Raw genomic sequence first — 72,089 nt, 5'->3', positions numbered from 1 at the left:
ATACCTGAAATACGGGATGTTACAAACCTCGTCACGTTGGGGTCGATCGGGCCAAGGAGGCAAGGTTGCAACCTCTAACTGCCGAATTTGATCGGCTCAATATGTCGGAGTCAGACTCAATTGATGCATCTGCCGGAACGCTACCAGGGGTTGCTTAAAATTCAGTGGCTTTAGGCGAGGTTATTGACGAATCAAAGTTAGTGAAGAAGTTTCTCAAGAACTTTCCCTGATCAACGTTCATACACATGGCTGCCTATTTGGAACAGGTAATCGATTTGAAAAGTATCAGATTCGAAGATGTAGTCGGTCGATTGAAGGCATACGAGGAAAGAATTAGAGAATACAACGCCGATGGGAATGATCAAACGAGGGTGCTCTTCATGAAATCGTCATCTGGTGGTGGTAGCTCGTTATCTGGTGGTGGTGGCTGGTTGGGGTCTCACGGAGGAGCAAAGGGAAAGTGGAGAGGATTGAGTGGGTCATCCAAATCAAATCAAACAAATGAGTCACATGGGTCGAATAAAACCAAGTCACCCCAAGGACAATGGCCCAACACTAATCGATCCAACAACCAGTCAAATTCTGGTTTTCACCCAAATCGAATTCAGAAATTAAAAAGGATCGATCCAAAGTTATGTCTTTTCGGTGCGATAAATCGGGGCACTTCGTATCTCATTATCCGGACCGAATCCAAAAATTACAAGACAATACTTTTTTCGAATTAGACAATACCTATGTCACCGTATTTGTACATGAGACCGTGTTTTTAAACGAAGAAAAGGTGATACCATCTTGATACGAATCAAAAGATAACGATGTGTGGTTTTTAGATAACGGGGCGAGCAATCATATGGCTAGAAACCGGTCGTTTTTCCCCAAACTCAATGAAGGCATAACCGGGAGGGTTAAATTTGGAGATAATTTGTGTGTAGGAATTAAAGGAATAAGCTCTATCCTCTTCCAAGGAAAGTAGGGGCAACAACGATTGATGAAGTAGATTTATTTCATACCAAATTTAAAGAACAATATTATTAGTCTCAGACAAGCAACTGAAGTCGGGTATGATATTCGGATGAAAGACAACTACTTGACCTTGCACGATGCCGATAATTGCTTATTAATGAAGGTACAAAGAACTCCAAACCGCCTTTATAAAATAAAATAAAAAATTGGAGTTCCAATTTGCCTTCATTCAAGACTATGAGAAGACACATGGCGATGACATGCAAGACTTGGGCACATCGATTTCGAGTCAATGAAAAAGATGTCCAGGAAGGGTCTAGTCAAAGGGTTACCCTAATTTGATCATGGGAATCAACTGTGTGAATCTTGCTTGGTGGGAAAGCAAACAAGAAAGTCATTCCCGAATATGATAACATACAAAGAAAAACGACCATTGGATCTAGTTTACGGTGATTTATGCGGTCCGATCACACCAGAAACCAAGGGTCAAAATCGATATGTCTTCACACTAATTGATGACTTTTCACTATTTATGTGGATTTGTCTCATGAAAGAAAAAAGTGAGGCGTTTACACACTTCCAAATATTCAAAGCTTTGGTGGAGAATGAAATTGGAAAGCCTTTGAAAGTGTTTAGAAGTGATCGTGGAGGAGAGTTTACTTCTCTCGAGTTTAATTATTTTTGTAATCAAAACGTAGTCAAACGTCACCTTACCGCCTCATATTCACCACAACAAAACGGAATTGTGGAATGAGGAAACGGAACACTTATGGACCTGACACGAAGCATAATGAAGGCAACACATGTTCAAAACTACTTAGGGGGAGAAGGATAAATCACTCTACAAATCTAATTAATCGCGTTTACACATGAATCTTTGGTGATACAACTGGATACGAAAAGTTTTATAAAAGAAAACCAAATTTAGAAAATATTCATATATTTAGGTGTCTAACACATGCAAAAGTTGAACTGGTAAATCTCAAGAAGTTGGATGCAAGATCAAGACCACTAGTACATCTTGGTTCCGAACTGGGTACTAAAGCCTATCGACTATTTAACCCAAAACACAAAAAATAATCGTGAGTCGAGGCATTATTTTTTATGAAACCAAAGCGTGGGATTGGGTTAATGAAGCAATAACCGACAATGAAGAATCGGGCACATTCATAGTACCATGGGACTATCTGTAATACGAGGCAAACAACAATCAAGGAAACGATGTAAACAATGATCCAATTGAACCGATTGAATCCGATCACGAGTTTGAAGACGGAGCAGAAGTACAAGATAATGAACAACCAAGTCCGGTCAACAATAATGTTCAAAAAGGAGTTGGAAACCAAATGCCCTCGACACCAAGACTACCTCCAAAATGATTTCATGATTATGATCTTGATCTTGATAATCTCGAAGAACTGCTCCTAATAACCAATGACGAGCCGGTATCGGTTGAAGAGGCGAAGAAAGAACCGGAGTGGGTCAAAGCCATGAATGCGGAAATCAATTCGATAAACAAGAATAATACTTGGACTCTCGTGAACAAGCCTATGGGGGTGAAACCAATCGAACTCAAATGGGTGTTCAAATTGAAGAAAAATGCAGACGGCGCCTTTAATAAATACAAGGTAAGGTTGGCTGCTAAATGTTACGTGCAACAACCCGTTATTGATTTTCAAGAAGTATTTGGTCTGGTAGCTCGAACAAAAACCCTCCAAATAGAAACCATTTAAATGTTAAAATGACATTTTTAAATGGAGAATAAAGAAATGAAACTAGCATAAAGTGTTTACGTATCACAACCGGAAGGATATATAAAGAAAGGTAACTAGCATAAAGTGTATAGCCTTACAAAAGCACTATATGGTCCGAGACAAGCACCTCGAGCATGGAACCCGAACCTTGAAAGGATTTTGAAGAGTATGAAATTTTAAAAGTGCATGAAAGAACCATCGGTGTACCGGAAAAATGAAGGAGCTAACTTGTTGATTTTAGCAATTTATGTTGATAACTTATTTGTCATAGGTACAAGTTTGAGCGTAATTAAAAGATTCAAGATGGAGATGTCAAAGAGTTTCAAGGTGTCGGATCTTGGAAGATTAATTTACTACCTTTGGAATTGAAGTTAAACAAGAAGAATCGGGGATTACTATAAACAATAAGTGTATCCTCAATGCATTCTAAAAAAAGCTGGTTTACATGATTGCAATCCAGCTAACATTCCAACGAAACCAGGAAATAAATTGCTGAAGGCCGAAGATGAACCCAAAATCAACCTTCCATAATATCAAAATGTGGTAGGATGCCTTAGATATCTCTTCCAAAGAAGACCCGATATGGCATATGCGGTCGGAGTTGTTAGTCGATACATGCAATGTCCAAGAGAATAACATGGTGGTGCAATCAAATGTATCTTAAGGTACTTATGAGGAACAACGGGATACATAATCAAGTACGAGAGGATGGGAGAAAACCGACTCATTAGATATAGTGATAGTAGTCACAATGTTGACCGGGATGACGAAAAAAGTACAAACGATCATATTTTCTATTATGGGTCATCACCGATATCATGGTGTTTGCAAAAGCAAGATATCGTTGCTTTATCATCTTGCGAGGCGGAGTTCATGGCGGCCACTGCAACCGCATGTCAAACAATATGGCTTCAAGATTTGTTAGGAGAAATCATGAACAAAGCTGAAACATCCCAAAAATACAGACCAAAAATTTTGTTTTTAATTATTAATAAAACCATAGTTATCCAAATCACATGTCATAATATCTCAAACATCATATCAATGTATATCAAAATATCATAGGATAAACATCCCAGGCTAAATAAATGGTGTGTGCACTGCAATCATCCCGAGCCCTTCCCCTTGCTACCGGAAGTACCTAAAACCAAAACTGAAAACTGTAAGCACGAAGCTTAGTGAGTCTCCCCAAACTACCACATACCATACACATAAGATGCAACTACGAGATATGGGCCCCGACCACACTCATGGAGATACGGGCCCCTCCCACACTCCGCTAACTGGGAGACACGGGCCCCGCCCACACTCTGCTGACTCTGAGATACGGGCCCCGCCCACACTCAGCTACTACGAGATACGGGCCCCGCCCACACTCAGCTACTACGAGATACGGGCCCCGCCCACACTCGGGTACTATGAGATACGGGCCCCGCCCACACTCAGCTGTTATGAGATACGGGCCCCGCCCACACTAAGCTACTAAAACTACATACAAGTATCACACAGACAAGAAGTACAACTAATTCTATCAATCAGGCACATATCCATAATCAAACTAAGCTATGAGATACGGGCCCCGCCCACACTCAGCTAACTAGGAGATACAGGCCCCGAGTCCCTTCACCGACTCGTCGAGTTCTACCTTAAGCTAAAACGGGACAAACCAAATCAACTCGTCGAGTCCCTGTATGGACTCGCCGAGTTCCCTTCTCTGATTGAACCATCTCAATGGATTAAGCTCCTACCCTTCAGATCCAATCTCCAAACTTCATATACCCACTGGTAATACACTTTTAAGGGTAAAGTTTCCAACTTTACCCGCTCTTAGTCCTTCTTAATGGGTTTAGCTCAAACCCTAACTCTCTAGAACGTAGATCTTGGTCCACATGCCATAATACCCTAAACCAAGGTACAATATACTAGATCCGCTCTGTAGTCTTAAGTACTACCTCAGTACTCCCCATGACTCTCTGACCGAACTCAACCCAACAGATTGGGGTCCTACACTTCCTCCCATAGAGCATCTCGAAGGCAGGTCGGTCTATGCTGGCGTGGTAACTGTTGTTAAACGAAAATTCCGCTAACAGAAGATATGTATCCCAACTTCCACCAAAATCCAAAACACATGTGTGTGGCATGTCCTCGAGAGTCTGTATTATTAGGTTTTGAGCATTCTAACACTCCTATGGTGTACATGCAACCCTAAATACCCTGGATCTATGTTTTCTCTATTATACATGCAAATATCAATTTTCCAAAGTATTGTTCTAACTAGAATAATATAAAGTACACATAATATAAATTCTAGTAGAATTACATACCTCTTGTTTGGTGCTTGATTCCATGGAGCTCAAGAGCCTAGTGCCCCAAGTGTGACACCTCAAATGGTTCACACAACATCATATGCACTTGGAATAACTTAGAGAGAAATCATCACTTCATGAAATCGGCTTGCCCTCCACACATAGACATAGTGGCCGATTTTGACAAGAATGATATGTTTATATAGTTAGTCACAATTAGGGTAAACCATAATTATCATGGCTTTCCATTTCCTTGGATCCATGGGTTCAAATACACCATGGAGCATCCATGGAACATCCTATGGGTTTTAGCCCAACTTGATAATCCATGGAGCATTAGCCCACTATATAAGTATGGATGATATACACAATCAACCCATATATTTAATTAGTCTTCTTTTGATCACTTAATTAATTCTATATTAAGTCTTGATCAATACTAATTAAATCATCTTATTAATATATTAGAACTTATAATATATTAATAAACCTTAAGTGTTATTTCTCTCATTTTAGTCTATCCAAATGCATGATGCCATGCAACCCAAATGGACCATGTCGGGTCGGGTCAAGTATATACCAATTATAGTTATGGACTTAGACACTAATCCAACAGTCTCCCACTTGGATAAGTCTAATAACTATTATTGCAAGTACGCCTTCACAACCTGACCAGCAATCGTAGCTCTTAAAAGCTGCTGCCGAACTCTGAACAAATCAATGACGCGTCCATTAGATAAGTGATCATATATTCCTCCATTCTAGATATCATATGGACTGAGACATGGATTATAATCATTCTCTCTTTCCATTTGTTGTTTCCCGATTTCCGATTTATGACGACTGACTAATTGAACAAATCAAATCAATCCAGGCCCGGCCGAGCACTTGCATTTTGTCATCACTAAATCATCGAGGGGCCCACAGATATCGCTTTTATCACTTTGAGGGTAAAAGGAATGGATAAACTTCGACTCATATGCTTGTACTGACTACTTGTTGAATCATACACAAAGGCACGTTTTATAACATCGAGTTACCAATGCGTTTTCGTGCAATCAATGTATAACCAACTCGTAGTCAACAACTCATATCTCTAGGTTTGAAGACTATAAGATATTATCGTCTCACGATTCACTCGTGATAAAATCCATGAAGTGATTCAAATGAGCGTGGGTTGAATCCAATACTCAGAACTTATGAGTACTCATGAATGTTGCAGCAAGCACTTGCTATGTCTAATGCACATTAGACAGATCATACAATCCAAATTCATGACAGTCTTAAATCAATACCTACTTCCAAAGTATGACCGACTGTGGATGGTTTGAATAACTTAGTCAGTCGGGAAGAATGACCTAGTTATTCTGGAAGTCAAAACATGCAAAGTGAAACACAAAAATAATACTAATCCTGTATGGCCCCAACACTTTAAGTGTAAATAAAAACCCTTTTATCTAAGCACCATATTGATTACTCATTATTCATGTTTCGATTAATCAACTTAATACTTGAATTGAAACAATAGTCATGCCATGCTCTAAGCATGCACACTATGTTCGTCCAAACAATAGCTATGCCATACTCCAAGTATGCACACTATGTTTACATGTGGTCCTCTCTTTGTGAAACAGATCGATTGACAATATTTCAATGATGCTCATTTAACAATCCCAAATCCTTTACAATAAATGTAAGAACACCAAATTCTTGTCATTTACCGTAATCTTGTTAGACTCTAAACTTATATGCAATGATCCCCTTGTAATGACTATGCACAAAAGTCACAAAGACTTGGCAACATACATTATAGAGTATTCCAATGGAAATCAATCCCATGGAAATGATCTCAAATTCAAAGTACATTCCTTTGAACATCTTTATTTGCATTAAGTTCTTTAATCTTACACAGATTCAAAGAATAACTTCCACCTATGGAAATAATTCCACATTCCTATTTTTTACCATCACTTTTGAGCAAGAGTTGCCTCTTTTCAAAATATGTCAATATGGTCCTTACTCTATACTTCTAATTGTCCATGAGTAACCAATCTTTGGTAGACCTCAAATTGTCGTCGACAATTGCTTAATCATTTTAGTCATATCCAGTTCTAATCCCTTTTCCCCTCTTAATGCCCTAAGCATTAGGAAGATTTAGAAAGGATAACTATTATAGCTCATGTAATCGATCCTATACCCGAAGCATATTGGACACCATTCATGCTATAAATTTTTATTTGCCATATTCTCACAATTCGAACTATGAAGAGGTATGTCGTAATCATAATCGAAATTTTGAGAACGCCACATATATATAATTTCCTTATGTTGAACCACTCCAACATAACATTCATATATATCCTTGACTAAAGTTGATTAAAATCTCAATCTAAGCTTGTAGAATTGGAATGAAGTATCAAATCCTCTCCTTTAATTATAGGGAAACAACTTTTCAAAGCGAATTGAAACTTTTGTTTTCTATAATTAACATTGCTAACTTGCAACATAATCATCATGCTCCCACTAGCATAATGATTATTATCTTACTATCATAACACTTATGCTCCCACTAGCTTTGACATGTACTCAGAAATCAGCTGGACTTCTAGAAAAAGAATACTTTATTGACTTTCTTACCAAAGTTCAGATTTCTGATACGCAATTGATTTGATAAGACTTTATCAAAATCATACACCTTTCCTTAGATAGCTCACTTGTGTGTCTAAACAATTATGAAGAGGGATGCCGTAATCATAATGTTCAAACCTTTTGTCATTCTCATAATTTATATCTACTTAAAATCTACTTAGTGAAAGAGTTTCCTCACCATCATTTTCATGAATCGGAGAGAAACCTTATGACACTTAGATTTTATGGTGTAAGTGTTCCTATCCATGTGAATTTGTCATAACCATAATCACAAGACAAGGTTAGTGGCAAATCCAAACACATATGGACTGAACTTGTTCAATCTTAATTTCTTGCCACCCGGCAGCACAAGGGCCTACCATTGCTTCCAGGTTTTTATGCAACCATTTGAGAACTCTCAGAACTCATATGCAAAGCCAACTTTAACTGGAATGGGCACAGAAATATGATATGTCAACACGATAAGTTACAAACCTCAAGTCGTGGGCTAGTGATTAACAAATTTCTTGATTAGTTCTTGAACCTATCTTAAGATCTTTTAGACTCTCACTGTCCTCTTGACATATGAGACTCTCTTGCCAAATATTCAAGAGATAGTGCGGATTCTTTTACAAACAGTTCACACAATTGGCCTTAGTTGGTCTTTGTTTTATCAAAAACATCACAACTTACCAATTTCAAATGTACAAGAGTAAGAAAACATTTTACTCTACATTTGACAAGTGTTTTAAACCTTTCTTAAGATTATGTCACTCAAGGCTCAATCTTGGAGTATGACTCTAAGATTTTATTTTGGAATGAAGCATGATTTATCTTTTGATTTAACCATTTCCACAATTTATGATTCCTCTCCTTAGCCAACAAATGCACTAAGGTGTCCTTAGAGGATCAATTGTGATATGGTTCCATAATCACTAAGATAATCATAAAACAAGATACACAAGTACTCTCCCATCTCTTCAGATTGGAGAAACTTTTATCTTTCTGCCCTATTTGATTCTTCTTATTCATTCTGCCATATATTGAAACTTTCCAATGTTTCAGCATTACACTTAAACTTGTAAGCATAATCATATTTACTAAACTTTAGTAAATCATAACGAATAATCTTATCAACCTTTGTGGTGGACCTGACTAGTGCACAACCTAATGTACCCGATCCTTTAGTCCTTCGCTTGACTCACATGCGAATGTGAACAAGGAATTAGTATTAATTTACCAAAGATGAAAAATCTCATCCATCATACAATACAACTTGCATGATTCCTAGTTTCTATCCAACTGAAACTTGGGTGATGAGAATCTTTCCTTATTTGATAAATTATGACACTACCACAAACGAAAGAATCAAATTCATTTTCCAATATTGCTTATCAATGGAAACATATAAACAACAATTTTTCACAAATGCGTTTGTAAGGATACTTAAAATAAATAAAATCAAAACTTTTCTTTTATTTTAAAACTTGCGGAAAAACTTATCCTTACAATGAAAATTCATATGAAAACTTTGTTGTTATCTATTCCTAAGTAATATCTCATAACTCTTATGCAGTGGCTCAAAATTCTGGTCATCGAACCATGCGATCAGAATCAACACACCTTTTCTTTAAGCTTCCTTTGATTCTTCAAAAACATCAAAAATGTAATCACATTACATCATGTATTAAGAATCTCCAAAAGAGACTTAATAGAGTTAGATAACGGACTTTACCTGAAGTAGAGTCAAACTTTTGACTTTACCATCCTTATGAGGTTTCAGGTAAATTCGGCAGCTTCGCAACCAATTCCCCTTTCCTTTGGCAATAGGCACATATGGACTCTTTGGGAATGGTACATGGGACTATCTAAGACTTAGCCTTTCTCTTTACCATTTGGTCAACCGAGTTGACTATGGCCGATCCCTTTCCATTGGGAAGAGAAAGTTTTTCTGGATTTCCAGTGTCACCATTGTCAATGTCCATGAAGTTTTGGGAAGTCGATCTTCTAATCAAATTTGCTTTACCAGTGTTCCAAATCATTGCTGATTCAGCATCACCAAGCAAATAGATAATATCATTAAAGGGTTATGTCGTGATCTGTCATCAGGGAGTGACTAAAGAACCAAGTCAACAGCCAGCTACCTCGAAACTTCGACACCCGACTCTCCCGGCTTGTCAATATGTGACTTAATCTCCAAGACCTAAGCACATATAGACTTTGTCTGCCAATAGGGATTGAATGACTTAGAGCTTATCAAGTCTTGAAACTTTGTGGGATAGGGAGATTTATTGGAGGAGGTGGAGGAAGTAAAGTATGATTTCCAGTCCCACTAATGCACAACAAAGGGATTGATCTTTCACCTTGGTTGCCATTTGGGATATCATCTTCATTAGGAAAGCTTGTTCCTAAAGATTTGGGAAGACCATAGTTGTCTAAACTAGACATCTATAAGGGAGAAATTCAAGTTAGTTGATTTAAAGTCCTTAATATAACACCCAATATGAAATATTAAGGCTAGGATCCAACAACCTATTTATAACTGGAAGAGGGATGCCGTAATCTGAGTTATAAAATAGTTGAAGGTAGATAAATGACGATTTACCAATTTCCACCATGAAAAACGAAATATAATTAAGTTTTAATTGGATTTGAAACTCCTAGATCTTTTGAGATACATTGAACTTTCAATGGCATGTTTGAATCTCGATTGTGCCCTCTCAAGTTTGGACTGGGATGCCGAGGATCACAAACAAGGTGTGAATAACCATGCAAATTGACTTGGTACCCTTAACTTTATCACCTAATCGATGTGACGGTTAGCCACACAGCTCCACCGATCTATAATAAGGTCAAGTTACCCTTTGCCACTCTTACTAGTCCTTATTAGCGTGCCGGTTAACCACACACGCTCCACTAATCGACTTGGTAAGGTACAAAGTGTAATTTCATGGGTTAGCACCTATTTCACATTTTCCTAAGTAACTATGATTGGGAATTTATAAGTGTTTAGTTACTTAGTATTTTTCATTATACTTTTAATGAAGGGAGAATTATAGTCCTTTCCTACCCGTTCGGCTAACGACCCTCCACCAGTCAAGGAAGCGGTGGGTGAGAGTGGACACCCATTAAACTGCCATTTTATAGGCAGTAACCTTATACCCCCCTTATAGATCGGCTTCGTGAATGAGGCCTACTAATGGTAAGATTGACTTTATCTTATACATATCTATATAATTAAAATTATAATAATAGTATAAGGGTGTATTTTAAACATTTAAAATACTTGGTGGTTTAATCTATTAATTAAACTATACTCTTAATTTAATTAAACTTAAACCATGTCTTTATGGAATTATTAACTCTTTTAATTAAACACTTTAGTTAATTTAATGAAGTCCATAAAGTTTGAATTTTAACTTTTAAAATTGTAGAGTTTGGAATTAAAGCATTGATGTGTGTGAGACTTTACAAATTCCAAAACTTGAGGGCAAGTTTTGAAACTATTCAAAACCTTTCATTTCACAACTTATGAGTTTAATGGTTCATTAAAATGAAGACTCTTCATTTTTATGTAACCTCTTATTCTTTAATAACACTTTTAAAGAAGTGACTCTTAAACATCCATAACTTGAAGACAAGTTATGGAGTCATAAATAATTAAATGAAAAAGACTCTTCATTTTTATGTAACCTATGGCACTTTTATGTTTTTTTAAGATTCATAAATATGACTTTTCATATAACTTGAGGACAAGTTACAAAAACATATTTTATGAACTTCTTTTAGATCAATATGGATTGAAAACAACTAACACATAATTTTTTTCATTAATCTAAATCAACTCATAAACAAGGTAACACAAAAAAAAAACTTTTGGTAATCCATAACTTGAGGACAAGTTATGGAGTCCATACAATTTCATTGAGATCAAGAATTATACTAACAAACAATTTGCACATAATTCCTATGATCTACCAAAACTCATAAGCATGAACATTCATAATCAACATTTTTCAAGAATTACATAAACATATATAAACTTGAAACTTCGATTATAGCATTGAAATTGGTTTAACATAATCATTACCACATTAAAAATAGGTTTTATAAGACCAAAACAATCAAAGGTAATGATTCTAGACCAATTCCAGCACCAAAACTCGAAGATATGCTGTTTGGGGGTCCAACTCGTCGAGTGCATGAACCAACTCGGCGAGTTGGATGCATTTTGTCTTGGACTCGTCGAGTCCCTTGATGGACTCGTCGAGTCCCCTGTTCAGACAACACAAAACTTCGATTTTCAAGCAGTATAAGCAAGTATAACAAGAAAACAAGCCTAGTCTCTGATACCACTATTGGGTTTTGAGCATTCTAACACTCCTATGGTGTACATGCAACCCTAAATACCTTGGATCTATGTTTTCTCTATTATACATGCAAATATCAATTTTCCAAAGTATTGTTCTAACTAGCATAATATAAAGTACACATAATATAAATTCTAGTAGAATTACATACCTCTTGTTTGGTGCTTGATTCCATGGAGTTCAAGAGCCTAGTGCCCCAAGTGTGACACCTCAAATGGTTCACACAACATCATATGCACTTGGAATAATTTAGAGAGAAATCATCACTTCATGAAATCGGCTTGCCCTCCACACATAGACATAGTGGCGGATTTTGACAAGAATGATATGTTTATATAGTTAGTCACAATTAGGGTAAACCCTAATTATCATGGCTTTCCATTTCCTTGGATCCATGGGTTCAAATACACCATGGAGCATCCATGGAGCATCCTATGGGTTTTAGCCCAACTTGATAATCCATGGAGCATTAGCCCACTATATAAGTATGGATGATTTACACAATCAACCCATATATTTAATTAGTCTTCTTTTGATCACTTAATTAATTGTAGATTAATTCTTGATCAATACTAATTAAATAATCTTATTAATATATTAGAACTTATAATATATTAATAAACCTTAAGTGTTATTTCTCTCATTTTAGTCTATCCAAATGCATGATGCCATGCAACCCAAATGGATCATGCCGGGTCGGGTCAAGTATATACCAATTATAGTTATGGACTTAGACACTAATCCAACATGTATCGTCCTCTCTCTCTATCCGTCTGTCTGAGGGTGGAAAGCGGTGCTAAAGTGGAGACGAGTACCCGTCTCCTCGTGGAAGCGCTTCCAAAATCTGGAAGTGAAACGGATGTCTCGGTCTGACACCACCGAGATAGGCACTCTATGCCGTGCCACTATCTGATGCACGTATATCTTGGCCAACTTCTCGGCTGATATGCTCTCCTGGATCGGGATAAAATGAGCACTCTTGGTCAACCGATCCATGAAGACCCATATCGAATCTACTCCACGTGCAGTCTTGGGAAGCTTGGTAATGAAATCCATGGTGATATCCTCCTATTTCCACATGGGAATGTCTAACGGCTGCATCTTACTGTGTAGTCTATGTTTCTCAGCCTTGGCTGTAACGCCCGATTCTCAGGTATTGATTTAATATAAGAATTTTCTTGATTTCAAGGGCTACTCGACGAGTTGGTTGCCCTACTCATCGAGTAGCAGCGGGTTGGTCCACATGCTTTAGTGACCTACTCGCCGAGTCCAAGAAGGGAATCGAAGAGTAGGAGCTGGCAGATAAAACCCTAAATTTCGGGGTATTGCACCCTATTTAAAGGATCATTGGCCTCCCCTAGCCTCCCCTTTACTGCTTCTTGTCCATCTCAAACCCTAAATCGAGTGTGTGTGTTCTTTTGGTGTGTTCAAGCTTGGAGGAGGAGTTTTGGAGGAGCAAACACTTGGGGAAAGCAAGCAAGTAGAAGCAAGAACTCGTGGGATTCAAGATCTACATCAGTGAACACTCTCTTGAAGGTATTAGACTGTTTCCTTGGCTCATGTTCATCAAAAACCTCTTTTGGATGGGTTTTATGAAAGGCTTCTTATGTTTGAGCTAAGATCTGAAGTTGTAACTTCAGATCTGGACCCCCTTTGGCCTCTAGATCCATAAAGTTATCAATCTTGACTAGAATGAGCCTTCCCTCAAGTGTAAGACTTCATTGCAAGATTAGTTTTGTCGTTTAAGGGCCTTAAAGCTTTGCATGCACGTAAAGTTTGCAACTTTACGTGATAAGAAGGCCTTGGAAGGTTGGATCTGTAATCTGGAACCTTTGCATGGCTTAAAAAGCATCTGTATGGTTGAAGGATTGAAGGGACTCGGCGAGTCATATGAAGATAGTCATGTTCTCGATGAGTTGGATGAACAACTCGGCGAGTCCGATGAAGATTGCCTTGGGCTCGGCGAGTCAGTCGAATGACTCGGCGAGTCGGCTAGGGTTTTCCCAAACCTTTGGACACGCATGAACTCGGCGAGTTATAGGGGAACTCGACGAGTCAACCAAGGATTTCACGACTTCTCGAGTTCAGGAAGGACTCGACGATTCGGTGAACTACACTCGACGAGTCGGGTCAACATGGACTGTTGACTTTGACTATGGACTTTGACTTTGACCAAGGGTTGACTAGTTGACCTCTGGGGGGGGGCATTTTGGTAATTTGGAAATTTATGGAAAAGGGTTTTATGGTAACTATAGGTGGTGGAGTTCGTGTTGGTGATTCGAGAGTTGAGCCTATCACTTCTGTGCAACATTTGGGAGGTGAGTTATCCTCACTATATCAATAGGGTCTACGGCACCAAGGCCGGCCTTTTATGGTTTACATCCTGGGTTAGGATGGTCGCTATGTTATTGCTATGTTTGATTTCATCCTGCTTTAGGATGGTTGCTATGCTAGAGATCGGTTAGATCGGTATCCTGGTTATAGGATGGTTGCCATGATTAGTGATCTGTTAGATCTGCATGTTTACTTGTTTATATATATATATATATATATATATATATATATATATATATATATATATATATATGTGTGTGTGTGTGTGTGTGTGTGTGTGTGCACATGTTTGCTGTTTGGGGAAAGGGTTGAGGCAGGTCCTGCTGTGTGCAGTAGGCCAAGACACCCTGGGCGGACCGGGTAGACTGCAGGCCCGGCCCGGGAAAATCTAGTCAGGCCGAAGGCCCAGCGAGCGGTCCGGATAGGCTGAAGGCCCCGAGGAGGGCGGTCCAGACGTGCCGAGGCTTATTATGCATGTTGTTTGCTTATATGTTATATGATACGATTATGACTGTATGGCGTTGGTATTTTGGGGGTAACTCACTAAGCCTTCGAGCTTACATTTATTGATTATTGTTTCAGGTACTTCTGATGATCGCGGGAAGTCAATGGATTGATCGTACCGCTCCTCACATTTATGATTTTATGATTTGATTCTGGGATACTCTGACAATATACTATTTTAAAAACAAGTTTTAATAATTATGTGTTTTGAAATGTTTTAAAAAATTTTAAATTGGCTCAAATTTTATGGGTGTGACATTGACCTTCCTACAGGTGAAGCACCGCTCCACGTACCAAGCAAGGTCCCGCTTCATGCAGGGCCACCAGTAATCAGGGAGAAGATCATGGTACATATTCGTCGCCCAAAGATGGATGGAGAACCTCGACTTATGGGTGTCATCCATCAGAACATGTCGTACTCTGCCCCAGTACGGAACCCAGACCCTCCCATGCAGGGTCAACAACCCTCGACTGTCATAATCAAATGACGCCATCTAGCCTACAATCCGTTCACACTTTTTGCGCTCCTCCTTTAGGCCCTCCACCTGTGCCTCTCTAATCCGCTCTAGTAGTGGAGTAATCACTGTCATCCTCAAGCATATATCTCTAATCGGAGCCGCCACCGCCTTGCGGCTCAGGGCATCGGCCACCACCTTGGCCTTGCCCGGGTAGTAAAGGATCTTACAATCATTGTCCTTTACCACATCTAACCACTGACGCTGCCTCATGTTCAGATTCAGCTGATCCATGAGGTACCTCAAACTTTTTTGGTCCGTGTAAATGGTACAACGGACTCCATAGAGGTAATGCCGCCAATTCTTGAGGGCGAAAACCACAACCCCCAGCTCTAAATCATGTGTCGAATAGTTAGCCTCGTGAGGCTTTAGCTGCCTCAACGTGTAGGCTATCACATGACCCCTCTGCATCAAAATTGCGCCCATGCCCGTAATCGATGCATCACAATAAACTACGAAGTCATCAACTCCCTCGGGCAAAGTCATAATAGGTGCCTCGCACAACCGCTGTCTAAGAGTCTCGAACGTTGCCTGCTGCCCAGGCGCCCAGCGGAATGTCACCGACTTCTTGGTCAGTCGGGTCAAAGGAACAGCGATCATAGAGAAATCCTGGATGAATCTCCGATAATAACCTGCTAAACCAAGAAAACTATGAATCTCAGTTGGAGACCTAGGAACCTCCCAGTGCATCACGACCTCTATCTTGGCCGGATCAACCAGAATACCCTTCTGGTTGACGAGATGCCCAAGAAAATGCTCCTCACGCAACCAGAACTCATACTTGGAGAACTTCGCAAAAATTCTCTCCTCCTCAGTCTCTCCAGCACCTCCCTCAGGTGCTCCTCATACCGATCCTGAGACTTGGAATAGACCAAGATATCATCGATGAAAACTATCACAGACCGATCCAACATCGGTCTGCACATGCGGTTCATGAGGTCCATGAACACGGCTGGAGCATTGGTGAGCCCAAAGGGCATCACCATGAACTCATAGTGACCATAGCGAGTCCTAAAAGCCGTCTTTTGTACATCCTCCTCTCTGAATCACATCTGGTGATAACCCGATCGCAGATCAATCTTGGAGAACCTAGATGCACCCGGTAGCTGGTCAAACAAATCATCGATCCTCGGGAGGGGATAACGGTTCTTCATTGTTACCTTATTCAGCTCTCGGTAGTCTATGTACATCCGATGCGAACCATCCTTCTTCTTCACAAAAAGGATCGGTGCTCCCCATAGCTAACTACTCGGCCTGATAAATCCCTTGTCTAGCAGCTCTTGCAGCTACGTAGACAACTCTTGCATCTCATGAGGAGCCAACCGATATGGTGTCTTGGCTATCGGAGCCGCACCAAGGACTAAGTCGATCCTGAACTCAATCTGTCTATCCGGAGGTATCCCAGGAAAATCCTCCGAGAATATAGTCGAGTACTCTCACACGACCGGCACATCATACACTGTCGCCTTACCCTTATCCCGGGTATCCATCACATAAGCGACATAACCTGCGCAACTCTGTTGAAGGTAACGCATCGACATCGCTGCTGAACATAAAATCGGTCCGTGTTGTGGCATCTCGCCCTGAATCACTAACCCTCCCCCATTAGGAGTCCGAACCCTCACTAGCTGCAGCTCAAAATCGATCACTTCCCCATTGGGGATCAACCAATCCATACCCATTATAACCTTATTCCCTCACAGGGGAATAGGAACCAGATCTACTAAGAACTGCTCATCGAATAACTATAGTGTATAACCTCTGTGAACCCTCGCAGACCTAACGATCCTGTCATCTGCTATCTCCACATCAAGTGGGCAATCCAGCTCCCCCGGAGCTCCTACGAATCACTTGCTGAGCGCGAGCGACACAAAAGATCGGGTAGCACCCGAATCAAACAGTAACAAGGCTGATATATCGTTCACTAAGAACGATCCTATAACAAACACATAAACATAAGCAATAATCAATACAAATAAAGAGATAAGGAGAAGGTACATACCCGTAACGACATCAGGAGCTGCATGTGCCTCCTCTGCTGTCAACTAGAAGGCTCTGCTCTTTGCCACTGGCGCCTCTGCCTGGCCCTGACGGCCGTCTGTAATCCTCAATGTAGCAGGGGCGGGTGCCGCCACCTTCCCTACTGCTGCCAAACTTGGACACTAGTACCTCTTGTGGCCCCTCTAATTGCACTGAAATCAAATCAGATCAAATAATGTGGTGGTAGTGGTGGTAGAAGCAGCAGTACAATCCCTGCTCTCATGTCTAGTTCGGCCGCACTTGAAGCAGCCCGAACTACCCGCCCTGCACTTCCCCTCGTGCGACCTAGCGCATTTGCCACAGCGGCCTCGGCCCTGCTGACTCTTCCCTCGGGAATCTCTCTTGGGCTTCTTGCCCGAACCCTCCATATCAGACACATACTCTGGCTTCCTCTTCCTCTCCATCTCTAAATCAATCTCTCTCTCACGAGCCCTAGCAATCATATCCTCCAGCGTCTTGCAGCTGGAGCGGCTCACAAACTGGCGGATATCACTCTGCAACATCTCATGATATCGGGCCTTCTTCATCTCCTTGTCTGCTACATACTGCGGAACGAGAAGGGCCCTCTCCCTAAACTTGACGGTGATCTCCTCCACAGTCTCTGTCGTCTGCTCCAAATCCTGGAAATCCCTCACTAACTGTTGCACCTCAATCACAGGTGCAAACTCGACCCTTAACCTGGTCGAAAAATCACCCCAAGTCATTGCATCCAAAACTGCATCGTCTCCAATGGCTCTCCCAACCTCCTCTCACCAGTCACGTGTCGTGTTCTTCAGAAGACATGACACAAGTCTAACCTTGTCCCCCTCGGGACATCTATTGGTGTGGAATGCGTTGGCGACATCCACCAACCATCTGGTACTCGCAATGGGGTCCCGAGCCCCATGGTTATCGGGAGCTCCACGAGCCCTGAACTCCCTAAAAGTCATCATGCACGACCCCATCATGGTCGCCACCTCAGTGCGGAAAGCGCTCATCTTCTCATCCAGAAGCTCCAAAATACCCTCCCGGACCGAACGAAAGATCACAGGAGTCTGGTCTAGAATAGTACGTGTGATCTCAGACAAGATGAACTCCCTCGTCTGCTCGTCAAGCTGCCTGGTTGCAGTGCCCGAGCCTGATCCCTCACCAGTGCCTGAAGTGCCAACTGGCCTAGTGCGTAGCGTCACCATACTGAAAATACACCATAACAAACATCAGTATACTCATCATATCTCGAGGGATCTAACACACTATAAGTTTCCTGGATTCATCTCAGCCTTCCTTGATTCGAGTACGGATCCTCTGCTTTCAGTAGTACGGACCTATACTACCTTCCACATATATCCGTACTTTCCTCAAAAACTGCCTCGACTCCACCACGTCCCTTCTACCACTACTGTTGATCTCATGCTAAACTCATCCTAGGCTTGCCCTAGGGTAATCACCAACCCACTCTCCACTATCAGCTGCATAAGAAGTTCTTGCTATCTCCCCCTAACTAGCTTGTGAATACTATTATATATCACTAAGACTAGATAATTCTTCGAATGAGAGATCCTACCCTATAATGGTTGGACTCAAACAAGAGTTGCACAATAGAGCTAGACCTAACCTTCTGAAATTATTTAGTCCTCGCAATATGTAATGTAACATATTCATTTACTAGTTAGTAAAAGATAAATAGAACTCCTAAAAGCACAAAGCAAACAGCATTCGAGCATCGAGTAAACATAATCAAACATATCTCTCTCAGGCTATCCCTGACTAATCTGTACTAGCATATGGTTCCTAAAGCTGAGATACATATAATAGGCACATAAGGCATCCTTCCTAGATCCTTAGTCCTAATCTAGCATGCAATTCTCATAAACATATCATAACATAAACCTGTATGGGTAATTTAGGAGTACTTACTTGAACTCAGCTGATTGCATGCACCACACCCTTTTTCTCTTTTCAAAGTTCTTCTCTCATTTCAAATTCTTTTTATAAAATGAATTTCTTTTTGAAAATTTTTCATACCAAGTCCTTAGTTTGAGTTCAAACACACCCGATAGTGTGCCCGAATCCCTCAAACCAAGGCTCTGATACCAACTTGAAACATCCCAAAAATACTGACCAAAAATTTCGTTTTTAATTATTAATAAAACCATACTTATCCAAATCACATGTCATAATATCTCAAACGTCATATCAATGTATATCAAAATATCAAAGTGTAAACATCCCAGGCTGAACAAATGGTGTGTGCACTGCAATCATCTCGAGCCCTTCCCCTTGCTACCGGAAGTAGCTGAAACCAAAACTGAAAACTGTAAGAACGAAGCTTAGTGAGTCTCCCCAAACTACCACATAACATGCAACTAGGAGATACTGGCCCCGCCCACACTCATGGAGATACGGGTCCCGCCCACACTCATGCTAACTGGGAGATACGGTCCCCGCCGACACTCCGCTGACACTAAGATACGGGCCTCGCCCACACTCATGGAGATACGGGCCCCGCCCACACTCATGGAGATACGGGCCCCGCCCACACTCTGCTAACTGGGAGATACGGTCCCCGCCGACACTCCGCTGACACTAAGATACGGGCCTCGCCCACACTCAGCTACTATGAGATATAGATCCCGCCACACTCGGCTACTATGAGATACGGGCCGCGCCCACACTCAGTTGCTATGAGATACGGGCCCTGTAACATCATGTTTCGGATTGTTTTACAATTCCACGCTCGACGGTCATAATCTGAGTATGAGAAGGTTATAAGATTTTGCAAGAGAAAGGTTTAGGCCTTCTTGGATATGGATAAGGTGGATCGTGTGTGAGAAAAGGGTTCGGGTTGTTCTTTAGGACCCAAGATTATCGGCAAAGGTGTTGGTTTCGGCTTTTCATGAATTTTGGACCTGAGCTCGAGTGGGCTCTAGGATATATAAATTGGATAGAAGTGTAGAGCTTCTCGTTACCTTTTCGTGGATATAAAGTTCGTCGAAAATGGACATCAGGTGAGGAAGATATGGAAATTGGAAGTTTTTGTCATAAATGGTCCCTTAAGGTGAAAAGTTGGGATGGAAGGCCATGCATGCGAAATGGAAGCGCGTGGGTACGCCCAGCATAAGGCTGGGTTACGCCCAGCGTATAAGGGAAATGGTCGCGGGTGCTCCTTGGCGTACGCCCAGCGTACGTCCAGAGTCCAGAAACCCTAAATTTAGGGTGTGCCACTATATATAGAACATTATGGTTCAAACCCTAGCCTCCATCTTTGTTCCCTAACCTCAGGGAAACCCTAGAACGTCTCATATCTTCATCCTTGGGTGATTTGGTCTTCAAGAGGTTTATTTTGGTGATATGAGCTTGGAATGTGCAAAAGAGGAAGTTGGCAAGGAAGATCTTGGGAGTTTGGAGCTCATAGATCTGGATCATCATCATCATTTGGAGCTCTTTTGAGGTATAAAGTTCATAGCTTTCCTTAAGCATGCTTAGATCTAGTGTTGTTTGATTTTGGAGTCCTTTGGTCCCAAGATTAGAGCTTTATGATGCAAATTCGACTCCCAGTCTTGGAGTTGCTATTTTTAGTTCTAGATTAGTCCCTAAGGTAGAAAGTTGCCATCTTGATGTCCCATTTGTGTTCATGCATGATATGTAGCCCTTATTATGGATGTATGTTGTTACCTTTTGAGTTTGAGCTTATATGGTGGATTGCAAGTCACCAAGATTACGACTTTAAGGATTAAGAGGATAATAAGGACCTGGATCTGAATTTGTAGCCTCTGGAATGAAGTAATAAGCACTTAATGGAAAAAGGGCTTAACAGGAGGATTACGATGAGCGTACGTGCAGGTACGCCCAGCGTACTCGCCATCGAGTAAGTATGCCTAGCGTACATAGGAGTACGCCCCACGTAACTTGTCTGTGTTGGACTTTGTGTTTTGGGCCATGCTTTGGGTCTCTAGGCTGTTGGGCCATCATTAGTCTGAAGTTATGGGCCAAGGATATATTTGGGCTTGGGGTAAGGCCCATTGGAGGGAGTGGGCCCAGTTTAGCATAGTGGGCCATTAGTGGGCTTGGGGAGTTTATCTAAGGGTGGGCTTGCCTTTTTTATTGAGAATTGGGCCTTGGTGGGCCCAATGGGTTTTAGGTCATTAATAGGCTGGTAAGTGGGCTACATTTAGACCTAAAAGAGTGAGAGTTCGACTTAGTTCCTAATTAGGATAAATGAGGGCCTTGTCATAGAGTTAGAGGTCGGTGTATAGCAGCAGTGTTACTAGAGGTTGTTCATCATACGAGGTGAGTCTTCTCACTATACTTTACCTAGAGTGGTAACTATGTGTGACCAGAGGGTCTTATGTGCTTACATTGAGTATTATGTTATCTTGCCTTACGTTTGATCCTGTACATTATGTCTTTGTGATTTATGCTATGCGGAGCTTTACAGACCGGACCAGAGGGTCCAACGATTCATGAGACGAGAAGGTCCTCACTAGACCAGACCAGAGGGTCCAACGAGCAGTGAGACCGGAAGGGCTTTCATCAAGACCGGACCGGAGGGTCCAACGATTCATGGGACTGGAGGGTCCCACTGAGACACACGGGCTGGAGGGCCTTACAGAGTTATAACCTCGAGTGGCTAGTATGTGTATGTGGTATTTTGGGGAAATCACTAAGCTTAGTGCTTACCCTGTTATGTGTTATGTGTTTCAGTTTTTCTCAGGATCGCGGGTCGGCACCGGCTTGATTGTACACACCAGAGAAGGAATTATGTTTCGAGGATCCTGGATTATTAATTAATTAAATATGGAGTGCGTTTTGTAAATTAAACAAATGAGATTTTATGAAATGTGTTATGAAGATTATATGATTTAAAATGAAAAAAATTGTTTTAAAAATTTACGTCGTTACAAGTTGGTATCAGAGCCTTGGTTTAAGGGATTCGGATGCACCTCCGGGTGTGTTTGAACTCAAACTGAGGAATTGAGAAAAATTTTCAAAGAGATAAATTTTTCTAAAAATGAGAAAGAGTTTAAGAGAAAACGAGTTGGAGCAGTGTGTACAATCAGCCAGAGCCCGAACGGTGATTTCCCAAAATACCCTTACTTTTGTATTATGAGACATTTATGAGAAATGTTATTAGATATTATGCATGTTAGAGATAGGCTAGGTATTTCATATTTTAGGACTAGAGTGGCTTGATTTGTGATGCCTTAGCCTAGGAGTTATTGTTATCTGTGATATGCCTTCGAGTATGTGTTGAGTAAGGGTATCCAACAAGAATCCTTTCAGAGAGGGATTTGAGTAGAGGAGTAATCTATGAGAGATACCTAGATGAGCATTTGTGGAGCCTATTGAGAGAGTAGTTAGATACCCGCGAGGGGTAGAGATGTTGAGTTCGGTGATATCTTTTGAGTATGAGTAGAGCAAGTGGAGTTATCACCTAGAGTGGGTTTTACGTGCTTATTCGATGCCCGAATGTTGCTTGCTTCGTGCTCTGTGGAACTCCCGATGATGGGAGTCAGCTACCAAGTGAATGTGACGATATTCAGGAGGTAGGTGACTGGCATCATAAGGAGTTTCTCAGCAGCTGATGGCGGAGAAGTGTGAGAACCTAGGAAGAGCCTACGAAGTGACCTTAGTCAGATGAGTACGCTGAGAGAGTAGAGTTTCGCTGGGAAGCGAGTACGCGTGTTGGAATTGGTGATTGAGAAGGTTGAGCAGCTACTTAGGGACTCTGGGATGGTCCGTGTAGAGACTATGGGTAGATGTGGCAGGTAGTATGGGCCCGTACTACTGAAAGCAGAGGACCCATACTCGATGTTGGGAGTATTCCGGGGGATCTAAGTAGTAGATCGAGAGGTGACGTCATGGTTCGAGTACCATGATTTGTAGCAGATCGAGAGGTGACGTCATGGTTCGAGTACGATGATTTGTAGCAGATCGAGAGGTGACGTCATGGTTCAAGTACCATGATTTGTAGCATATCGAGAGGTGACGTCATGGTTCGAGTACCATGATTTGTAGCAGATCGAGAGGTTATGTCATGGTTTGAGTACCATGATTTGAGGCTGATTGAGAAGAGAGAATATGGTTCGCGTACCATGATTCGTAGCAGATTAAGAGGAGATAACATGGTTCGGGTACCATGATTCATAGCAGATCGAGAGGTGGTCACATGGTTTGAGTACCATGACACGTGGCGGTTAGTGCTTCTGGTTTTATCGGTTATTCTGTGGCGATTGTCTAGACTGAGAACAGATGTGAAAGAGTATGGGGCCAGAGGGCCATGATGAACGAGTTTTAGTGGAGCACCCCTTGAGAGGGAAATCGAGTTAGATCCGAGAGATTGTTGGTGAGATGCCAGTTGGAGTCGCAAGACTCAGGGATGAATAGGGATGGTGCGTTATGGGAGAATGCGGTCTGAACTGAGCATTCAGCCGATAGTGGAGATGTCACCTTTTGTGACCAGTGGTGTGCTATTTCTATATCCTGTGAGAAGCAGCAGAGATATGGAGGCTTTTGATTTCTAAGCTTGAGAGTAAACCCCGTGGGGTAGCATTGATGGCGATCTTCCACCAGAGAATTTGGGGCAGTATGTCTGCCGCGAGGTAATGATATAGCATGAGCAGGTTTTCAGCGGAGACTGAGATGGTCACGGACCAGGATACACCCTATTTGAGTATAGCAGGGCATGTGTTAGCTGCAGCGACGGACGCTCAAGAGGAGTATGCCGGGGCGGTGGCTCTTAGTGTCTATGATGGGTATCGACTGGGGAAATGAGGTCTCTACTCTTATGATAATCCACGTGATGGAACGTTGGTTGAGGAGTTGAGGAGGAGGAGTATGATAGTTCATTATTTCCAGACTAAGAGTCAAGGTTAATACTGGACAGTTGGGATGTCCGGTGATGGGACGGTATGAGATTTTGAATGACTAGAGGCAGTCATGATGAGAAGTTTCTGAGGATTTCTGCTATGATTCGGGATATTTGGAGTTGCTTGATCTCTACCGGGGAGATCATCGAGCGTTGCATAGCACATACCAAGGGTAGGTGCGATTTTACTGGTGGAAACAGTCTGTGGGATAGATTGTTAGTGCGCCAATTGGCGATGGTTCGAAGCCTAAGTGGGGGAGAACCAGGTATTTTTTTAGGGGATCCGAGATTTGTTCAATAGCGGTTAGAGAATTGGATATAGAAACCTACGGTACGGGTTCATTACACCAGGGTTATTGGTGGTCGAGGCGAGGTGCCGAGCGAGGTAATGCAGGTGGTACGAGTTTGAGAAAGGAGGAGAGTCTCCACGGCAAGTGGCCGTTGGTCGGAGACCTTGTGGTGCTTAATTAGTCTCAAGGTTACAATGGAGAATTCGAAGGGGGTTGGCTCGTAAGGTTAGTGCGGTGGTTGAGAATTTTTGGCGCAACGTATGGGCTGGTATATGAAGTTGGGAAGGGCATAAGTTGTTTAGGCAACCAACTTCCGGGGAGGATGTTCTGAATTTTGGATTATCTTAAGTTTTGAGTTAGGAGATGGCAAGTGGTGTAGCAAGTATCTATGGTTCCAGTGGGAGCCCTTCGGCTAATTGATATCAAGCGAGATTACTTAAGAATGTGATTTGCCGCGAGAAAAGGAGTTTATTTATGGCGGCTGCTGTTAAGAGTAGTGATGCTTATTTGGATAAGTGTGAGCACCTATCCATGTTGGTCCGCGGAGCATGAGTTAGTGGACGCAGTGAGAGGTTGTTGTGATGCTACAGGGAGCCGTAGTACTCACTAGTCAGCGGGAGGTTGTTGTGATGCTACGGGGAGCCGCAGTACTCACTAGTCAGTGGGAGGTTGTTGTGATGCTACGGGGAACCGTAGTACTCACTAGTCAGTGGGAGGTTGTTGTGATGCTACGGGGAGCCGTAGTACTCACTAGTCAGCGGGAGGTTGATGTGATGCTACAGGGAGCCGTAGTACTCACTAGTCAGTGGGAGGTTGTTGTGATGCAACGGGGAGCCGTAGTACTCACTAGTCAGTGGGAGGTTGTTGTGATGCTACGGGGAGCCGTAGTACTCACTAGTCAGCGGGGGGTTGTTGTGATGCTACGGGGAGCCGTAGTATTCACCAGTCAACGAGAGGGTGTTGTGATGAAGTACTCTCTGGTCAGAGAGCGACGCGGAAGGGTTTCAGGCTTGGGTAGCCCTAATATTTGAGTTTTTGGAAGCCTGGTGGTCGAACCAGGGGCGAGACTGGGGTCTGCATATTTGTCGGGAATCTTTATACTCTGAATCGAGTAGTGTTTGTCGCAACCCAAGGGAATTGGAGAAGTGGTATGCGATTGGGTTGCAGGTCGTGGGTCATGGTGTGAGTGTTGTAATGGGACGAATGGTTTCAATTCTATGTCGGACCAGAGGCTTGAGTTGAGTTTGACTCTAGTGGCGTATTGAGTGGGCAAGATGAGATTCCGAAATGTCAGATGGATTTCATTTGAGTGGCAATGATTTCCATCAGATGTTTTTTTTAGACCTGGGAAGGTCGGTTCGTTGATTATGGAGGACCACGAGACATATGGGTCGGATAAGTGATAGACAACAGAGGTCGGAAGTGAGGCGACATCAGATAGACTGCAGTACTCGCTCGAGGTAAGCGAACATTGAGATTGTGTGTGCCATATGATGGGTTGAGATAGCGAATGTGATTCGGAAGACTCTAAAGTCGCTTTATTGAGTGTGCAAGGAGTAGCCTTGGAGGTCCAACTGTGGAATCAGGAATTGATCTAGTACTTAATGATGGAAGGGACTTTTTAGAGGAAGTAGGAGCTTATGATGGTCAGTATCAGAGGGCAGTTTCGATCGGGTTGGTCGATCTTCTGTGTGTGAGGACAGAGTAGAGGGGTTCATTTTTCAAAGGGTTCCGATTGGTTTCAGTTGCCTTGGGGAGATCGTCTGTTGTTGTGATTTTCGGTTACACTTCTCGGGTTGTTGATTTGATCTGAGTATTGGCAAGGAGTGATTTCGAGGTCGAAATCAAATTTAAGTGGGGGAGAATTGTAACATCCTGTTTCGTAATGTTTTACAATTCCAGGCTCGGGGGTCATAATCTGAGTATGAGAAGGTTATGAGATTTTGCAAGAGAAAGGTTTAGGCCTTCTTGGATATGGATAATGTGGATCGTGTGTGAGAAAAGGGTTCGGGTTGTTCTTTAGGACCCAAGATTATCGGCAAAGGTGTTGGTTTGGGCTTTTCATGAATTTTGGACCTGAGCTCGAGTGGGCTCTAGGATATATAAAGTGGATAGAACTGTAGAGCTTCTCGTTACCTTTTCGCGGATATAAAGTTCGTCGAAAACGGACATCAGGTGAGGAAGATATGGAAATTGGAAGTTTTTGGCATAAATGGTCCCTTAAGGAGAAAAATTGGCATGGAAGGCCATGCATGCGAAATGGAAGCGTGTGGGTACGCCCAGCGTAAGGCTGGGTTGCGCCCAGCGTATAAGGGAAATGGCCGCGGTTGCTCCTTGGCGTACGCCCAGCGTATAGGAGGTACGCCCAGCGTACATCCAGAGTCCAGAAACCCTAAATTTAGGGTGTGCCACTATATATAGAACATTATGGTTCAAACCCTAGCCTCCATGTTTGTTCCCTAACCTCACGGAAACCCTAGAACGTCTCATGTCTTCATCCTTGGGTGATTTGGTCTTCAAGAGGTTTATTTTGGTGGTATGCGCTTGGATTGTGCAAAAGAGGAAGTTGGCAAGGAAGAGCTTGGGAGTTTGGAGCTCATATATCTAGATCATCATCATCATTTGGAGCTCTTTTGAGGTATAAAGTTCATAGCTTTCCTTAAGCATGCTTAGATCTAGTGTTGTTTGATTTTGGAGTCCTTTGGTCCCAAGATTAGAGCTTTATGATGCAAATTCGACTCCTAGTCTTGGAGTTGCTATTTTCAGTTCTAGATGAGTCCCTAAGGCAGAAAGTTGCCATCTTGATGTCCCATTTGTGTTCATGCATGATATGTAGCCCTTATTATGGAAGTATGTTGTTACCTTTAGAGTTTGAGCTTATTTGGTGGATTGCAAGTCACCAAGATTATGACTTTAAGGATTAAGAGGATAATAAGGACTTGGATCTGAATTTGTAGCCTCTGGAATGAAGTAATAAGCACTTAATAGAAAAAGGGCTTAACAGGAGGATTACGCTGAGCGTACGTGCAGGTACGCCCAGCGTACTCGCCATCGAGTAAGTACGCCTAACGTGCATAGGAGTACGCCCCGCGTAACTTGTCTGTGTTGGACTTTGTGTTTTGGGCCATGCTTTGGGTCTCTAGGCTGTTGGGCCATCATTAGTCTGAAGTTATGGGCCAAGGATATATTTAGGCTTGGGGTAAGGCCCATTGGAGGGAGTGGGCCCAGTTTAGCAAAGTGGGCCATTAGTGGGCTTGGGGAGTTTATCTAAGGGTGGGCTTGCCTTTTCGATTGAGAATCGGGCCTTGGTGGGCCCAATGGGTTTTAGGTCATTAATGTGCTGGTCAGTGGGCTACATTTAGACCTAAAAGAGTGAGAGTTCGACTTAGTTCCTGATTAGGATAAATGTGGGCCTTGGCACAGAGTTAGAGGCCGGTGTATAGCAGCAGCGTTACTAGAGGTTGTTCATCATACGAGGTGAGTCTTCTCACTATACTTTACCTAGAGTGGTAACTATGTGTGACCAGAGGGTCTTATGTGCTTACATTGAGTATTATGTTATCTTGCCTTACGTTTGATGCTGTGCATTATGTCTTTGTGATTTATGCTATGCGGAGCTTTACAGACCGGACCAAAGGGTCCAACGATTCATGAGACCGAAAGGTCCTCACTAGACCAGACCAGAGGGTCCAACGAGTAGTGAGACCGGAAGGGCTTTCATCTAGACCGGACTGGAGGGTCCAACGATTCATGGGACTGGAGGGTCCCACTGAGACATACGCGCAGGATGGCCCTACAGAGTTATAGCCTCGAGTGGCTAGTATGTGTATGTGGTATTTTGGGGAACTCACTAAGCTTCTTGCTTACCGTGTTATGTGTTATATGTTTCAGGTTTTCTCAGGATCGCGGGACGGCACCGGCTTGATTGTACACACCAAAGAAGGAATTATGTTTCGAGGATCCTGGATTATTAATTAATTAAACATGGAGTGCGTTTTGTAAATTAAACATATGAGATTTTATGAAATGTGTTATGAAGATTATATGATCTAAAATGAAAAAAATTGTTTTAAAAATTTACGTCGTTACAGGCCCCGCCCACACTCTGCTACTAAACATACATACAAGTATCACATAGACAACAAGTATAACTAATTTCATCAATCAGGCACATATCCATAATGAAACTAAGCTATGTGATACGGGCCCCGCCTACACTCAGCTAACTGGGAGATACGGGACCCGTCCACACTCAGCTACTAACATAATCATATTGCGGGCCGGCCTTGGTGTCGTAGACCCGATCCTACTGAAGGAAACTCACCTCACAAGGCTGACTACTGAAAACTCGAGTGAGGAATCTCTAAGTGCTGCTCCGGCGACTCCCCGGCTATCAATTTCATAATAACACTTAATCAAAATCTGATAATCCTTCCTAGGGTAAAATGACATTTCACCCCTGGTCAAAGTCAACGCTTGGGTCAAAGTCAACCTTCTGGTTGACCCAACTCGCCGAGTTGCTCCATCAACTCGTCGAGCCCTAGATCCTGAAATCGCGATCTAACTCGTCGAGTCCCCCCCTGACTCGTCGAGTTTCCAAGCTACTCACAGTTGCGATCTACCGATTTAACTCGCCGAGTCCCTTCACCGACTCCTCGAGTTCTACCTTAAGCTAAAACGGGAAATCAACTCGTCGAGTCCCTCTATGGACTCACCGAGTTCCCTTGTCTGATTGAGCCATCTCAATGGATTAAGCTCCTACCCTTCAGATGCAAGTTCCAAACTTCATCTACCCACCGGGAATACACTTTTAAGGGTAAAGTTTCCAACTTTACCAGCTCTTAGTCCTTCTTAATGGGTTTAGCTCAAACCCTAACTCTCTAGAACATAGATCTTGGTCCACAAGCCATAATACCGTAAACCAAGGCACACTATACTAGATCTAGGCTTTGAACATCGGTTGGACACGTAAAGTTCCTAGCTTTCCTTCCATGCTTGTCCTCTTAGGGCTAAAAAGGCCATATAAATGCTTATAAGATTGCATGGGGCCTCCATGGTCATAAAGTTTGCCCCTTTATGCCATGGAACCCCTCCTAGATCCCAGATCTGAGATATAAGTCATTTGGGACGTCCAAATCCCAAAGACCAAGGTTTTTGAACCAAACCCCTCATAAAATGGAAGTAAATAGATCTAAGAAAAGAATGATCAAGTTAGAGACTTGATTAATAGAAAATGTAGCCAAAGAAGTGTAGTTTCTAGATCTACTCTCTTCCTCTTGAGCCTTCTAACTCCTTCTTCTTCTCCAAGCTTCAAGAACACAAAGATTACTTACAAATGGCTCACACACTCACAAGATGCTCTAGGGTTTCCTGGATTAGGGTTTGGGACAAGGAGGCTGTAAATGAGGCCAATGGGTGGGGATTAAGATCCTTAAATAGGGTGTAAAACCCCGAAATTAGGGTTTCACTCTGCCAGGCCTACTCGCCGAGTCCAGAGCTCTTAACCCATCGGGTAGGTGGCTGAATCCCGCGTCCAAGGCTAAATTCTACTTGACGATTCTGGGGCTTCCAACTTGTCGAGTAGCCTTTCAAACAAGAATAATTTGTAAATAAATGCGTACCAGAGGCAGGGGGTTAGAAAAACGCAAGAGAAGGTGGTTTTAGGAGTTGATAACAAGTCGACTATCGAACTAACAAAGAATCACGTTTTTGAAGGAAGGTGTAAACACATCAACACAAGGTTTCACTTCATTCATAATTATGTTGAAAACGAACAAGTAGATGTGGAGTACATTCCCGGTGAATAACAAAATACAAACATTCTTACAAAACCACTAGCTCGAACCAAGTTTAAGGAAAGGGAGAGCTTGATCGGGATTGAGGAAGTCTTTAGAAGGACTTAGAGATTCGGGGGTGATTGTTTGAATCCTAAGTTACGTAGGACCTTGGAGATCAAGCAATCTAGTATTTGGCAAGTCAGTCTAAAGCTAGTTTCCTTATTCTATGTTACAAGTCGGTATCTTGGATTATATATACATTGTTTTAGATCGAGTTATGATCATTGAGATACATTGTAAACATCGTGCATTTTGAATGATTTTCTCATAATAATCAAGGATCTATTTTGTTTAATTGTGTTTACATATTCTGAACTTGACGGTTAATTTGAATCACCACACAACCCCTCGTATATATTATTACATCATCAAATGTGCCAAAACTTTTTCCAATTGAACCTCTCATTTTGTGTCTATGGTATTAGAGAAGTAGATATTCAATAGAAACATTCTTGATATTGTATTATATGTTGATAAGCTTCTGACATTTTTTGAAACAATCTCACCACAAAGGTTTTGAAGTTACACCAAATTTGCAAAGAAGTCAAACGATCGGTCAACGGTTATGGATAACCTCTTTAGAGCAATTCCACTTTCTCACTTTCTCAGTTAAGTTGTTCTTATTTAGAAATACATGTATAATTTGAAATTTTCACAAATTATTCATTTGTTGTTCTTTCTTCTTTGATGGTTAAATTCAATAAATAGAAATGTATTTCATTCGATTTATTTATTATAAAATCTTATATTTGTTTTTTCCACTTACAACATTGTTCTTTGCAAAATCTAGGACTGTAATCCATATAAAAATAAATTCACTTCTATAACTGGGAAATTTTTACAAGTATAATGTCCAAATAAGCTTCTTTCTTTCTTGAGTGAAGGCTTTATAACTTTACTTTGTCTTCCTCCTTTACTGTGTAATCTTTAGTAACACACGTGTTTAAAAAAAATTGAAAATTCAGTAAATTATGTTTTGTTATTTTCAGAAAAATATTATAGTTCTATTATGACTTACCATTTGACTTTTATTTTCACTTTGACTTTTCCCTTTTAAGTTACTTGTTACCTTATAATGATTCGTTTTTTATGAGATTTACATACATGATATATGGCTGATGATGTGAAGTTATGGATGAGCTCAAGGGATTTTTGAGAGTTTTGACCATGAGTTTCACTTGAATTATGAAAGAAAAGTTTGCATTGATGGAAAGGTATGAAATGTGGCTTTTCATTTTTTCTTTCTTTTTTTTGATAGAAAAGCTTCCACCCAAATTTTTTTTTTAACAAAATCGACGAAAAAACTCGAGAGGCCATGAAAATTAAAGACTAATTTTTTTATTCAGAATTAAGCAAAACATTTTTTGAGCTTGACACTTGCATTAACCTTCATCATAACTCAAAATAAATAATATAGAATCTTTTATAGGTCTCGTTCCCATTTTGGGCTAATCTTGTAGGTTCATGTCGTCAATTACTCCGCTTCATCGTCTCTTCTCAGAAACAAAAAAACTTGTCTTGAAGAAAATCATGTTGTTTGAATAAAGGTAAGAGTTATTCCTTGTGGAAAGTTGTAATTGTTTGGAAGGTTGTGTTATGGTTTTGTTGAGTACGTGATGTATGTATGCATGATAATTGACACTGTGCCATGTGGAAAATAATTTTTCCCTGGCTTTTTATTTTTATCATTTCAGAAAAATTTAAATGTTGTGGGTTCGCTTAAGTTTGAGAACAATTTATATTTATCTTTTGACGATATATATTTTGATAAATGAGTCCTAGTATATCTTAGGGGTGTAAACGAGCCGAACCGAGCCCGAGCTTATTGGAATTCATAATATTCTGCATGATATTCTCTCCTTGTTTACCTCTCAATCACGAGATTTTGTGATTGCTTTTGCCTTGTATATTGTTTCCTTATTAGGAGTTTCTTTTCTTATATTTTGTATTGCCTATTTAGGCTTGTCTTCTTTGTATCATTTGTAGTGAATATACATAGAAAAGCTTCTGAATAAAACCTTTATGGTATCAGAGCAGTGATCTATCACGCTCAATCCAAAACCCAAGAACCAAAGAACCATCGTTGGTACAAGCTACTATGACTAGCAATGACTCAAACAAAGAAAACCCCAAAACCGATCCAATCGATCCTGATCACTACTCCCCCTTCTACCTCCATCCTTCTGATTACCCAAGACAAATGCATGTCAACGATGCATTAACCGACAACAACTATCTTGATTGGGTCCAAGAAATGGAAAATTTCTTGTTTGCTAAAAACAAGAGAGGATTCATCGATGGGACTATCAAGAAGCCTGAAACAAATGATGCCAACTACATGGCATGGATGCGATGTGACGCAATGATCAAGGGATGGCTCACCACGGCCATGGAAAAGGAGATCCGGGGAAGTGTGAAATATGCCAATACTGCATCAGAAATCTAGAAAGACCTTCAAGAAAGGTTTGGAAAAGAAAGTGCACCGCGTGCATACGAATTAAAACAAGCCATCTCGAATACAACGCAAGATGGGATGACCGTATCAGCCTATTACACAAAGTTATGTGGGTTGTAGGATGAGATTCAATCTTTTCTCCCTACTCCCAAATACAAATGTAACGGCTATACTTGTGGCCTTGGAAAATCTCTCAAAGAAATTCGAGAAAAAGAACAACTCTATGAGTTCCTCATGGGACTGGATCGTGAGTTCTCCATCATCAGAACCCAAATCCTCGCAACAAAACCCATTCCTTACTTAGGAAATGCTTACCACCTGGTCGCGGAGGATGGGCAACAAAGAACTATAGTCGGAGGAAAAAGACCGATGAATGAAACGGTGGTTTTTCAAGCCACTGTGAAACGCAATATACCACCCATCAGAACAGGGCAGAGAGATGAGAAGCCCTCCGGTCATTGTGATCATTGTGGAAAAGACGGGCACACTCGCGACAGTTGTTTCAAGCGTGTGGGTTATCCGGAATGGTGGCCTGGAAAGAAAAAACGGGAATAAGGGAAGCCAAAGGCGGCATGCGCCGAGACCGAATCAAATCTTATCTGCAGTCTAACAAAAGAACAATATGAGGAGTTCCAGAAACACTTTGCTGGAGAGAAGAAAACAACACAAAGTGAGGCTTCTCGTTCTGCAAACGTGGCAGGAAAGTACAAACACAATGACGAATGGATTGTCGATTCCGGATGTACAGAACATATCTCTTACAGGTCTGATATCCTTGATGGAATAATCAACTCCACAAATGAGGCACCTGTGACCATTCCTAACAGAGAAACCGTACCAGTTAAAGCAAAGGGTAGTCACACCTTGCCAAATAGGATGAAAGTGCAAGAAGTCTTTCATCTTCCAAAATTTACATTCAACCTTCTGTCTGTTAGTAAGCTTTCAAGGGACCTAAGCTGTGTCGTGACATTTTTTCCTGAATTCTTTGTTATGCAGGGCTTACGTTCGAGGAAATTGATTGGAGCGGGTAGGTGCAAAGATGGTCTATATCAAATGGGTATGCTTGCTAGTAAAAGAAAGGCAATGGTGGTGACTAGTAATATGTGGCACAAGAGACTAGGACACGCTGGAGATGAAAAAATATCTCAAATTAAGTTTTTAAGTTATTTTTCTTTTAAGAACAGCAATGACATTTGTGATTCTTGCATAAAGTCTAAATTGACAATAAATCCCTTTCCTATTAGTACAACTAAAAGTGTTGCTTGTTTTGATTTGATACATTGCGACATATGGGGGAAGTATCGGACCCCCTCGTTTTCTAAGGCAAACTATTTTTTGACAATAGTGATGATTATAGTAGGGCCGTTTGGGTATATCTCCTTAAACACAAGTATGAAGCAAGCACGTGTCTAATGTACTTTCACAAAATGATCAAGACACAATTTGAAAAGAATATTAAAAGGATAAGGTGTGACAATGGTAGGGAGTTTACTTCTAACCAAATGATGAACTTCTATGCGGAACAAGGAATCATCTTAGAAACATCGTGTCCACATACTCCACAACAAAATGGAGTCGTGGAGAGGAAACATAGGCACTTGCTCAAGATGGCACGCACTCTCAAGATTGAAGCCAACCTCCCGAAAAGATTTTGGGGCGAGTGCATCTTAACCGCCATATACATCATAAATAGGTTGCCCTCAAAAGTTATTGGAAATAAAACTCCATATGAACTGCTACATGGCGAAAAATCAAACTATGATCACATGAGGGTCCTAGGGTGCTTGGCATATTATCGAAGCATTGAAAAAAATGGAGACAAATTTGAAGTAAGAGGAAGGCCGGGTATTTTTATGGGATACCCAAGCGGAATGAAAGGATACAAAATTTTCGATCCAAGCAATGGGAAAATCATCACATCAAGAGATGTAAAATTTGCAGAAAAAGTTTTTCCTTTTGCTACAAGTATTAAAGAAAACCAACATGAAGAGAATGATATGTTCACACTCTTGCCTGATGAAGAGAATGAGCCCACCAAGGCTACTGAACCCAATGAAACACAAGTTAAGGGAGTAGGTTTGGAAAGTCCAGACGATTACTTGACAAATGCCGAAAGGGAAGAGCTGGGCCACAATGACCCAATTGGTAACAATAATGGGCATGATCACGATGGGCCTGAAATGCAACCCCATTCACAAGCCACAAATGATCTAGAAGGTTCCGAACCTACTCCACCAAATGTGAATGAGACCCAAAATAGAAACAATGAGGATGTCGCACAAGTCAGGGAAAAGCGAAGTAGTACCAGGCCAGTTCGTTTCAATGAGTATGATGTCGAACTTCCCCCATCTATAGACCATGCACATCCCGATTCCAATTAACGATCCTCAACGGTATGTCCTATTGCTAATTTTGTTTCGTATGAAAAATTTTCGAAACCTCACAAAGCTTTTATTGCGGCTATCTCCTCTAATGATGAGCCAACAAGTTTTAAACAGGCCGTGCATGATCAACATTGGAGGGACGCTATGCAAAAGGAAATAAAAGCCCTTAAAGAGAATGGAACTTGGACCATAGAAGATCTACCCAATGGGAAACGTGTCATAGACTCAAAATGGGTATATAATATAAAATTTAAACCAAACGGTGAAGTTGAAAGATACAAAGCAAGACTCGTTGCCAAAGGATACACGCAAAGGGAAGGAGTCGATTATCACGACACATTTGCACCGGTCGCTAAGTTGGTAACCGTAAGGAGTCTTATTGCCATCGCCGTGAAAAGGGAATGGAACATTCACCAACTAGATGTGAATAATGCCTTCTTGCATGGCGATTTGAATGAAGAGGTATACATGAGAATCCCACAAGGCTACGACAAAGGGGAGGAGCGAAGGTATGCCGGTTGAGAAAATCATTATATGGCTTGAAGAAGGCTTCGAGAAACTGGTACCAAAAGTTTACATTGGCTTTACTCCAACTTAACTACAAACAATCCGATGTTGATCATTCCCTGTTTACTTATAAAGTTGGGAAAATTTTCGGTACTGTCCTCATATACGTTGACGATGTAATCATAACGGGAAACGATGAGAACAAAATTCAAGAAACTAAGAGCTTTCTTGATGACAAATTCAGCATCAAGGATCTTGGCCCATTAAAGTATTTCCTCGGAATAGAAGCGGCACGAACCAAAGACGGCTTGGTGCTAAGCCAACGAAAGTACACCCTCGACATCTTGGAAGATAGTGGAATGTTAGGGTGTAAACCATGCTCCTTTCCAATGGAGCATAATCTGAAACTTGAAAATGGAGAGGAAGACGTTCGAGTGGATGCAAGCAAATACCGAAGATTGATTGGGAGGTTACTATATCTCCAAGCCACTAGACCCGATCTTTCCTACTCCGTAAATGTTCTAAGCCAATTCGTCTCGGAACCTCGACAAAGACATTTTGATGCTGCCATGAGAGTTCTTCGTTACCTAAAAGCCACACCCGGACAAGGTATATTTTTCCCAAAGTAAGGAGGTACAGAATTGGTGGCATACTGTGATGCCGATTGGTTGGGTTGCTCAACTACACTGAGATCGACAACGGGATACCTTCTACTATTGGGGGGAGCTCCCATTTCATGGAAATCAAAGAAACAGTTGGTTGTTTCTCGCTCCTCGGTCGAAGCTGAATACCGTGCCATGGCCACAACCACTAGTGAAATTTTATGGATGTGATGGTTATTAAAGGGCTTTGAAACAGAACAACACAACTCTACGTCTCTCTACTGTGACAACAACGCATCTCGCCATATCGCCAACAATCCCGTTTTCCATGAACGAACAAAACACGTTGAAATGGATTGTCATTTTGTCAAAGAACGAGTTGAATCACGTGAAATCAAACCTCTCTATGTTGACACAAAGACACAAGTAGCCGACTTACTCACGAAAGCATTGGGTGCAAAACAACTCGAGTTTCTACTTGTCAAGATGGGCATGCGAAATCTACATGCTCCATTTTGAGGGGGAGTATTGGAATTCATAATATTATGCATGATATTCTCTCCTTGTTTACCTCTCAATCACGAGATTTTGTGATTGCTTTTGCCTTGTATATTGTTTCCTTATTAGGAGTTTCTTTTCTTATATTTTGTATTGCATATTTAGGCTTGTCTTCTTTGTATCATTTGTAGTGAATATACACAGAAAAGCTTCTGAATAAAACCTTAGGCTTGTCTTCTTTGTATCATTTGTAGTGAATATACACATAAAAGCTTCTGAATAAAACCTTTAGAGCTTGGCCAGGCTCGGCTCGATTCGAGCTTTATAACATCGACCTCAGATCGAGCTCGTGAAGAACTGTTCGGCTAGGGCTCGAGATCGGCTCGTTTTTAGTATGATGAGCCTAAATAAGCTTAGGCTCGGTTTAAGCTCGTTAAGAAGCTCGTTTACTACTACCCTACATCCCTAATTCCTGAAATATTTTTTTATTTTAATATATATAAATAATATTGTGTAAAATAGTGACGACTTTCATTGTTAAGTGACAACATTTAGTTATGAAACGGGTCGTCGAGTGACCAATATATTTTAGTAATTATTTTGTGACAACTTTTATAACTTGGTCACTAATCACTTTTTGTGAGGGACCTATAGTCACAAAAATTGACGACCGAAAGTTTGGTCACTAAATCATATAGTGACGACTCCTATTGTTACTTAGCATTTCGTTTTCATCACTACTTGGTTAAAATCACTACTTGATTCAAACCTTGACACTCTCAAAATATCGTTAATGTTCTACGACAGACCTCCCACATAGTTCTCGGGGCGGGTTGACGTGGGTCGGTCATATAATATCAATTCAAAGGGATCTTTACTACCATATGCATCAACAACCAGCAATCACAAGTTACAACCACACACAACACTTGTATTGAGTCGCTTAGTACTGCATTGATTCTATCAGTAATGTGAAGGTACTCGGTGCGTTATATTATTATGTCTTTTTTTTTCATTTTTTATGGATGTTTGGAGGTGGGGTAATCTTAGATCAACAAATAATTAATGGGGATAAATTAATGTCTTTTCTTCCTTTTATATCTAGGAATATATGGTTTTCAAGGAATCAATGACTCTTTCCACTTCCAAACCACTCCGTTGATGCTGTTGAGTGGTGGCCGAATTGTTGGTAAGAGACTTCTTTCACAATAGATATGCGGGTGAGGGTAGATCTTACGACAACTCTTGTTCTAGCAGATACCAACCCTGAATTTATCATAATGGAAGCATTAACTTGAATAATAAAATTCATGTTTGGAACCAATTTAATTTGTAGTACAATTCCATATCTTCTGCTAAAGATCGAAATGGATGGATGATCTAAAAGTTATCAGAATTAGTCAAAACAGTTTATACTTTTTTGAAACTTTTTATTGTTTTTGTTCTCTTTCCTTCTTCGCTATATGTCGTTATTGAAGAAAAAGCATCATCAAGATAATAGCTCATGTTCTTATTTCTTGTGATATCTTAGCTTCAAAGGTATAAACATATATTGCAATAGTGATTGTCATTTTTATATAGGTTCTAATAAATTTGTTGGTAAAAGACTTTTTCCATTTTCAAATATAATGATTGAATGATTGAGTGTTTCTGCGTCGAATTATCCAAAGTAATTATACCGTGGCGTTAAACTTAGAGATGATCAGTATAAGAAGAAATGGAGTATCCTTGTGTTCTTTAAAAAAAATTATCCAATGATATAAAAAGTTGTACATAAGTGTAGAAAATTAGAGTTAACACTTGAAATACCAATCATGGAACAAAATGAAACCATGAAGACCAACGGTTTTGAAAAGTGATATTTTTCCGAAAAGAATCTTAGAAAAAAACTCATTTATTGAAAAAGTTGTACTTAAGGTAATCGAATATTTACCTTGTTAAAGTAAAAAGGAACCATTGCTGCTTAAATGATGTCTTAAAGTATTAAGACATAAGAGTAGGTCAATTATTGCAGTATGAAGATATATATGGATGTACCTTGTGTTATGGAAATGAGTTTGCGACTTCATTTTAGTGTATTAAAGGGATAACAGTTTGGATGAAGAAAGCTTAGAATGGTTATTGTGTTTAACAATGCCGCAAAACAAGACTAAAGAAGAGGACTCTGTGGTTGTGTGACAATCGTCAAAAGTTGATCAACGATCGTCAATCGCACGTGTGACGAACATCAAAGTAATAAACTTAATGTATAATATTTGACAATTTTTATTGAAAATATAATATTATACATTCCAATATATACGAAAAATAAATCGAAACATCCAAAAACTAAAAATTTAAGCGCACAAAATTTTGTGTTATTACATATAAATAGTAACATAAGTTGAAAGTATACGTCGACATGATCCCGAAAATATAAATAACAAAAAAATCTAACTTCGTATGGGGAAGTTATGATTTTTATATGTTTTACAGTCAACCTCACACATAAATGTACGTCATAAAAAGCTAGAAGAAAATATGTTGAGTTTTAGCCAACGCAATGTAAAAGAGAATTGTATTACTCCTGCATACGAATCTGTATATATAAAGATTGTCGAGAACAAAGTTCGTATGAGAGAGTTATGATTTTCGTAAAATCTTTTAGAGTAAACCCGTCACAAAAATATATATTAAAAATAGAGTGCGAGTTAGCTATTGAGGCCTAAAAGAAACTTGTAGTATTGGTTTATACGAAATCGGGAATATAATGAACATCGAAAATGGAACTCGTATGCGAGAGATGAACTTTTAAAGAGTTCAAAAATACCTTCGGAAACACAAACTTGCTGCCTACGCAATCCCCACGATGCATGGGGGTAGGTCGGACACGTGTTAGCACCAAAAATAATCTTGCTGCATACGCAAACACCACAACGCGACGTGCTTTTGCCACAACGTGGCGTGTTCGAACTCCTCCTATAAATACCAGCTGAAATTCATTCATTTTTCACCAAAAATTATTTCCTCTTGCTCCTGTTTTTTTTTTTTTTGAACAATTTCCCACCCCTTGAGGCTGATTGTTCCGAGTCTTCCAACAATAGCTATCATTGTCAAAGCGCGCTTCAAGGGGATTTTCACGACCATTTTTTATGATCTTTACCTTTCTTTTTTTTGCGGCGGGGCGGGGGGATACATATTAAAATTATATTATTTATTATAAATCGATCGTTATCAATATCAAATAAATATCAATGAATCATTTTTACAAAAACTTAGTTTTACCATTTCGTGACCCTGCTCGTATAATATTAAATATTTCTTATACACAGTCGTTACTCTGCCCTTATAATATAAAATATTTATTATACTCTGACGTTATTTTGCCATATAATATGAAATATTTATGATACATTGCCACTGCTCTGCCAACATAATATCAAACTATATTATGCACTTTGCCCTTTCAATTTTTGAACATTATAATTACAAACATTATTATAATTATAGGACACAAAATTTGGTCTGATAACTTAAATTTATAAAGGTAGGGCTACAACCTTTAAGAATATTTTATTTAACTTTATGGTACCATTAGGTACATTCATCGCCTAAGCGATAAATCTTAGCAAAAACCCTAACCTATAACTGTTAAATCTTAAATGAGCGGGAGACTTATGTATACCTCTATACATGTTGACACCCCCACTTATGGTTGGTAGCCACAACCTTGACGGAAAACTCACACTGGGTGAATACTTTCTGAACAACTACGATGTCTGATCAAGCGTCATGAGGGGGCAATTTTTCGTCAGGAGCTCGGTTATAAGGACTCACCGTAACGATTGAAAAATTCCAAATATATATAAGTTAACATAATACTTATATGGAGTAAAACACTACTTTTGGTATAAAAGTACATTCTAAACGAACACAATTTTGTTCAAGAAAACATAGATAGAGTAAACAGGATTGTTGGCATAAAAGTACATACTTAACAAACATACTTTTTGTCAAGAAAGCACACACACACACACACATACACACACACACACACACACACACACATATATATATATATATATATATATATATATATATATATATATATATATATATATATCGAACATACTTTGGTCAACAAAAAACACTTTTAAAACACACTTTTGATTTAAAAGTACACTTTCAATATACAAACTTTTGATATAAAGGTATACATTCAGTAAACATACTTTTTATATACAGGTACTTTACGAAACAAACTTTCGAACATGTGAAGTCATCAACATCATGCAGAGGTTTTAAAAATCAAATGTATTCTCATGAACTTAAACGTCAGACGTATGCTATCTTTTGGAACAGCCATGGTATCACAGGTGTACCACTTTTGTCTTATTACTTTGCCTATCTGTTAAGGGGCTAATGTACTTTACCTTCCAGTATCTCAAAACTTAGTACGGTGTGTAATATTTATTTTCTAAAAGGGTGATATTTATGTTATATTTTTTGTGTAATTGTTCAATTTAATCAATATTTATGATCCACGATGACGTCGCACAGCCCGATGTTTCTACCGCCGGCCGGGGTGTAACAAATTGGTATCAGAGTTATTAGCTATAGTGAACTAGTATTTTCTTAGGAAATATAGCTCTAGGCTCACTAATCTGATTAAGTTTATCCCTTAAACATAGGAATAACAAGTATTATTATTAATTACACTACTGATAGACTACGTACGAGAGAGGTGTCTAGGATGGACTTTTCACCTTGGGTTGTTAGATTTCAGAAAAGCTATAGTCCGAAATGATCTTGTCCTCGGACTTTTCTATACTGGTTGATCTTTACTTAATATTCTTGAAGCATTGAAGAACAATTTATAAAATACACAAACAAACCTCAGATATAGAGTTATATGTATATAAACTCAAACTCTTAATGAGAACACTTATACTTATATATGTTGCATACAACAAAGCCCATAGGAACACAAAATCAAGAGTTTAGGTCAAATACGATATCTAAGGTTAGCACAATACATGGGGGAGGTTAGCATAATACATGAGCTGAACCACAACTAAACATAGATTGGTCACCTATGTTTAATTTTTTTTAGACCGATACACAACTAAGCTTGGATAATGTAATTGATAGACTAAACGCTTGGAGATTCTAACATGTTTCAAGAAAGATCCCACAGTCAAAATACCAAGGAAAACACTTAAGGAACCACGAGAATACCAGTAATATTTTATGAATACCTATACTTGATAAACATATTGCAGATACTCATAAAAATCGAACACTCATAAACATCAATCGTGTCTGATGTTTATACAGAATAGTAGTTACTTAACCATGCTACACTACATATAAGTGCCTTAGGAAATAAGCACGCTTACAAATGCTTACAAGTTACATCTACTTTGCCTTCCACACTATTCACTAACACAACTAATAATCATCATTTCTAATTTAGATGATGGTCAGGTTATTCCACATCCTTCTATGGAACAGGTTGTTCCACTTTCACCATCTCATTCCCCCATCCCACCGAATATTTTACCACCCACCCATATATCGACAACTGATAAGGAAGATTCTTCTAAGGAATACATCTCGACCTTGAAAATCACACTCACGATTAAACTAGTAAAGGTCTAGGAGCTCATAACCACTGCTACACTAACCTACCTTTCCATCCATCATATCGATCCATTTCTAGAAGTGTACTTCGCATGAACACACCTACGAAACAAACTGAACGGTCTTATCCTCAGACCACTAACATATACTGCAACCACGACCAATACTAAAGATGACACGAGAAATCAACCCAACATTTGGGAATTTAATGACTAATATCCTACAACAGTAGAGAGCCAAGAAAGGGATACCCTCTTTATACGAGGTGTGTGAGTCATCCCACACTCACCAACCCACCACTCTCAAAAATAAGCCAGTGAAGAGAATTGTGCCCCTTTTAGTGGCACATGACGCTCACATTGACCACTACCTCATATCAATGAGTAAAACCGTAAGGACCATCAAGAAAACTGCTAGAGCACAAGTTGGTTGGATGCTTATTATCAAGTTAGACTGGCACTTAGACGATTAGATTCTCCAAATCTTATGACACCTACTACAGGATACTCAGAAGGACATTAATACCCTTAACATCAGAGACTCCAAATTAGCGTATCGAACTTTTCCATTCCATTAAATTTTTGGGATTTAGTTTTGAAGCAATACCAAGATACATACATATATATGTAACACTTGGTTTTGAATCGTTTCATTGTTCGGGCTATGGCCCAGTCATCAGTCATCATAAGGCTTTGGGCCTTGGGGAGGAAAAAATTTGGCCCTTTTTGGATGTGGGTGTTATAGTCTAAGTGATCCGGGCGTTCGTTTGTGTTTCGGAGCCGAATGGCATAATCGTAATTTGATAACTCGGTCCTTTATGAATTTTGGGTTTTCGTTCGTAAAGTTCTTAGGCGGAGGTGAGTTGATAGAAGTGTGGGGCTTCTCGTATCCTTTCTGTGGATATAAATTTCGTTGGAAACGGACTTATATCGAAGAAGTTATGACCTTTAGAAGTTTGGTGGTTTTAAGGTTTAGTCGGGTACGCGGGGCGTACACAGGTGTACGCGCAACGTACTGGTGAAAAGGGCAGTACGCGGGGCGTACCTCGGTGTACGATGGGCGTACTGATCAGGATGGTCGTGGGTGCTCTTCGAAGTACGTTGGGCGTACCATATGTATGTTGGGCGTACTCCAATCAGACCAAAACCTTATTTTAGGGTCTTGGACCCTATTTAAGCTCTGTATCTCATAACCTAACCCTAATATCTTCAGCCTCCATCCCTCAAACCCCTAGAAATCGAACCTTAGCCCCCATTTGAGTGATTCTTGAGTTTCAAAGTAATTTATTTGTGTTTTTGGTGCTTGAGGAAGAAGAAGGAACTTCTTGAAGACTCATTGCTTGACTTGGAGATTTTGGATCTAGACTTTGTTCACCTAGATCTAACTTCTGGAGGTATAAAGTCTCAACCTTGGAAACTCTTTCTTGTAGATCTAGCTAAGTGTCACTTTGTTATGGTTTTGGTCCCTTTGTGGTGGTTCTTGTGAGTAAAAGTTACTCCAGAACCTTTGAGCTTCATATTTGTCCCTTGTTGGGGTTGTGAAGTCTTAAAGTTTGGATCTTGATGAGTATAAACCTTCCATGCATGATTTGGTAATTTTTTTGGTGAAGTTTGGGACTTAGGGTTTTTATTTGGGTCCCATTAAATCATTCTAAGTCATAAAGTCAGGAACTTTATGACTTAAGAAGTCCATTTGAATCAGATCTGGAAGTTTGGGCTAAGGTCTTATGGTATTAAGAAGTTTTTAGACATTTTGGACGGATTTTGACCTTTGGAGTTCATCTTTGGTGTTGGGCTTCATTAAGCCATGAAAAGGCTTAAAGCCTTCAACTTTATGGATCAAGTCACTTATATTTAGCTATTCTTAGGTTTTGGACGTATTGGCTTAATGGATTAAGAGTGTGTTCGGCACGGAGCATTTTAGAGCGTTTGAGAGCTTCTAGCATTTGACAAAACGCTCCGTTTAAAATAGAAAGTCTTGTTTGGCGCTACAAGCTTCCAGCGTTTAGTTTAATCAAAACGCTCCAAATCCAAATGCTACTTCATGAAGCGTTTAACAAAACTCTACAAGCTACAAGCTACCCGCTACATGCTACAAGCTACCCGCTACCAGCTAGTTTTGCCAAACACGCAATAAGAGGTAGAACTGAGAGTTGGTCAAATAGGAGGAGTACCCTGGGTTTACAAGCCTGTAAGCGTAGCGTACAAGCTATTAAGCCAGTACGCTTAGCATACAAGCTGAGTACGCCCCGCGTACTCAGCAGAGTCAAATTTCGGTATTTGGGCTTCAGTTTAGGCCATCTTTTGGGCTTTGTTGTTTTGGGCCCTGGTGGGCCATCAGGTTTTGGGTTGATATTTATTTGTGGAGGCCCACTATGGATTTGGTCCTAATTTGGAAAATTGGGCCTTGGGTACTTTTTGGTATTTGTGCCTTGTGGATTATTAGGTTTGGGCCTGATTCTTGGTCCAAAAGTAGGTGAGGGGTAAATTGGTCATTTACCCTAGTACTGGATTTATGGTTATGGTTTGGAACCCAATTGGTAATTGGGTGTTGTTTTGATATTGACAGTTCGGGAATCTGTCAGCCAGCAGCCAGGGATCGTCTATGTGTTTCGACGGTGTAATGTTAGTTTCCTCACTTGGCTTAGCAGGTCGAAGGCACCAATGCCGGCCCATGGTTTTATGTTAGGATGCTAGATGTATGTTCGACTCTTCGTGTGTTATATGATGATATGTTTACCGGACAAGGTTTGATGCCAGGCGAGGCCTGAGGAGGATATCGCATGTTAATTATCAGTATGTGTCTTATGATTACCGGGCGAAACGCAATGTCGGGCGGGGCTCGATGACTGTATAGGATGCTATAGTATTTGTGATTATTGCATGTGTTAGTAGGTTACATGTTTATATGATTATATGGTTATATGATTATGCGTGAATCGGGCGGGGACCAATGTCAGGAGGGGACTGGTGAATGACATATCTATAATTCGAGCGGGGCTCGATGCCGGGCGGGGCCCGAGGCCTAGTGGGACTCGAGACCGGGCGAGGCACGATGAAGGGCGGGGGGCCCAATATGTGATTTATGTATGTCTGGTATGTGGTATGTTGGGGAACTCACTAAGTTTGTGTTTACTGATTTTAGTTTATGTTTCAGGTACTTCGGTTTTCAAAATGGAAGGGATCGGGATGATTGCATAGCACACACCACATGTTTCCGCATTCTGCGAATTACTCTGATTTAATGATATTTTGCTAAATCTTGATTACCTTGGTTTTATGGAGTTGTTATGTATTAACGATTTATTAATCTAAAAACGGAAATTTTGTGTCATTATTTTGGGACATTTCTATATATATATATATATATATATATATATATATATATATATATATCATTACAAAAACAACTTGTTGCTTTGAACACTGTAAATTTGAATTTCAACTTAGAAATCCTTCGAGATTTCAAAGAACATTTACACTTTCATTACAATATTTATAAACAAACACATTTACATAGTTTTAACAAATTATATAAAAGACTCATACCTTCTTTTTAGACAGACTATAGGCTGAAATCATGCCCCCAAGAAAAATTACTCGAAGCCTCCCAACACCACTACTAGACTCAACCACCGTTAAGGTGTTGATCACGCTACTAATCGTCGAATCTTTGGCCACTTACAAAACCAACAAATACAATACCTCCTAGCAAAATGTAAGGGGGGTATAACATACATAGTAAAAAGGCATGCACCTACAAAGAATTCTTGAACTACAAGCATAGGTCCTTCTATGGATATATATAAGACTAATTGGTTTAACCCGTTGTATTGAAAAGATGGAATGATTATTCCAAATCACTCTTTATGCTAAGGACTGTCTGGTTAAATTCTTCACTTGCACATTTATGGACAAAACCCTTACCTAATGGAATGACCATACAAAGTTTATAGGCATTGACTCAGTTTACACAATTTTCCTTGGAGGAACTAAAGAAAATGCTCGTCGAAGAATACTGCCCATGAATGAGATACAAAAACTGGAGCAAAAGCTCTGGAATCTAACCATGTGTAACATCCCAAAAATCATAGTAAAAATGTTCATTTTTAAAACCATTTAATAATCCATAAACCACACAAAAACATTATATTCATGAACATAGTCAAAATCAGATTATCCCAAAATCATCAATCAACAAATATTCAAGGACACTAGTAGAATATATGCCTCTAATGACATGAAAAAGAGAGTGGCCTTAAAATAGTGTCATCTCTCCAAAAAATTTAAGGATTTAGGTCACGCATTATTGCGTGCCCTTAAATTAGTGTCTCAAGAAAAAAAACACGGAGGTCGCTTTATCTTAAACACGCATCCTCTACGACTGTCGCTTTATAATTTAAATGAAATATGCATCTCTTTTTACAAAAATCGTAGATACTACTGATATTCTAGGGCTTTTTCAAAAGAAATCAAAACACTCACTGATCAGTCAGCTGCGACCTCGCCTCACCTCCCCTGGCCTTGCCGACAACCTCTCCTCCGACGACGTTAGGTTACTTCTCCTCCAGTTGACTTCTCCTTGTTGACGACCTTGGGCTCACCTTACATCGTTAGAGACTACTCAAATTTACGTGCCCTAGGTCCGATTAAGATATTGGAGAAGTCACGTGTTGAGCTTGGTGTTCCTGTTGAAACGATTCACCAAGTAACATAAGACAAAGACGAGAAGAAAGTCGACATAAGGGGAAGAAGCATCTGGTAGCCATGAATATGATGCTAAATTGACATTCAAGGGTTTCTCACCTTTTGAAGCTTCTCAAGTTGAACACAAGGTAAATTTTTAAGAAAACCGGATCTTTGTGTTATTCAAACATATGCTCTTAGTTGGGTTTTCTCCTCATGTATATGCTTGCACTTAGTTGGCTCATCATTTGTGTTATCCTCTTGTCTTGTATAATTCAATTTATAATAAAGATTTTATAAGAACGAACAAATATTTAACGAATCTTTTTAAGTAAATCTAGGGGACCCATGCTTGGGAATCTAAAAGATTTTTTTTTCTAAAAATGGTGAACTTCAAGACCTAATGAGATACTCAAATTCTTATTTTAAACTAAAAGTTTTAGTCTTTTAGATATATCAAATTACTGATGGAAAATTTTGTATGGTTGCTAGTTCCAGCACTCAATGCTTGTAAAAAATATTATGATTTACTATTGATTTTCATTTTTCATAAATGTTTTTGCATCATGTTATTTATAATTATCACAAAAGGAAAACCATAAAGGAAATCACAAGAGAGTTCTAAAAAAACACATGTTTCGATATCTATTTTGTACATCAATAAAAAACATAAAAATAAAAATTAACTTAATATTACAAAAAGAAAACCACAAGTGCAGAAAAGCAATTTTGCAACTATTAATACACTTGTTCTTAGCCCCTGTTTAATGAACTTTAATATGTTAGCCTAATAAGATTTTGGGCTTTATTTTGTATTGGGTTTTATGATTAGGCCTTTTTGCTAGGAAACCCTAATTAGCTTGTCTATATATTATGTCTTTCCTTTTCATTGTATTTGTACTTCTCTTTGATAATAATATGAAACCCTAGCCGTTATATGTATTTCACTTGTTAGTTTACATCGTATCAGAGCTCGGTTGATTATATGTAGTTTTTCGTTTTTTTTTGGGGCGAGTACTGTTCATCGGCACAGTTCATCGGGGGCGATTACTGTTCATCGGAGCTACTGTTCATCGATTACTGTTCATCGTGATTACTGTTCATCGCGATACTGTTCACCGTGATTACTGTTCATCACGGTTACTGTTCATCGCACTATTCATCGGTATTGTTCACGTGCACTGTTCATTGCCACCATTTGCAATTTTGGGGTATGCCTTTTTTGCTCATTTCTGTATTTGGTTTGGTTTGATTTGTTCGTTTGTCGGTTTTGAGGGTTTCATTTTCGTCTAGCTTTGTTAATTTCGAGATCTTGATCGTTTTTTGCTGCTACTCGTATTTACTATTTGACTGATATTGAAATATGGCCCCAAGAGATGATTCTCTTCAGTCCATTAGTATTCAACTTGATGGAAAAAACTATGCCTATTGGAGTTATGTTATGAAAAATTTCTTGCGGGGCAAGACTATGTGGGGGATTGTTACAGGTGACAAGAAGAAACCAACAGACGAGAAGGCCGCTAATTATGCAACCTTACTGGATTCATGGAAGACTGATAACTCCAAGATCATTACTTGGATTAATAATTCTGTCATCCAGTCTATTGGTACTCAGTTGGCGAAGTATGACACGACAAAGGAGGTTTGGGATCACTTGGCTAGGTTGTATACTCAGTCTAACTTTGCAAAGCAGTATCAGTTAGAGTTTGATATTCGAGCCCTCCAACAGAACAATCTCAGTGTTCAGGAATTTTATGCAGCTATGTCGGATTTGTGGGATCAGTTAGCTCTTACCGAACCTGATGTGTTGAAGGCTTTTAAGCCTTATATTGATAGAAGGGAAAAGCAACGTTTGGTTCAGTTCTTGATGGCATTACGTTCAGATTTTGAAGGTCTGCGTGGATCAATCTTGCATCGTACACCTCTTCCCACTGTTGATTCGGTTGTTCACGAGTTGATTGCTGAAGAAACTCGTATCAAGTCCCATGCTGACAAAGCTCCCAAGACAGCCACTCCTGCTGTCTTTGCTGTTTCACAACGACCCCAATCTTCAAACCAAAATCGTCCCAGAGTTGCATTTGATGAGTGTGCTTTCTGTAAGAAGAAGAACCATTGGAAGGCAAATTGTCCTTTGCTGACAAGCAAGGGAAATCAGCAGCAACAACAAACAAGATCACCAGCACACTCTCATTCTTCACAGCAGAACAAGTCTTCTGGACAGTCACGTCCCTCTTTTTCATCTTTTAGGCCACCACAGTACGCTGCTGCTACACCTTCAGTTGAGAATGAAACATATTTCACACCACCATCAGCCTAGGATCCACAGATTGTTGAGCAGTTCAGACAGTTCTTAGCTACCAATCCAACTGCCATGTCAGCTTCCATGTCTCATTCAGGTCTGTCTTCATCCAACACATCAGGTATTCCTTCATCCTTGTGGATATTGGATTCTGGTGCATCTCATCACATGTCACCACATTTTTCATCTTTTGCTTCATTATCTTCTCGTACACCTGTCTCTGTTATGTCTGCTAGTGCTACACCCATGTCAGTAGAGGGTGTTGGTTCTATTGTCACTCCTTATATATCTTTAACAGATGTGTATTACATTCCTACACTTGCTGTGAATCTTGCATCGGTCAGTCAGTTGTGTAAATCTGGTTGTTGGGTCTTCTTTTCTGATTCATTCTGCTGTGTACAGGACATTCGGTCTAGGATGGTGATTGGGATAGGCCGTAGACTTGGGGAGGTTTATGTCTTGGAGCAGCTACATGTTGCTGATGTTGCTGCATCTAGTGTCGATTTGTCGTCTTTTCGTTTAAACCCTTCATCGTCTCCTTTTTATCTTTGGCATTCTCGTTTGGGACATGTTTCAGCGTCTCGTTTACAGTTTTTGGTTTCCACTGGTGTGTTAGGCTCTTTGAAATTTGATGACATTTCTGATTGTTGTGGTTGTAAACTGGGAAAATTTTCTGCTTTACCGTTTAATAAAAGTGTCACTCGTTCTGTTGCTCCCTTTGATATTGTGCATTCTGATGTGTGGGGTCCCTCTCCGATAACCTCCAAGTCAGGAGCTAACTATTATGTTTCATTCATTGATGATTACACTCGTTATACATGGGTTTATTTTATGAAGCGCAGGTCTGACTTTTTCACCATATATAGTGAATTCAGAGAACTTGTCAAGACTCAACACTCTGCTATCATAAAATGTTTTCGGTGTGATCTGGGAGGAGAATTTACCTCCAATGATTTTAAACAATTATTGGCATCTGATGGCACTATACATCAATCATCTTGCACAGACACTCCTCAGCAGAATGGTGTTGCAGAAAGAAAACATCGACATCTCCTAGAAACTGCTAGATCCGTACTACTCTCTGCTCAAGTTCCCAATATGTTTTGGGGAGAAGCTGTTCATACCGCTACTTATGTTATTAATCGCATTCCTACTACATACACTTCGAGGAAGTCTCCTTATGAAATGTTGTTTGGACAACTCCCAGATTATTCTTCATTACGAGTGTTTGGGTGTACATGTTTTGTCTTGAAGCCTCATGTAGAGAGAGATAAGTTGTCTTCAAAATCAGCTCTTTGTGTTTTTCTGGGATATGGTATTGGTCAGAAAGGTTATCGGTGCTATGATCCTTCAAATTAGAAACTGTATGTATCTTGCAATGTCACCTTTTTGGAGCATATTCCATTCTATAGCATTCCTGTTTAGTCACATGATGCAACCCGAGAGGAGCTTCGTACTATTGATCCGTTTAGCATTGACATTGATGATCCACCACTTGCTGCTGATCCACCACATGTGGCTGATCCAGCACCTATCGTTGATCCTCTGCCTGCAAATCATCAAGACCCCCCCTCCATCGAGACCTTATCGTAATAAGAAGTCCACAAACCTTCCTGAATTTGTCTATTCCTCTTACTCACCGGCTTTTGCCTCCTTTATTGCTAATGTACATCGTCTCTCCGAGCCAACATCCTATAAAGAGGCCATTTATGATCCCCTTTGGCAGACCGCTATGGCTAAGGAACTTGCAGCTCTTTATCAGACTCATACATGGGATCTGGTTCCGCTTCCACCTAGAAAACACACGACTGGTTGTCGTTGGGTTTATAAAATCAAAACAAAGTCTGGTGGATCCGTTGAGTGTTATAAAGCCAGACTTGTTGCGAAAGGGTACGCGCAAAAGTATGGTATGGATTATGAGGAGACGTTTTCTCCTGTTGCAAAAATGACGACTGTTCGCACCTTGATTGCAGTTTCTTCCATTCACCAATGGAAGATTTATCAAATGGATGTCAAGAATGCTTTCTTGAATGGTGATCTTCATGAAGAAGTATACATGTCTCCTCCCCCTGGTATTGCTCACCGACCAGGTGAAGTTTGTCGACTTCGGAAGGCTCTATATGGCCTCAAACAAGCCCCTCGTGCTTGGTTTGAGAAATTTTCTACGGTGATTACTTCTCTTGGTTTTCAACCAAGTAACCATGATTCGGCTCTATTTATTCGATGTACGAATGCAGGTCGGATTATTCTTTCCTTATATGTCGATGACATGATTATTATTGGTGATGATCGTGATGGTATAGAGTCCTTAAAGCGTGATTTGGCTCACCGTTTTGCTATGAAAGACTTGGGATTACTTCGTTATTTCTTGGTGATTGAAGTTGCTCAATCTCCAAAGGGTTATCTTTTATCTCAAACAAAGTATATTTCAGATTTGTTTGAACGTGTAAAACTCACGGATAATCGAACAGTTGATACGCCTATAGAGAGTAATGCAAAGTACTCTCTAACTGATGGTGTCCCATTATCAGATCCAAGTCTTTATCGTACCATTGTTGGGAGTTTGGTTTACCTGAATGTCACTAGACCGGATATTGCTCATGCAGTTCATGTGGTTAGCCAGTTTGTCACTGCTCCTACTATTGTTCATTGGGGAGCTATTCTTCGTATTTTGAGATATTTACGTGGTACTCAGTTCCGCACTCTTATGTTTCCTTCTTCATCCTCTCTTAAGTTGCGTGCCTATAGTGATGCAAATTGGGATAGTGATATTTATGATCGTAATTCCACTACTGGGTATTGTGTTTTTCTTGGAGATTCATTGATATCATGGAAAAGCAAGAAACAAGATGTTGTTTCTCGATCTTCTACAGAATCTGAGTATCGAGCTATGGCTATCGCCACTTGTGAGATTGTTTGGTTGAGATGGCTTCTTGCAGATATGGGCGTTCACATCTCTCAGCCTACCCCTTTGTATTGTGATAACGAGAGTGCGATAATGATTGCCAAGAATTCAGTGTTTCATGAGCGCACAAAGCACATTGAGATTGACTGTCATTTCACACGTCATCATCTCCAAAAGGGCACTATCTCCCTTCCTTATGTTCCTTCCTCTTTGCAGATTGCTGATATTCTTACGAAGCCGTTGACTGCTCCTCGATTCCATTTTCTGTCTGACAAACTCTCAATGCTTATTGTTGTTGCATTGTGAGTTTGAAGGGGGATGTTAGCCTAATAAGATTTTGGGCTTTATTTTGTATTGGGTTTTATGATTGGGCCTTTTCGCTAGGAAACCCTAATTAGCTTGTCTATATATTATGTCTTTCCTTTTCATTGTATTTGTACTTCTCTTTGATAATAATATGAAACCCTAGCCGTTATATGTATTTCACTTGTTTGTTTACATAATACTCATCACAAGAACACTCTTTATAGACTAAACTCAGCTACCTTTCTCATCGTATCGTCTCTTTTTGATGTTCATCCCTGCTGCATCATTGCACAAAAAGAGGTAAGTTTTTGAAAAAGAGACTATGAGGGTAAAATGGTCATAATTCTTCATTTAATTCTCTGAATAGAAACTACCGAGCATAAAATAGTCATAAATGAATTATATAACTCTATCATCAACAACTTTGCAAGTAAATTACACCGAAGTTTAATCAATTTTTTTTATAGATTACTCAAATTTTTTTATGCAGACTTGAGCCAGAATAAAATTTACATGCATGATATACATAAAATGGCAGACAAATTACTTGTTTTACTTACAAAATTGAATTTTGACTGTAAGGTTACTATGTAACAGTGCACTCAAAACACTGATTTCAATAAATTGTCAAAAAATAAGACTAAATTGTCTTTTATGTAGATGAATACATATACATTTCCTCAAATTTCTTAAGTATTTTTTTCATACGAATATGGAAAAAAGTTAAGAGAGATCGCAGATGGCAATTCAAAAAGTGTGAATAATCAGACTTATTTGCATACAATACTCCAATAATCCCCAATGCAATTTTTCCAAGTCAAATTTCCTAATAATCCCTCAGAAAAATATCCATATATCACAGAATCTTAATAAATGGAAACCTCTTGTTGGTTTATAATAAAATATTTGGACATCCACATGCAAAAAAACACAAACCCGTGATGCTTCCATGCATTTAGTCTTTAGTTTAGTTGTAGGAGTCAACATGAAACATCAGACATCCACACATAGAAAGATAAAACACACATATATTACAGACGTCATTAGAGAAACATAGTCCATATAAATCAAAAATATAAAACATATGAAACACCATGCATCATTTAAAAATACTGATTTAATTCACCATGTATGCACATGTGTATACTAGAAGTGTGGAATGCAAGTACTCAATATAAAACAAAACTTTCAAATATGTAATCAGAGCACACAAAAATATTAAAAAGTGATGACAGAATACCTCAACTTCAAAAGATTTATATGAAAAGAAAAGTTCCATGAATGGACACATGCACACAATACCTCAACTTCAATAGAAATGTTTCATGAATGGATATTCTCTAAATTACATACATAAATATACAACCAACCATTGCAAATTTTGTTTCAGACCTCCATTGTAGGTTTTGTTAAAGGTTTTTGTTACAAAAATCGACCAGATTAGCAAATCAAACCATTTGTAGTTTTGTTTAAGATTTACATACAGATACACGCAAGAAAATTATAGATTTTGGTTGATAAAGAAACCATTAGTAGAAATACATTGAATGTTTTGTTTCAAATGGAACCAATTAGCAAAAATCGAACCCAAAAATCAATTGAATTAGGATTTACTTACATGTTGGTTAACTGTTAGTCTCGATGTTAGGTTGATGTTATTCTAATTTTGCAATGACCATGTTTCTTTAATGTTCACAACTTGTTTCCATAGTTTATTCGAAATGGGTTTTATACTAGCGAAATTTTCTACGGTTATATATATATATATATATATATATATATATATATATATATATATATATATATATATATATATATATATATATATATATATATATAATAACAAACCCTTTAATGCAACTATATGCAATATACTATAAAACTGATCAGCCATCTGTAAATATAAATACAAGATGCTTCTTTTTGTTTTTACCTTTTAACCTTTTTGCAACATGTAACAAGATACTTCTTTTTCAGGATGAATATAACAAAGTGGTGGTTTCTGCACAGTTGGATCCTCCCTAACTTCCTTAACTGAATGAACTCTAGCTAAGGTAATAACTTCATTTATTTTCACAGATTTGTTGTCTATGCGAAGTTTTTTTGTCCCTGTAGAGTTTTATTTTTGCACAGATTAAGTCCCTATTTCAGTTTTGGTCCCTGTAAAAGATTTGGATTTTGGTCCGTGTACATTTTTCAGTTTTGTTTTCTGTTATAAAAATAAATAAATTACATTTTGGTTCTTATGCTAAAAAGGAACCAATTAGTATGTAATACTAGTTTAATTTTTTTCTTTTATACATGCCTAATCATTGTTGCTTTAAATGGTAAATAATTATGTAGGTTGATAACAAATGTTTAATGGATAAATCATGGATTTCATCTAATAGATGTAAATGCATATGATGAAGGTTTGAATGCTTTTCGAGAGTTTGCACAAAGTAACAATCCAAAGCTAGATGTTATTCCATGCCCTTGTGTAAATTGTATCAATTTGTGTGACCACTTAATTGACAATGTCTGTTATCATTTTTTGCCCACGGCTTAGATGAAAATTATAAGATTTGGTCTTTCCATGGAGAAAAATAACCCAAGATTGATTCTAGATGCCTTAACAATTCCATTCCTCCTGATGCTATTTATACAAAGGATATGCTACATGATGCCTTCAAATATGTAGAGAAAGAACCTGATTCATTTGAAGAATGTGATAAGCCACTTTATGTAGGGTCAAAGTATAATGCACTTAGTGCATTATTGAAATTCCAACATTTGAAGGGTCAGTTACTCATTCTCGTGATACCCCTTCATGGAAGCTTGTTGATAACATGTGGAAAGAATTCAGATAAGAAAAATGAAATCTTAGATTAGCCTTGTCTGCTGATGGTATCAATCCTCACAAGTCATTAAGTTCCAACCGTAGTTGTTGGTCGGTTATCCTAATAACATATAATCTACCCCCTTATTTGTGTATGTCAAGAAATTTCATGATGTTGACTCTGTTGATATCAAGGCCAAACCAACCTAGTAACAATACTGATGTCTACTTGGCACCATTGATAGAAGATCTAAAACTCTTGTGGGAAATTGGTGTTGATACATTTAATTCTTATAAGCAAGAATACTTCAATCTAAGAGTAATGTTAATTTTGACTATAAGTAACTTTCCCGCATATGGTAATCTTTCGGGGTGTGTTACCAGAGGTTATTATGCTTGTCCAATATCTTCGAAGAATACTTGTTCACAATGGTTACCAAAGTCCAAAAAAGTACGCTTTCTTGGGCATAGAAGTTTCCTCCTACTTGAACATCCTTTTCGTATAAGAAAAAAACATTTCAACAATCAACAGGAGCATGATTTTACGCAACAACCATCATCAGTGAAGATATTTATGACTATCTGGCGGGATTTGAGAGTACATGGGGTAAGAAGTTAAATTCATAGAAGATAGGTTCAAAGAAGATAAAGTTAAAGAAGGGAGCGTCAAAGAAGGAAACACCAAAGAAGGAACAGTCAAAGAAGAAAAAAGAAAGTATCGATGAGAGATCTAAATTTTTGCATAAAAAGTCGATTTTTTTTTAAACTTGAATATTGGAAGAAGTTGCCTGTTTGTCATCAGCTAGATCTCATGCACATAGGAAAAAATGTGACCGAGAGTGTTTATGGGACAATGTTGAATTTGCCTCACAAGACGAAGGATGGATTAAAAGCACGACAAGATCTTGAAGTGTTGGGCATTAAGGCTGAATTACAAACTCAGCCAAAAGGGGATCAACATTAGCTTCCTCCTACGTGCTACATATTGAATTCCTCAGAGAAACATCAATTTTATGATACCCTGTCTAACATAAAAGTGTCTCATGGGTATTGCTCCAATTTCAAGAATCTCGTGTCAGATGATGTTTCAAAGATGAATGGTTTGAAGTCTAATGATTTTCATGCACTAACGCAACAACTTATCCCTTTTGCAATCAAATGGGTGTTAGACGTGAAGGTGCGGAGAACAATCCTAAGTTTGTGTCATTTTTTTCAGTGAGTTGTGTAGTAAAGTTGTTGATGTTAGTAAGGTAGGCAAGTTGCAAAGTGACATCGTATTAACCTTATGTTTTTTAGAGAAGCACTTTCATCCTTCATTTTTCAATGTCGTGATTCACTTGATGGTGCATTTAGTTAGAATCCTTAATATTTTTCAAGGAGGCCACAAGTCTTTTGTATTTTTCCTTATATGTTTCATCATTATGATCAAATGTTTTTTTTTTAAAATATCTAATAAAGTTTTCGGCATCACTACACGTGAAACACTTATCAACAAATGATGACTTTTAACTTTTCAACGCAAGGTGTTGTATCAACTTCAGAGTTTTTAAAACCATAACTGAATTTCCTTTGATTTGGTCTAAACTCCGTTGTGTTCTTGAAGTTGTTAAACTGTTTCATAATCAAACTCGGTTGAGAGACTAATTCAATGAATTTTGTGAGCTTATCATCCTTTTCAAAATCATTATTAGCTTGAACCTCTTCATCACTTGATAGTACTTCAATAAATTCTTTTCTTCTAGACATTAGGATTGTGGACTTTTATGTATGAATTTCTTTCATATCTATGATTTTTTACTCTTTACTCTGAGCTTTGTTTTATTTATAGTTCCTCAAATTTCCAAAGATACTTTAAATATTCATGGTCTTGATCTTCTATCCATCCTTTAGAATATCGACATGGTATTCCCATCACTCATCACGGGAATCATAAAACTTGAGGACTAAAACTAAGTTTGAGTTGATGTTCTTAAGCTTTCTCATATCATCTATTAAGTGGTTAAAGAGATTAAACGAACGATCAAGGTTTCATTCTTTAGGGCAAAGAAATATTCATAACTTCTATTTATACTATTATGTTGGTTACCACAAACCCATTTTGTTCCTATATAAGATACTTTTAGAGTGTCTACAATATCCTTAGAAAAATCATAGTTGTCATCCATTTGGTAGACATTGTATGGTATGACATTGTATATGTTAGACTCGACAATGTAATACATGACATGATTAAAACGACACGATTTTTCCATGTATATGTTTTAGAAATTCGTATTTATTCATGTCGATGTGAATTTTAAAACTCATGTTTCATGTCTTACATGTGTCAAATACGAATTTACCTGGTTAACCAAGTGTAGAAACGAATTAAATTTGTGTCGACACACGACACATATAAACACGCGACAGATGACACATATAAAAACATATATACACGTATAAACACGAGACACATGACACATACCCACACACACCCACATAAGTATATACACATATATACAACATAAATTTGTGTTTATCCGTCTATTCGTGTCGTGTCATGTCACGTGTAACACAGATTAATTACGTGTTGTATTTGTGTTTGATATCCAAGACACATTTTACAATTCGTGTCATGTTCGTGTTTGCGAAATTCGTGTCTGATACGTAGACACTCATATACGAAATGCGATGTCGAGTATATGCCTGCTCTTGCTCAATCATCTATATTTTCTCTCATCTTGTCTTCATCATTCTATTTAGTCATGGGAGCACGTTTGGTTCTAGGAGGAGCATCACTTTCAATAACAATTTTCATTGGAATTTATGGCCCATTAGTTAATATGTCTAACATGTTGTAGTCCAACATTTCAAGTACGATTAAGGTTTTGCTGAACCACATTGTGAACTTGTTTTCATCGAACGAAGGGCATTTGTTTAAGGAGTGGGATTGAAAACCAGATGCAGGTTTTGATGAGCTTCATGAATCCATTGATAAACAGATCGATTTAGATAAATCTAATTTCTGCTATGATACTAGTTGTTAGTCCCTTATGATTCAATCACGTAACAACACAAGAACACTAAGAATACTTTGAAACCAAATATTTATTGATGAGAAATAGTTTCCTAAACACAAGAGATAATTTGAGCATAGACCCTGATTATAAACATACTCTTGGATAACATTTACATTGTAATTGATTATATATAACCATTAATTAAAGAAACCCGTATTTTTTTTTTATAAAGAATAGGTTCAACTGTAAACACAATCCCTCACAAACAAGGAGTCCACTTATCTTAGAAAGTTTGTCTTCAGAAGATCCTCATCAGAAAGTATTAGCAATGGTACCATCAATGTAAACATACGCCGAGACCATCCGCGACAACATCAAAATCATTGACACAAACATAGCAGTAACATGTGGTGAAGAAGCATATATGTGTGATATTGCCACACATAGAATATATTTGAACACCAATTTGGCTTTGAGATCATATTTTTCTTTGTGAAGGATACATTGTTGCCACCGTACAATGAATATGTTATGATTCCTACATATTAGTGTTTCCGTTTTTTATTTTGTTTGTTTTTAGTTTTCGCAATAGCCAACTGCTAATGGATGATCTCTCTTCCATTTTTCAATTGTTTAATATTTGTTGACTATATATAAAATATTTATGCATTTATTACCGAACAGTTGGTAATATTTTTTGAATGCTCTTTTTAATCGGTTAAGAGAAATTTTTTGGTAAAAGATGAAATAATACATCTATTATTTGTCGGAAATCTGTAACAAGAATCACAAAAGTTATAACTATAGATATCTACAATGATTCACGAAAACCTGTCAATGGGATATATGTATACTACCAACGGGTATGTTTGACGTAAAATGTCACAAAATGTATTTGTGTATATCAAAAATCCATACATTTTTTTCGAAGGGAGTACTCCGTTGGCAATTAATTGCGTCTTTTATAAATGGCTAACCCGATCCCATGCTTTGCAAGAAGCATGAACGCTCATCATGCAGAAATCAAAAAATGTGGATAAAAAATACAGAGCACTCGGTGCTTTTAAATATTTAATAAATCCCTCCGAAATGTTCCTACACTTCTCTTCAATCGTTGGATTATACTTGAAATACAACAACCTCGATTTCATTATTTAACATATAGCGCTTTCTCCCACGAAAGACTAAAGTGATTATACTATGTCTTATGATGAATTTCGATACCGTGACCAGCAAATTGAACTTATGGTACGTAACAGGATTTGTTCTTATTCTCATGTGTAGATGGGTTGACCAACACAGCAACACAAGAGTTTGTCTTCAATGTTACATGTTCGAGTCTTTGCACCTTTGTTGTTCACCTCTCATATTCTCTTCTTAATTCACACATATCTTATTAAGTACTAATGTTTTTATGTATCATTCCCTCACAAATTGACATGTATTTAGCTTTGGATCTCAATCTCCAACATATACGAAACATGATGAAAGATTCAGACCCTTCAATGAAAATAAACTTTAGGTTCCTCTCCAACATTCTTAAAAGATAACCACTTTATGCAAGATATGAGACTGGGGGAGTAGACTACACATCACTAACTAATCCTTTTGACCTTTTTGCTTGATAAATCGTCTTCTAATTTCCTTATGCATGTTCTAAACAACTAAAGAAACTTTTTACTCTTCTTTTTTCCATTTTTTATTTAACATAAACTTTACCATTCTTTAATTTCAACATCAACTATCTTGTATTTTTTATCGAGTGGTCCCTTATCTTGCTGCAACTTGTAACATAGAAAAGTAATAACCATTCTTTGTCACAGCATGACTAACTTTTATAACCTAGAGTTCTGGTAGAACTAAACTGTAAACTGGATAGTGATCTTAGCCCATTTTGTTGAATGGTTTTTAACATTTTAAACTGAAAAGTCAAAAACTATGGAGACGGTTATACTTATCTACATATAAAAATGACGATTTGGAAAGAAAATAAAAGACCGCGCAAATTGTGAAATAAAAAAAAAATTAACAAGATATTAGTGTACAACATAACATAAGTATTCGTTTTAATTCAACAATTACTTATATATAACTATATATATTATAGCACTCAGTGTACCTTTATTAATTAGAGCTCTCCGATGGGAGGTTGATAAAAAGTCGAATATTTAGAGTAGATCTCAAAACAAGTTTTAATTTGAGAAAGGGTGATGATATTTCCACTTATCAATTTATCCTTCCACTTCATATAAATTTGCATTTACATTTTTACCCTTATTTAAAATTTACAAAAATATGATGAATTATATATAGGGGTTAATACGATTGGCCTCTTACCATAACAAATTTAAACGTTTCTCCCCTATTTATCACTTACACAAGTTAATTAATTTATGTTGTTTCTTTTTATTTATTCCTTACAAAAATTAGTTTGTTTTCTTATTTAATCATCAAACAAGCCCACCAAAGGATTCCATCTTACTCGATTAGTCCTTTAAACGTTTTCATTTGAATATAAAATCTAAAAAAAGATAATTTGTTTCTTTATTTATTAATCAAACAAACCAACTAATTTATTTTCTTAAACATGAGTTTTATTTTTCTTATTTATCATTTAATTATAAAATCTAACAAATGTTATTTTCTTTTCTTATTTATGTATACATATAACAATAATATATAGTGAAAAACAATTCATTCCATACCGATGCATATCACAATACAATATTTAAATTATACATATCAATATATATATATATATATATATATATATATATATATATATATATATATATTACCCACTAAAATGTTGTCTAACAAAAATTTATAAATCACAATAATTTTTTTTAAAAAAAAGTTGAAAATAAAAAAACATTCACTGTACTCCAATTACATATTATCACTTATAAAAAATAAATATGCATTTAAATCAAATAAGTTGTTCTTAGATACTTTATAGCTCATTTAGAAGACACGAGTAAACGAAACATTAGTAAACTTTTGACTAAATCTGATACGTTCTTTGAACCAATAATTCGTCAGACAACAGGTATATATATATATATATATATATATATATATATATATATATATATATATATATATATATATATATATATTACCCACTAAAATGTTGTCTAACAAAAATTTATAAATCACAATAATTTTTTTTTAAAAAAAGTTGACAATAAAAAAACATTCACTGTACTCCAATTACATATTATCACTTATAAAAAATAAATATGCATGTAAATCAAATAAGTTGTTCTTAGATACTTTATAGTTCATTTAGAAGACACGAGTAAACAAAGCATTACTAAACTTTTGACTAAATCTGATACGTTATTTGAACCAATGATTCGTCAGACAACAGGTATATCTCCAGAATTAAAAAAGAAAAATGAAATAAGTTTTAATGTATAAGACCCTTTAAGATTTGAGTTTGTGGAATCACCATAAACACACAATCTTTTATTTACTTGTTTCTTTCCAAATGAATAATAAAGTGTTTAAGAGCAACTTATTTTATTTAAATGCATATTCAACTTTATAAGTGATAATATCTAATTGATGCAGAGTGAATTTTCTTTTAATATTATTATGATTTGATTATTTTAGTTGGGTAACAATTTACTATGATTTAATATGTATTAATTTGAACATTTTATTGTTGTGATATAAACAACTTTGGAATAAAATAATTCCCAATACATAATATATATCATTTAGTGTATGGACAAAGAGATAAATTATTTTTTTGTTAGATTTTACATTCAAATGAAAAAGTTTACATTGGCTGGTCTAATAAGAGATATCACTTATCATTTAGTGGGTTAATTTGATAAATAAATAAAAAAAAAACTATTTTTTTTTGTAAGGAATAAACGATGAGAAAAAACAAAAATTAATTAATTTTTATAAGTAAATAAGGTGGAAAAAGAAAGGGTTATTTAAAAACAAACTAATTTTTGTAAGGAAAAGTTTAAATTTGTTATGGATAAGAGGCAAACGTATAAACCCTCGTACATATCTCATTTTATTTTTGTAAATTTTAATTAAGGGTAAAAATGTAAAGACAATTTTAATTTAAGTGGAAGCATCAAATTAACAAGTGCTAATTATAATTAAACGTTAGTTATTATTTATTAACTAATTAATTTTTTTAATAAATATTAAAATAATATTTCATGTTAATACTTGATATTAATCATTAAACACATAATTATAATATAATATTTTGCCATTTTTTTCAATATATACGTAACAATTTATCATCTTTCGTCTTGTAATATATTATTTTAGGCAAATATTTTTTTGTATATTATTTTCTTTTAAAAATTTACAATTTTTGTCAAAAATAAAAATACAAATTTATATGATAGTGTTTTATAATATATTTCAATTTAGATGATGCTGAATTATAACTTTTTTGTTTTTTTTTTTCAAAATCATCAATGGTTGGAGAGGTTTGAAGTTAATAAGTTTTTGTTTCATAAATTTAGTTGGAAACTTATGTGACAATAAAAACAATGCGGTTAATAAGGGTATTTTTTTCGATACATCATTCTACTACACACCAGTCTTTACCTATTAAAAAAATCATAATTATTGATTAATCATTCCAGTAATAAATTATTTAGGTTACATTGTTTTCCTAAAGTTATTTCTCTCTCCTTTTTAATTCTCTCTCATTTTTAATCTTTTTTTCTCTTTTTTTTTATTATTTTTAATATTATTTTATTACTATTATTATTAAGATATTATTTATTTTAATAATAATTTTCGGTTAACATAGAATATTATTATATGTAATTTTTATTTATTTATTTATTTATTAAACTCAAAGTAATAAATCAAAATCAACATTTTTTTCTTATTGATGAGCCAATATTTTTTATTTTTAATGTTTTAATATAATTATAAATCAATTAATAAGAATATTGTTTATAAAAAACTGTAATTTTTAACTGTTGGAACCTGAAAGTGAACATCTACCAATCATAAGTACATATTCCGAAGGCTGTTGGTTCCGAAGAAGAAGTGATCCGGAACTTGTCCGGAACTGGAAATAAGAAGAAAAGGAGCATGCTGTAGAGGAACACATTCCGGAGCTAAACCTGATGTTCGGAATGTATAGTGATCTGGATCAAGCTGTCATCTCCGGAACAACACTTGTCCGGAATGAAGCTATTTTGTCTCTTATGCATTTATTACTTTTGTCTTGTATTTGATGTAACATTTCATAGGACTTAGTTTAAAGTTGTATTAAGACAATCAGAATGTCAGACTTATATCTTTTGTCCGGCCCTATGTAAACATCTGGGATAATTCACTGTAACATTTTATCCTTTAAGTAGAAGCATTCAATACAAGTCAACAACGGATCTTTCACTTACTTTTGGCATTTACTCTTATCACATTGAAACATTCTTCTTGTTCTTCATTTATTAACTTTACCTTGATCATTATTTACTTGTTCTCAATTAATGTCTTGATCATTTATTGAACTGATCATCTAAGACATGACTGGTCTTTCCAGTCTCGACTTGAACATCCATTATCAAGCAGACATTGATCTCAAGCATTCACTCAAGGTTTGAGTTTTCAAACTTTGTCCCTGCGCAAAGATTTTTGATCTCACATTAACAAAAAACTACATGTTTTAAAAAAACTGCACGATTTAAAAAAACTGAACTTTTTATAAAATATAAAAATGCACTTTTTATTAAAAAAAAACTGCCCATTTTTTTTAAAAAACTTCATGTTTTCAAACAAAATTCCATGTTTTATAAAAAAAAAAAACTGCACTTTTAAATAAAATAATGCACGTTACAAAAAAATCTTAAAATTTTCTGAAATTTTCTCTCTTTTGGAAAATTTTTGAAAAATATCATCATCATTTTGTTTAATCGTCAATTATGGTTCAACGGCAGTGTCAACATAACGCGTGGTGGTCCGGTTAGTCGGTGGTTTGACGACGATGTCTTGGTGGTTTCGGTGGTCCGGCAAAACGACGACGGCATATATATTATTTTTAGTTTTATTTATGATTCTTAGTATACTAAGATGAAAGTTTGAAAATCATATATATATATATATATATATATATATATATATATATATATATATATATATATATAGACTTAAATACATATTATATTCCAACGTAATTGAAATGTAAAAAAAAGAAAAAATTCTTTATTATATATATATATATATATATATATATATATATATATATATATATATATATATATATATTTATAGATATATATATTGAGTTAAATACATATTATATTGTAACGTTATTGAAATGTAAAAAAAAAAAGAAAAAATTATTATTTTATATATATATATATATATATATATATATATATATATATATATATATATATATATATATATATATATGGAAAAGTTATTTGGAAAACAAAAAAACCTTAAAAAAAACCCTAAATATGCATAAAAATACATAAAAAATACTTAGAGATCTCAGAACTTTTTTTTTTGAATTTTTTAATGAAAAAATCGCAGGTATTTTTATAAAAACGCTGAAAAAAAATAAAAAATTGTTTATTTCTTTTCTTCCAAATTTTTTTTTCAGCGAAATTAAAGTAAAAGTAACGATTTTTCTATATAAAAAGTAAAAAAAATATTTGTGGTCTCTAAGTATTTTTTTTATGTATTTTTATAATTTTTGGGGTTTTTTGTTTCCATAGAACCTAAACCTATATATATATATATATATATATATATATATATATATATATATATATATATATATATATATATATATATATATATATATAGAGAGAGAGAGAGAGAGAGAGAGAGCTAGGTTCATTTGTTTAAACTAAGTATTGTGTTATCGTATTCATAAATGTGGGCCAAGAATTTGTTAACCGTATTCTATAATAAATAATGTATTTTTTGTTTTTATTCTTCAATTGATTGTTCAAGAATTTGTTATTCTACAAGAAGTTCAAGAATTTATGGTTCAAGAATATTTTTATTTTTGAGTAAATAATTAAATAAATAAACATATTCTGTCAGAATGTCCGAATTAAAATAGTTATAATTCGTAAAATCGGATTTTTAAAATTAATAGAATCTATGATCCCTTAAAATATGCAATTTCCTTTATTAAATCTATTTTAATTCAATAATATATATTAATCACTTTCTTAAAATAAGTAAAATTGATTGGCCCACAATTATGAATACAATAACACAATAATTACTTTGAATAGAAAACCTAGGCATATATATATATATATATATATATATATATATATATAAACAAAATTTCAAAAATGGTCCCTGTGGTTTGTCAATTTCTGTGGGTAGAGCCCAAAAAAAAGTTTATTAGCAAAAAAGGTTCCTATTTGATGGTTTTGTTGTGGTTTTGGTCTCAACCTCGTTAAGTTTAACAGCATGGCTGTTATCTTTTGGCAAATGATGGATTTACCCCTAGGACCATTTCTGCAGTTTTATCTTTTTACCAAGCTATAAGGATCAATTATGTAATTTTTATTTTTCATTTTATTGAACTATTATATATTAATTATTTTTAATTACTTTTTTCTTTTTAACTTTTTTCTTATTGTATTAGTTTTTATTGGATTATTATATATTAATAAATATTATTTTCAATATATTATATTTGTATATTAATAAATATTACTTTTTTTATTATTATTATTTTTAGTTATTTTTTTTGAATTTCTTCTTTATTGCATTAATTCATTTTTATTGGATTATTATATATTAATAAATATTATTTTGAACATATAATATTTATCTATTGGCAAGTGTTACTTTTTTGGATTATTAAATTCATTTAATTATTTTTTATTTTAATTTTTTTATTTTGTTAATTCTTTTGATTGGATTATTATATATTAATAAATATTATTTTTAATATATTATATTTATATATTACTAAATATTACTTATTATTATTTTTTTTAATTGATTTTTTTTAATTTCTTCTTTATTGTATTAATTCTTTTTTATTGGATTATTATATATTAACAAATATTATTTTTAGTATATAATATTTATCTATTAGTAAGTGTTACTTTATTGGATTATTAATTTCACTTAATTATTTTATTTTTATTTTTTTATTGCATTAGTTCTTTTTATTGGATTATTAATTTAAATTTATTATTTTTATTTATAATAAATAATATTTAGTTAATTTATTTTATTTTATTTTAATTTCTTTCTTTATTGTTTTAAATAAAAATACCAAACACTTCGGGTCAGCTCCTCCATTTGTTGCATTTTACCACCTTGCGTCGTCGTATCATCTCACTGGAAATCATCGATCATCGACTATAGTCGGTCATTCTCGATGAAAACTACACCAATTGACTACCCACACAATGTGAAATAAACCCCATAAATCATACTTCCTCCAGCCGACCATTCATTACAAATACCACCATTGACGACGACAATGTTAGATCGAGGGTTTTCAAACCACCATAACCACTACAGGTGGTGACAAAGTTGTAGAACTCTTTATTCGGTACTCGTTCGGCCGACCGCCGAGTAGCGAATACTCAGATTTGGTAATTCATGTAGAAATATTTTTAGGAAAATTATATATGTCAAAATCATAAGTTTATTGAAATAAATAACAAATTTAGATATATGTGAATACACAAAAACTAAAATACACATGATGATCTCACTTCGTGAATAATTACTGAACTCATATATTTATATATATAGTAATAGGGTTGGAGACGACCTGATAGTGGTTTGTTGTGACTGAGTGATGGTGGTGATGTTGTCCAAAATATGTTATCTTCAAAATATTTAAAATAAATTATAAAATGTGGGGTGGGTATGATTTTTTGGTACTTTTATTTGAAACAATAAAGAAAGAAATTAAAAAAATAAAAACAATTAAAAAATATTATTTATTATAAACAAAAATAATAAGTTTAAATTAATAATCCAATAAAAAGAACTAATGCAATAAAAAAATTAAAAAAAGTTTATTAAATAAAATTCATAATCCAAAGTAACACTTACTAACATATAAATATTATATGTTAAAAATAATATTTGTTAATATATAATAATCCAATAAAAAAGAATTAATGCAATAAAGAAGAAATTAAAAAAAACAATTAAAAAAATTAATAATAAAAAATATAAGATTTAATAATATAAGATATAATATATTAAAAATAATATTTATTAATATATAATAATCCAATCAAAACAATTAACGAAATAAAAAAATTAATTAAATGAATTTAATAATCCAATAAAGTAACACTTACTAATAGATAAATATAATATTATATGTTAAAGAAAATATTTATTAATATATAATAATCCAACAAAAAAGAATTAATGCAATAAAGAAGAAATTAAAAAAAATTAATTAAAAATAATAATAAAAAAAAAGAAAATTTTATTAATATATAAATATAATATATTAAAAATAATATTTATTAATATATTATTATCCAATAAAAAAAATAATACAATCAGAAAAAAGTAATTCAATTATTTAATAATTTAATAAAATGAAAAAGAAAAATTGCATAATTGGTCCTTGTAGTTTGGTAAAAAGATAAAACTGCAGAAATAGTCCCAGGGGTAAATCTGTTATTTTCCAAAAGTTAACAACCATGCTGTTAAACTTAACGAAGTAGAGACCAAAAGCACCACAAGACCATCAACTATGGACCTTTTTTGCTAGTAAACTTTTTTTTTGGACCTTACCCACAAAAATTGATAAATCATAGGGACCATTTTTGCAGTTTTGTCATATATATATATATATATATATATATATATATATATATATATATATATATATATATATATATATGACAAAACTGCAGAAATGGTCCCTGTGATTTATCATATATATATATATATATATATATATATATATATATATATATATATATATATATATATATATATATATATATATATATATATATATATAGTTTAGGTATATTAGATTAGTGTTTAATAGAGTTGTGTGTCCAAAGTAATATCCAGTTGATAAACATGCTTTTAGGATCTAAGACTTGTAGGCATACCAGCACCACACCCAATATACCACCGAGTTCCACATCCCCACCGTCACAAAGCCTTCACTTTCGAGGATTGTGTGCCAACACCCGAGGGCGGCCCAAGCTACACCTAAACACCCATGTGGCCATATCACTGCCCTGATTATGCTTCGAGGATGATGACACCATTACATTTTATCCTTATTGGAATTTGTATTCGAAGTCATAATTTTTTTAAAAAGCAAGGAAATAATATCATACGAAATAAAAATGTTACCACAAGAAGTAAACAATTCTATGCTTTTTTCTTAACAAGATAATACGAATCTTGTTCAAATTTATTCTATATGTCAGGATATATCGATTATAAAAAAAAATGAATTGTCTTTGTTGCTTGCATGCTTGATACCATCTCCCATCAATACAATTTTAAACAATTGTTACTTAAATTTTTGTCATATCAACCGAAACGTTTTATAAATTAACAATGTTGAAAAAGCAATACATCTTTATAGATGACTATAATTTAAGAATAGATTAGTTTGCAGTTTTATATATATATATATATATATATATATATATATATATATATATATATATATATATATATGATTAATTTTCCTTATTTGAAACACCCTAGATTTTCAGATCAAGTTGCACATCACAATAATAACGTGTGGGTTGTAATCATGTAGACTTTTACATAGTTTAGTTAAATAGGTTAATTATATAGAATTACAGTAAGAGAAGGATATAAATTTAACAAACCTCTATACGTATTTGCCTAACCATAGCCAAAAATTTAGAAAATTTCGTAAATACCAAATTAAATCGTAAAAGGCATATATGTCCTACATTTTAATAGGCTGCGATTACATGGCTCATGAACCCAACATGTTAAAACCTTTAAGAAAAAAAAGGTAACCTCTTTGTTAAAATTTTGAAGCTCTATGAGTTTTCTCTATTGATTGAAATAGAATTTCCATCAAATCTAATAATGACGTAAATCATCTACTTTAGTTGTTTTGTAAATAAGTCATATGGTTTTTTGACAACTATATACGAAAGAGTACGATAACAGGCCTTTCAGTGCCATCGAAAGAGCCTAACGCCTTTATCCTACCAACCTCAATCTACACGTCCGAAAGGGACCCTCTAATTCTATCATTCAGAAAAAACCAAGAAAATTCTCATTATTTACCAAATAATGGGATATTTCTATAGATTTTTTCAAAATTTACATATAATATATAAACATATTTTTTACTTATTTATATGTATTTTTACGTATTTATGTAGTTTTTATGTGTGTGTCTATATATATATATATATATATATATATATATATATATATATATATATATATATATATATATAGGCCTAGGTTATTCTATTCTAACTAATTATTGTGTTATTATATGAATGATTGTGGGCCAATCATTTTACTTATTTTAAGAAAGTGGTTATTACATATTATTGAATTAAATATAATTGAAAAATACCATCTAATTTAACTAGAAAGACATTTTAGTCAGTTAATATAGATTTAATAAAGGAAATTTGCATATTTTAAGGAAAATTGCATATTTTAAGGGAAAATAGATTCTATTAATTTTAAAAATCTGATTGTATGGATGATAATTCTCCTAATTCGGAAATTCCTACGGAATATGTTTATCAATATATAGAAAAACAACAAAAATTATTGAACCATACAAGAATACACATTCTGACATAATATATATTTTGATTTAATGAACTTCTTGAAGAATAACAAAATTTTGGATACAAGTTAAAAAAAGTTTCATTACATTCTCAGAAAAGAAAAAAAATTATATACTATTCTATGAGAATGTTACACTTATTAATAACAAAGAAATACAAATATATAAATCATTCTACCAGAATATACTATTATTCTGCTAGAATAATCCATTCTTTTTGGAAGATTGGTGGTCATTGTTCATCTTCATCCCATAGAATGTCCATCTTCAAGATTCTATTATGACATAATCAGAATTCAAGATTCCATTCCAGTAGAATGTTGTAAGTCTCATATGTACCCTTCCCAGCGAAGAAAACAAGAAGTTGTTTACTGTCATTTTCTTTCTTATTCTTAATTTGATACCATGAACACACCAAAGTGTGTGTTTTTACTCCTAAGGGTCGACTAATCCCCCTCCATTTGGCCTACAAAATCACCACAATCAAACCACTCTCCATCACCCATTAGATGTCCCCTCTTCCCTCTATATTTTCCTGTCAAAAATCAAAATCATACACCAATTCCTCCCAATGATTTCTGTTCAAACAATAAAAAAAATAAAAAAAATGTAGCAGCTAATCAAGTAAAATATAACAACTAAAGCATAGAATTATTCCAAGTTTCACTATGACCAAAATCACACTCAAATTCTGTTTCTCTTATTGGTCCTTCCATTGCAGCCATTCTACCTCCTGAACACTCAATAAAAGATTAAACTCAAATAAAATCAACACTCCATTCTAAAATAATATATACAAGGATAAAAACTTTTTGTGAGATATGGATGATCAAGAAACACCCATCAATTCACTGTAAAACATCAACACCAAATATCCATTCCTTCATCAGTTTGTGTCAAAACAAAAAAGAAAAAGGAATTTTCATTGTTCTTCTATTCCTCTCTATCAATTTCTGTCAAAAACAAATCCAAACATCCATCTTTATCCTACATTGATTCCTATCCCAAAAAAAAAAAAAAAAAAAAAAACGAGGCTGCTAAAGCAAACCCCATGCTCATCTGTTTCACTGATATTTCAATGGAGCTATTGCTAGATCAAGAAAAAAAGAGAGAAAAAGAACAGGGGAGCTGCCGTAGCAGCCCCCGTCCATGCACCTTTCAACCACCGAGAGAAAAACCTACCGAAGTGGGTGTTTCCCCGGAGCAAACACGGGAGGCGACAACCCCCTATGATCCCTCGACCTCTTTCCTACCGCGACGATGCTGCTGCCCTACCTCATCCCGTTCTTCCCTTCGGCACGTCGAACCCAGGAGACCACATCGTTGCTTTTTCACGTCTTCGATGCTTCGGCCTCATCGAGCCCTAGAGACGGCGATCCTCCTCCTGATGGGTCGACCAGTTCCTACGGGGGGTTTAGGTTAAAATCCAAACTTTGGATCGTGGTGGTAATTAAAAGGGGAAAAATTAGGTTAAAATCAACTAGCATAATTATAGGAAAGTATTTGGGGAAGTTTTTTTATAAAATTACCTAATTACCCTTATTTATTTATTTAATTATTTATTTATATTTTAAATTTTGATTGGCCCACATTTATGCATACAATAACACATTAATTAGTTTAAACAAATGAACCTAGCTCTGTATATATATATATATATATATATATATATATATATATATATATATATATATATATATATATATATATATATATATACACACACACATATGTAACGCCCCGATTCTCAGGTATTAATATTGTGGCTTTAATGTTCAAGTTTCAAGGTCTACTCGACGAGTTGGATGCCCAGACTCGTCGAGTAGTAGCGGGTTTGGGACACGT

At 36.7% G+C, this 72,089-nt stretch overlaps 3 protein-coding genes across 3 annotated transcripts; all 3 read left to right on the top strand.

The window, feature by feature from the left end:
* The first annotated feature begins 32,486 nt into the window (after positions 1-32,486).
* Positions 32,487-32,834, top strand: LOC145157351 (uncharacterized). The gene has a single exon (XM_079076407.1). The coding sequence runs from the start codon at positions 32,487-32,489 to the stop codon at positions 32,832-32,834; it is 348 nt and encodes a 115-aa protein (XP_078932533.1).
* Positions 32,835-33,212: 378 nt separating this feature from the next.
* On the top strand, positions 33,213-34,053 carry LOC145157350 (uncharacterized). Its single transcript, XM_079076406.1, has 4 exons — positions 33,213-33,353; positions 33,480-33,773; positions 33,840-33,939; positions 34,028-34,053. The coding sequence occupies exons 1-4, from the start codon at positions 33,213-33,215 to the stop codon at positions 34,051-34,053; spliced, it is 561 nt and encodes a 186-aa protein (XP_078932532.1).
* A 14,451-nt stretch (positions 34,054-48,504) lies between these two features.
* On the top strand, positions 48,505-49,458 carry LOC145157349 (uncharacterized). The gene has a single exon (XM_079076405.1). The coding sequence runs from the start codon at positions 48,505-48,507 to the stop codon at positions 49,456-49,458; it is 954 nt and encodes a 317-aa protein (XP_078932531.1).
* Positions 49,459-72,089: the final 22,631 nt, after the last annotated feature.

This window comes from Lactuca virosa, chromosome 2, assembly GCF_052849685.1.
Source record: "Lactuca virosa cultivar CGN04683 chromosome 2, Lactuca_virosa_CGN04683_v6, whole genome shotgun sequence".
Classification (NCBI taxonomy): Eukaryota; Viridiplantae; Streptophyta; class Magnoliopsida; order Asterales; family Asteraceae; genus Lactuca; species Lactuca virosa.
Note: the sequence above shows the minus strand (reverse complement) of the source record. Positions and strands in the feature narration are given on the sequence as shown.

Excerpts from the sequence above, each read along its gene's own strand:
- LOC145157351 (XM_079076407.1), top strand. The coding sequence starts at position 32,487 with ATGACTAGCAATGACTCAAACAAAGAAAACCCCAAAACCGATCCAATC.
- LOC145157350 (XM_079076406.1), top strand. The coding sequence starts at position 33,213 with ATGAATGAAACGGTGGTTTTTCAAGCCACTGTGAAACGCAATATACCA. Across the intron at positions 33,774-33,839 it reads TTACATTCAACCTTCTGTCT|GGCTTACGTTCGAGGAAATT; the intron begins GTTAGTAAGCTT and ends TTTGTTATGCAG. Across the intron at positions 33,940-34,027 it reads AAAGGCAATGGTGGTGACTA|CAATGACATTTGTGATTCTT; the intron begins GTAATATGTGGC and ends TTTTAAGAACAG.
- LOC145157349 (XM_079076405.1), top strand. The coding sequence starts at position 48,505 with ATGGCCCCAAGAGATGATTCTCTTCAGTCCATTAGTATTCAACTTGAT.